This window comes from Kogia breviceps, chromosome 19, assembly GCF_026419965.1.
Source record: "Kogia breviceps isolate mKogBre1 chromosome 19, mKogBre1 haplotype 1, whole genome shotgun sequence".
NCBI classification, from domain to species: domain Eukaryota; kingdom Metazoa; phylum Chordata; class Mammalia; order Artiodactyla; family Physeteridae; genus Kogia; species Kogia breviceps.
This window is the reverse complement of record NC_081328.1, coordinates 39,839,741-39,910,057: the sequence shown is the minus strand read 5'-3', so window position 1 is coordinate 39,910,057 and position 70,317 is coordinate 39,839,741. Positions and strand designations below refer to the sequence as shown.

Genomic DNA, 70,317 nt, shown 5'->3' with positions numbered 1-70,317 from the left:
ATGCCCGCTCCAGCTCACTCACTGCTCGAATCCAGGGCTCAGTAAACTACTGCCTGTGAGCCAAATCCACCCCCGCTCCCCGCACCTGTTTGTGTCCCGCCTGCAAGCTAAGAATCATTCTCACATTTTTTAATGGTTTGGAAAAAAAAGCGAAAGAATGATATTTTGTGACACATGAAAATCATATGATACTTCAAGTGTCCATAAATAAAGTTTCATTTGAACACAGCCATGCACATTCATTTATATCTATGACTGCTTCTGGAGTAGCTGTGACCAAGACTTTATGGGCTACAAAGCTGAAAGTATTTACTATCTGCCTTTTTACATAAAAAGTCTTCCGAGGGAATTCCCTGGTGGTCTAGTGGTTAGGACTCGGTGCTTTCACTGCCGGGGACAAGGTTCAATCCCTGGTCGGGGAACTAAAATCCTGCAAGCCACATGGCCCGGACAAAAAGAAAAACAAATGAAAAATGTTTGCTGAGCCCTGCTCCGCACCCTCACCTTGGACCCTCTTTTTATCATCCATGTAACAGATAAGGAAGCTGAGATCCAAAGAGGTTAAGAAACCTGCCGGGGGTGGGGGGGCAGTCTCAGCTGGGAGTGGGAGGTCTGGGCTAAGTGCAGATGGGCTGGCCCCATTCTACCCACCCCGGGGATCTGCCCACCATGTGAGGTCCTCTCAGGCAGTGGGCATGATGGTGTCATTTGGCAAACAGCAGAGACGGATAGAAACATAAGACAGGTGCCTCCCTGACCCCCTGGCAGGCATCGGTGACTGATTCTACACTCACCCCTCAGATCAAAATGCCCCAACACCCCACACATCCCACATCCTGCCCAAAGACCTCCTGATTAATTAACTAGTGATTTTCTACAAACTTCTACCTCAGAGGCAGAGGGTTACGTTAACCATACTCTCCATTCATGACCTGTTTTCATAATTAGTCTTTTCAGGACCCTATTCTTGGTTTCATTCATACATACATTCATTCATTCATTCTCTTTTATCCCCATTGCCTATGTCCAAACGATAGTGGCTATCCTTCTGTTGCTGAGTTCTTGCAGGATGGGCAGTGTTGTTTCACATGCATGCAGGGTTTTATTTACATAAATGGTATTGTGTCATATCTCCATGTTTCCTACCTTTTTCCCTGGGCAACATTTTTTGCTCGGTACTCCCCTGTTGGGGACATGTATACAGCAAAGTATGTGTGCTTAAGCCTAAAACTCAGTTTTTTATCTATGAATACAACCTGTGTAATCACCACCTAGATCAAAAGATAACACATTTCCAGTACCTTAGAAAGCTTCCCCTGTGCCTCTTCCCAGTTCATAAACTCTTCCCCTCCCCTTCTGCTGCCAGGGGTAACCACTACTCCAGCTTCTGTCACCACCCAGTTAGTTAGCTTGTTCTTGAACTTCATCTAAATTGAATCATACGGTGGGGCCTCTTTCACGTCTTTCATGTCTTGCTTCTTTTGCTCAACTTGTCTGGGAGATCCCTCCACGTGATGTGGGTAGCAATCGTGTGTTCTTCTTTACTCCTAAGTTTTCAAGATCTAGCCACGTGGTTCTGGGCGCATGCAGTCTGTTGCCTCTTGCTGTGGCACATCCAGCCCTTTTTACCTTTCCACTGTCCCAACAGAGGACACACAGGGTGCCTCGGGGATCATCCTCACCCATGTCCCCTTACGGAGCTGCGTGAACATTTCGCTGGAATGAATACCTAGGAGCAAAATTGCTGGCACAGGGTCTGGGCAGGCTGAAACTGACAAGTTCTACCAAAGCTGAAGGAGCCAGGAGAAGCAAGAGCTGCTCTGGTGATCCTCCCCTGACCCCATTCACCCCTCCCCCATTCCTCTCCAGGAAAAGCTTTCAGCCCCTCCTCCGTGTCTTCTTGCAGGACCCAGTTTAGCATCTCGCTTCCTGAGCATCGCTGCCTCCGCGGCAGCCTGCACCATCCTGCTACATTATAACAAGACGCTAATCAATGAACTGCTAACTCTATTGCAATAAAGAAGCGAGCCCAACCTTATATAATTCTTTTTAATTGTTTTCTCACATTACAAGGGTTTTTTTTTTTTTTTGCTAAACTTATTCTGCCATAAGTTATGTCGTTTAATTTCTCAAAGTGCTAATAATTTAATTGCTTCCTTCCTGCGCACAAAGTGCTTATACGGTCCTCCCTCCCCGGCACGGAGATTATAAAACGGAGTTGGCAGGAATACTTAAGAGGGGAGTCTTTTTGCTGGTAGGATTTGATGAGAAGCAGCTTTCTCAGAAGTCAGTGTGTGGCTCTGGGAACCTGGCTGCAGACGGGGCCCAGCCAAGCCCGCTGGCTAGCTAGCTCCGGGGAGTTTATGACAATCCCAAGGGAGGGGAGAAGGGGAAGGAGCTGAGATTAGAGGGGCGGCGTGAGGTGGGGCAGCACTGAACGCAGAGTGTGTCCCTGTCCCGGAAGGCTGTCAAGGAAGCTGGGATCCATCTACAGCAGGAGGGATTTCGATCAGACTCAGGGATGGTCCTGACAATCAGGACCCTTGAGATGCTGGCTGGACCCAGGGCAGGGCGCCGAGGTGACATCTGATAACAAGAACTAGCACTTATTGAATCCTTAAGGACAGCCTGACACTGTGCTCCCCTATATCGACGCATTTTATCATCACACCAGCTCGCTGGAGAGGGTAGTCTTGTTGCCGCTGATTTACTGATGAGGAAACCAAGGGAAAGAGAGATTCACTTGCTCAAGTCCTATAACTTATTGGTAGCAGAGAAAATGAGTAAGGCTCCCTGGCCTGTGCTTTCATCTGCCCTGCAGTAACGCCTCTGCTATCTGCCTGGGTTGGATGGCATCGCATCTTATGTGGCAAGAAGTGGGGGGTATAGGCCTTGGGACAGGATCACAGATGAGCTACTCTTGAGGGTCCTTCCCTCCTTCCGTCCAAGGTCTGATCAGTCAGAACTGCTTTAACACCCCTCCCCCTCCACAAGCCCCCTCTAAGAAACTCTAAGGTTGTGCCCAAGACAGCTGGCACATTCCTTGGGAAATGTCTTTCTGGGGTCTGGGGAGCTGGATAAAATAGAGAAAACAATCCAATTTATTGGGTCCAATTTCCATCAGAAATCTTTTTCATCCTCTCCCCTAACCCCAACTTCAGTTCAATCTTAGCAAGCATTTACCAAAATAAACTTTGCACCAAAAAAAAAAAAAAAAAAAAAAAAAAAACATGTTCTTGGGGGTCCAGAGGCTCAGAAATGAGTCAGGCCCCTGCCCCTGTCCTGAGGAGCCCACCGTCTAGTAATGGCATTATGGGGCGGGGCATGGAGAGGACCTATGTGTCCTCAAATGTTTTTATGCAAAAGTCAGAAGACTCCCTTTCACCAGAGGGAGACTAGGGGTGAAGGTCAGTCCTGGAGTTCTGATTTCTTCAAGTCAGTCTCTAATGCCATTTCCTCCATGAAATCTTTCCTGCCACATTTGTTCCCCCAGGGAGCCCATTACTCTCCTTCAACTTTCTCAACTCAGGTTGCAGAGAACTCCTTTTTATTACTGGAGTAGAGTTGATTTACAATGTTGTGTTAGTTTCAGGTGTACAGCACAGTGATTCAGTTATACATATACATATATCTGTTCTTTTTCAGATTCTTTTCGCATATACAGACTATTGAGTAGAGTTCCCTGTGCTATACAGTAGGTCCTTATTGATTATTTTATATAAAGTAGTGTGTACAATGTTCATTGCAGCACTATTTACAATAGCCAGGACATGGAAGCAACCTAAATGTCCATCGACAGATGAATGGATAAAGACGATGTGGCACATATACACAATGGAATATTACTCAGCCATAAAAAGGAACAAAATTGAGTTATTTGTAGTGAGGTGGATGGACCTACAGTCTGTCATGCAGAGTGAAGTAAGTAAAAAAAAAGAAAAACAAATACCATATGCTAACGCATATATATGGAATCTAAAAAAATGGTACTGATGAACTTAGTGACAGGGCAGGAATAAAGACTCAGACGTAGAGAATGGACTTGAGGACACGGCGGGGAAGGGGAAGCTGGGACGAAGTGAGAGAGTGGCATTGACATATATACACTACCAAATGTAAAATAGATAGCTAGTGGGAAGCAGCCATATAGCACAGGGAGATCAGCTCAGTGCTTTGTGACCACCTAGAGGGGTGGGATAGGGAGGGTGGGAGGGAGAGGCAAGAGGGAGGGGATATGGGGATATATGTATATGTATAGCTGATTCACTTTGTTATAAAGTAGAAACTAACACAACATTGTAAAGCAATTAAACTCCAATAAAGATGTAAAAAAAATTAAAATAAAATAAAATAGTGTGTATATGTTAATCCCAACCTCCCAATTTATCCCTCCTCCTCACCTTTCCCCTTTGGTAATCATAAATTTGTTTTCTAAGTCTGTGAGCCTGTTTCTGTTTTGTAAATAAGTTCATTTGTATAATTTTTTTAGATTCCACATATAAATGATATACGATATGTGTTTGTCTGACTTACTTCACTTAGTATGATAATCTCTAGGTCCATCCATGTTGCTGCAAATGGCATTATTTCATTCTTTTTTATGGCTGAGTAATATTCCATTATATATATATATATATATATATATATATATATATATATATATATATATATACACACACACACACACACCACATCTTCTTTATCCATTCATCTGTCGATGGACATTAAGGTTGCTTTCATACCTTGGCTATTGTAGATAGTGCTGCAATGAACATTGGGGTACATGTATCTTTTCAAATTATGTTTTTCTCTGAATATATGCCCAGGAGTGGGATTGCTGGATTATATGGTAACTCTATTTTTAGTCTTTAAGGAACCTCCATACTGTTCTCCATAGTGGCTGAACCAATTTACATTCTGCAGAGAATTTATTTATTCACAGACAAGGTAAGGTCTCTTTCATGATGCCAATTGTCCTTGACCGTGTATCAGAATCTTCCTTGGATTTGTCTTGGACACCCCCCTGCTACTGGATGAGAAGTTCCTTGAGGGCAGTCTGGGTGCCTCACTCCTTTTCTGTGCCCCTTTGATTCTCAGCCCAGGCCCTGGAACAGTCTGCTGTTGCTGAATGAAAGACACCTGCTTTGCACAGCCCCTGGAACTGAGTTTACAGCCAGAGGATGCCCTCCTGAGAGACATGGAAAGACCAGAACCTCTAGAGCAAAGCTTTGAAAACTATGGCCCATGGGCCAAGTTGGACCCACTGCCTGTTTTTGTAAGGCCTGTAAGCTCCAAAGGGTTCTTACCTTTTTCAATGATTAGAAAAAAAATCAAAAGAAAAATAATATTTTATGACATATGGAAAATATAAGAAATTTAAATTTTAGTGTAAGTTCGATGAATAACCTTATTGGGACATAGTCACACTCATTTGTTTAGGTGTTGTCTTTGGTTGCTTTTGTGCTGCAATGGAAGAACTGAGTAGTTGCAAGTGAGATGGTATGACTGACAAAGCCTACAATGTTTACTCTCTGGTCCTTTACAGAAAATGTCCACCAAGCCTTGCTCTAAAATGTAGACAGAAGACCTAATTCACCGATAGTAGCAGTCCACGTGGAAGGTGGGGCAGCCAAGGGAGGGGACCAAGTATCTCTGGGAAAGTCAGGGACAGAGGCAGCCCACGACCCATCTTTCCAGCCGGAACCCCGCCCAGGGGGCTGAGAAGGACCTTTGGAGGTGTATCTTCCCCGAGTCAGGAGAGCCAGGAAGTGGAACTGAGAGGTGACAAAGAGGCAGGGGCTTTGGGGTTTGCTTCCATGTGGCATGGCCATCTGGCTCCAGTTCCCTGCTGCCTCCCAGACCCCTCCAGGGTGTGGGAAGGGGACACCCGCACAAGGAGAAGAGGGGCTCCCAATACATCATGCTCTCACCTTCCTGAAGGCTGACTGATTCAGAACGAGTTGGAGAAGCAGGTTTGAGAATCCTCAGGGGGGAACCCTGCCCATCACCGTGGACTCTGGACTTGAGCCCACGGGGTGAGAAGTGGCAGCTTCTCCCATGGCACGTCTCAGCCACGGCGCCACTGGGGTCGTGCCTGACCCGCCCTCCACCACCTATGAAGAAGGGGTTCAGCCAGCGTGTTTTGTGCTCCCACCTTCCTTCTGCATCCACATGGAGGAGGCCAGGCAGCCTGAGACACTTGGGAAACTTGCCTTGAAGAACAACCAAGAATCAGAGAGATGAGCAGAAGACCTTGTGCTTGGGTGGCATTTCCTGGGGACCAAGGGGGGAAGGGTCACTGTCGGGGTCAACCCCAGGAGACCACCTTGAACAGAACTGACAGCAACTCTTTTGAAAGCTCACACCTGCAGTGCTGGCCCCGCCCCTCCCCATTTGTTCATTCATTCATTCAACACATATTCATGGGGTCCTTCTGTGGGTTGAGCTCACCCTCTCTGGTAGAGGAGATTCTCTGCTACGGGGAGAATGTTATAAGTAAAATACAAATAGTTAACATTTATTGAGAACTTACTTGGTACGAGGGACTATTCTAAGCCTGTGTAAAATCACTTAACGCTCTCAAAAACACTGTGCGGAAAAGAGGTACTGTCATTATCCCCTTATTATAGATGGGAACACACAAGCTCAGTGAGGAGGGGGGACTTGCCTGAGGTTACCCAGCTGGGAAGGGGCAGAGCCAGCCTATGAATCCAGTCTTGTCTGATTTCAGAAGCCAAAGTCCTAACCACAGCTTGAACTTGGGTGTTCCAAGGAGAGAGAGACACGTGCTCACTGGGAGGATCAGGGGAGGCTTCTCGGAGGAGGCGGCATTGGAGCCAGCATCAAAGGGGGTAGGATTCAGGCATGGGTCTGGGGAGAGGGTACTCTAGGCTTCGGGGATATCAGGACCAGCAGCAGGAGGCTGGTAAGCATGAGGCTAAATTAGAAGATTCTAGGGGGGTGTGAAAGGGATTGTGGAAAGTGGGAAAACTAAAAACTCCTGAGGTATTTGCCTTGGAATTTTCTCTTTGGAATCTTGGCTCTGCGGTCCCAGGCCTGATGTCCACAGCAGGCCGTCCACAGAGCTGAGTGAGAAATTCTAAGCCAGTGTGAGAGAAAGAGAGGTTCCACTTCGCCCTGACCTTGTCCAGACCTGCACACAGCAGTGGCCTTGAACTTGTTTCCCAGGGCTCAGGTTTGGTCTGGCCGGCAGGGATTCCCCTGAAGGGAGCCTGGGCTTGTTCCCCCCGCTGAGATTCCAGATCCTGCCTGTGAATTTTCCATGGGACCGTCACCCCGGTACCGTGGGGAGGAAGAAAGGGGGAACTGGTTTCTTTTGCAAGCATGCAGCTTGTGGCTTCTCCTTACCAGGCTGGACCCACTGTCCCCTTCTGGGATAGAGTAGGGAAAATTTTACCTTGGGGAGCCTGGGAGACCAAACTGGGAGATTTAGCAGCTGACACCCCAAAAGAATGAGCCTCAGGCATCCAAGCTGTATCCCTGGCACCTACATCAGTGCTCAATAAATATCTGTGAAGGAAGGAAGAAGGTAAGTGGGTGATGAAGGAAGGCGTTTGTCCAGGGAGGTGTAGAACAGGCCTCCACCTGCCAGAAGCTTCCTGTCTAGTCAGGGAGGTGGGTGGGAGTGGCAGTGAAATGTTATAATGATAACATTTTTCATAACTCAAGTTTGAGGCACCAAAGGCAATATGGGGGAGGCATATGTCAACACGCGGGTGGGGAAGCCTTTCCCAGAGCGGGGCTTCCCCAGCCCCAGTTATAGTCTGAAGAGGCTCTGAGCTCCCGCTCAGCTCAGCAGTGGCTTTTCTTTGAGGTCCTTCTGAGCAGGGCCCCTCTCACCCAGTTTGCCATGTCAGGCCCTCAGGTGGTCTCTGCTGTTCTCTGCTGAGGATGGAGATTCCAGAACCACACTGATACGAGTGTGTCTTCCCTGGGGCGGAAGGAGGGGGCCTGGGTGACTTGGCACCCCGCCCCCCAGGAGCTGTGAAGCTTACTCTCTCTGCTCAAACAGTGGGGGAGGCGTTGTGCTTTTTGCCCAAACCCAATTGCAGCAACTGCACGTGAAGGGAGAAACATGGCAGCCCCAAGCCACAGTCGTGGTGCCTTGTTCCATGGGGCCCCCGGTAGGAGGGTATCTGCCCATGCCCTCCAAGTCACCCACTTTTCCGTGGCAAGGGTAATGGTGGTGGCTCTGGTCCATCCCTCTTCCCTGGTCCCCTCAGGATCTCAAAGTCTAGAGACCCTAGGCTCTGACCCTGCCTTGTCAGTCTCCGAGGGCAGGCAGCCGTGGCAGGGAAGGGGGACCACCAGAATAATCTCCGTGCAGCTTTACATGACTGAGTCTCACCCATCTCTACATTTTCATACCACAACCTGGGGATTCAGAGAGGTTAGGTGACTTGCCCAAGGTCACACAGCCAGGAATGGCAGTTGGAGCCTGAACCACTGTGATTCTCTGTCTAGTGCTACTTCATTGTGTCAGTGGCCTCAAGAGACTGAGAAAAGGAGATACGAGGCTTAGTCCAGACGCCCCCATTCTGAGGAACAGGGCAAGGAGGCAGAGAGTCCCAACTGAGGATTCCTGGTTCCAGATAATAAAGATTGTAGCTAGAGCCAAAGAAGGGAAAGTGAAAAAGTGAGAAATGCTCGTGGCAAAGCTCTGATTTCTCCACATCTGGAGGCAGGACATCCTGGATAAGTGTTCACACTTTCGTTTGGTGACAGCTGCTTCAGGATGCCCTCTGCTGCCCGCCCTCTGGGGTGGAGTGGGGGTGGGGACAGGTGTCAGTTTATGTGGAACACTGGGAGCCCTGCCTTCCAGAGGAAGCACCAGACTAATGCTACATATGGGGTCCCAAACTTGGAGAAACAGCAGCATCTCTGGAGCTGAGGTGGGGGGAGGTAGGAGAGTGTAACTGATTAATTAATGAATCCATTTTATTCATTTATTGAGCAACTGCTACATGCCAGGCACTGAGCTGGGAGATGGGAATACATACTAAGTGACAGCTAAAAAATAACAGCAAATCTTTCTTTTAGCCCTCACCATGTGCCAAGCCAACCATCTTACATGTGTTACTCACTTATTCCATATCACACACATGTGGGGCTCAGAGAAGTTAAGTAACTTTTCCAAAGTCACAGAGCTAAAAAGTAGCAAGGGCTGGGGGAGTGGGCGCACGGGTGCAGAATTCCCTGGTTGTCCACTGGTTAGGACTCCACGCTTCTACCACAAGGGGAGAGAGCTGAGTAAGCTCATGCCAACAGACAATGCAGGAGACCAGGTCTCCCTCCAAGAGAGATGTGCTCTGAGTGTCCTGCACGATTTGAGAGAAGGCCCTCTGCCTGGGAATGTGGAGAGGAAGCATTTCATCTGGGCCTTGTGAGGTTTCATCCGTAGGGGAGGAAAAAAGGGTTTCAGGTTGAAGAAGTAGCATTTGCAAAGGCACAGAAGCCCAAAAGAAAATATGTGTCCCAATTCACAGAGATGTGGATGGATCTAGAGACTGTCATACAGAGTGAAGTAAGTCAGAAAGAGAAAAACAAATATCCTATGTTAACGCAAATATGTGGAACCTGGAAAATGGTAGATGAACCGGTTTGCAAGGCAGAAGTAGAGACACAGACGTAGAGAACAAACGTATGGACATCAAGGGGGGAAAGTGGCGGGAGTGTGGGATGAACTGGGAGATTGGGATTGACATATATACACTGATATGTATAAAATGGATAACTAATAAGAACCTGCTGTATAAAAAAATAAATAAAATAAAATTCCCCCAAAAAACCTGTTTAAAAAAAAAAGAAAATACGTACCCCCGGGTTGATGAACTTGGGTATCAAGCGTGGGACTGGGGAGTGTGAACATTGTGGGGACCAGGTTTAGGAGCTGGGATTGCATCCTACAGACAATTGGGAGTCACAGGGCAGGGTGGGGTGGGGAGGACTCATTCTGAAGAAATTACTGCAACCTTCTGACTTCTTGGAAATAAGAAGTGAAGCAGTGACTATTACAACTTGTGTATGTAGACACACACACACACACACACACACACACACACACACACACACACACAAGGACCCACAATCCTCCTTCCTCTGATCTCCTGCCTCTTAACTGCATCCCCATTTCTCTGCCAAAGAAGGCAGAACTCCTTGTCCCTGGAAGCATAGCATCTCAACAGCCTAGACTAGACCCTGGCGGCCTCAAAGCCTCTTCCCCTAGAATCCAAATGAAAGTGGCCACCAATACCCAGTAGATGAGAAAGGTCACTGCCTGTAAACTGGCACACCCAGATCCATGGCCAAGCAGCTGTGGAGGCTTCCCCAGGACAGCAATGGAGGAGATGGAGGGGAAGTGGGGGAATATCAGCCTACACACTGGGAGCCAGAGAGGCCTAAATGGAGGAGGCCATGAAGTGAGGGTGCACCGGGGGAAGGGGGGCAGCCAGAGAGACCTTGCACATACATTTACAGGGAGAGATTGAAAAGGGGCTTGTTCTTGTTAACTCGACATTTTCTACCCATTATCCCTAGACCTGAGCCAAGGTAGATCTTATTGTCCCTATTGTACATATAAGGAAACTGAGGCTCAGAGAGATTAATTGACTCACCCAGATCACAGAGCCAGTCAGAGGCACAACCAGGATATTTGTCTCAAAACCCTTGCCAAGTAATCAGACTCAGATTGTGCTTAAGGCAAAACAGAGGCACCAATATTTTTTTTTTCCTTTGCAATACTTTGGTGTTGGTAATCATGATGAAAATCCAATCTTGTCTGGATTTCCTCTAATTTATTCTATGGTTTATATTGTTTTTAATTGTATGGGAGGTGGGGGAGATGGGCAAAACCATCTCAACAGTACCTATAACAATCTCTAGAAGTTCTAGTTCAGTTTATTGAACTGTTTGTTCTCTGGTTAGGCCAGGCTGTGTCAGGATGAAGTTTCTTTGGCTCTTGGTACTTTCATGCCGCCGTGTTCACAAGTCTACTGCCATTTGTATAAACAAAGGAGAGGAGATTCAGGTACGTGTGTGAGGTCTGCAATTGTTGTATATATGTGTATTGTTTGTCTCACCAAGAATGCACAAGAAATTTAACATCTCATCTCGGCTGCCTCTAGTAAGGCAAAATGGGTCGCCAGGGGAGAGACTATAAAATTTCACCAGAGAGCATTATACGACTTCTGAATTTTGTACCAAGTCATGTCTTACCTATTCAAATAATGGTTTGCAACATTTACAACCTTGTTTTAAACAAAAACAACATAAAATGTGAATTCAACAGCTTCTGTTTTCAACTCTGCAGACACAACGGGGACAAGAAAAAACAAAGGTCTGGCTACTACCTTGAGGAGGCAGAGAGAAAATTACGGAGAATCAAACACAATTTAAAATCACACCAAATGATCCTGAGAATAAGAATCCAGCCAGGAAAGCCATAGGGACAGAACTGGGTAGAGAAGTGGTCGGTACCAACTGGGGAGGTGGGAGGAGGGGCTCCAGAGGCCAAGCCCCTCCCAGCAGCAGTTTGCACGCGGACGGAGGGAGACATTTAAAGAGAGAGGAGCACAGCCAGAAGATTCCTGCCCTTGAGATACACCAGTAAGTTAAGAAAGAAGGTGGGGCCATGAAGAACCAGCCCCTCACACATCGCTGGAACTTCAGGGGTCCCTTCCCCAATCAAGATTCAGTTTCTTTGTCTATAAAATGAAAGGTTTGGCCCAGAAAGATCTCCAGGTGCCTCGCAGCACTAATATTCTCTGATTTGATGGCTGCAGCCTCCTGCAAACATGCATAAAATAGATTAGTTTTAGCGGTAGTAAAAACAAAACTGAAAATCAGATTTATCATTTTAATTAAATATACTTTACATTCTCAATTTCTAGGGAGCAAAATGCTTCTCCCTGCATTAGTTTTCCCTTTGTGGGAGACAGTCGTGTCTGATGTGCAATTTAAGAAAATGCCGAACTACCCCTAAGAAGATACACAATTAACAAGACCCTAACAGGTATTAACAGGAAAGTGGGTCTTGTAGGGAGAAAAAAAGAACATAAAAAGGAAATGTCAGGGAGGGAAGGGTCAGGTGGGTCAGGATATCAGAGGACTGGGGACCAGGCTAGTAAGAACAATATGCTTTTGTCTCTACCGATCTCTCAGAAGCGGCTGCCCCAGGAGCTGGGTGGAGCTTGAACAGGGAACCAAGAGGTGGGAGTTTGGTCCACTCTCCCATCCCCCCGACTCCCCACCCTTCAGTGACAGAAGGCCAATTGCTCTCTGAACTTTAGAGTACTCAACTACAAAACGGAGCTAAAAATACCTGCTTTGAAGAATGCTGGGAAAAGGTAATTAGATAACATATCTGAAAAGGCTTAGGAATACAATAAAACGTAAAGCACGCCAGCACACGTGAAAACACCATATTTTGGAAACTCAAATTGGGATCCAGAATGCCTGGGCCCCATCTGGTGAGGTTCTGTGTCGTCTCCGCATGCCTCCCTCTAACATCCTTCCTTTAGGTCATCCTCTTTCCACCCAGGTGCTCGGTCCCCACGGAGTGAAAAGAAAGCAGCGCCTTCACCCAGGACGGGCATCATTTCCTGGGCTCTGGGTTCCATGGCCCCAGATCGTAAATTAACAACTGTGGCTGTAAATTACCGGATAAATCTGGCCTGGGGTCGCCAGCAGGGATAGCTGAGAATCAACAGGAGAAGTAAATCTACAACAGCACTTCCCGAGTTGCAGGGAATCCCTTAAGATGCCTCAGGGGGAGTCAGAAGAGTTTCTGATTTGAGAACAAAAAAAAACCACTCAGAAATTAAACCAGGAGGGCTTCCCTGGTGGTGCAGTGGTTGAGAATCCGCCTGCCAATGCAAGGGACGCGGGTTCGTGCCCCGGTCCAGGAGGATCCCACATGCCGCGGAGCGGCTGGGCCCGTGAGCCATGGCCGCTGAGCCTGTGCGTCCGGAGCTTGTGCTCCACAACGGGAGAGGCCACAGCAGGGAGAGGCCCGCGTACTGCAAAAAAAAAAAAAAGAAAAGAAAAGAAATAAAACCAGGAATCACCACCACCACCACTATTTCCTGCAAAAAGAGTCCGGGAGAAGTCAAGCCCCGAGGCTTCTGCCAGCTCTGGGTTCCCTGCCTCTGCCTTAGCCAGCTGGGGCGTTCACTCGGCGGCGGCCGGCGCATTGCTCATGATGACAAGAGCAAATATAGACGCTCTCAGAGAACTGGGGAGAGACTAAGTGGAATGAACGGCATTTAATCTTTAAGGAGAGAAATTGCCTCCCCTTGGCAGTGCCCTGCCCACCAGGAGCTACGGCCCCTCATAATTCAAATCCGCACTTAATTAAAAAGGGGATCATCCTGGATTCTGCCCAACTGGCACCGATTCCACTCTCATCCTTCAGGCTGCTGACATTTGTCCATTTGTCTCTCTTTGACAGAAAGGGAAAAAATTCAAAAGGGAAAAAACGATCCTGTTCCATCCTACAGCTTTCAGGGAGGGCCTGTTCTTGAGCTGGGCTGCTTCGTCTAAAGGCCGAGGGTTGAAATCTAAACTAATAGGGGGAGAGACAGAGCAAGGCAAGGAGCACTTGGCATTTGGGAGAGTCCTGAGCGGCTGCAGCAGCAAAGAGGAAAAGCTGAAGTCACCAGCACCTTCTAAAAATAAATGTGACTTTCCTCAGGGGCACGCTTATGACCTCCCAGACTCTCGTCAGCGTTAGGCGCAAACTTTCCTCCCATGACAATATCCCAGATGAAAGGAGGACACATTTATTTAGCCTTGTTTAAAAATATTGAAATGTTCCTCAGTGGGTGTCTGACCAGTTCTTATACGGTTCCCCAAAAGGTGACTCCCGAAGGAGGAATCCTAAAATCAGCCCCTCCCAGGGATTGGCCTGGCCCAAGGAGGTCACTGTGTCTGCTCCTCTACTCCTGAGAATCTGACACCCAGATGAGGGTCTGTCGGGGAAAGCAGAACCTCCCATCTCAGATTCCTGACTGTGGCCTCTCTCTGCTGTACGAGATCCCACAAGAGTCAGGCTGTGGTGATCACCTCCTCTTGTTTCTCCCAGGTTTCCTGAGTACATCCCACCCCTACAACACCCAAGGGAGAGAGAGGCCCGGTTTCCACCCATGGCCTCATTTTTAGGCCTTTTCTCCTGAGACAGCTCTCCTCTACCAGGGTGCCCTCCGGAGTTGCGCAAGACATCTGCTTTACCCCTACATTTCCTCCAGTCCGACGATGTTCTCCCAGCCAAATGGCTGGAGGGAGGGCCCGCCCGCCCGCCCGCCCGCTTTTCTGTGGGGCTCTCAAGAGAGGTCTCCCACTAAGTAGAAGGTGGAGAGAACAAGGGGAACAATTGCTTCACCCCCTCCCAGGCAGAGTCTCCAAAAGTGCTCTTTCCAACCACTTTTATGATCATACATATTGACAAGATGTTTGTGAAGACATCTAGGATAAAAGACATTAGGGCAGTGGTTCTCAACCTGGGGAGATGGGGGGTCATAGACCCATCTGTGATGGTTCCGATAAAAGCTCTGGACCCTCTCCTCAGCCAAAGGCATACACGTCTGCACGCACCGATGCAGACAGTTGGTTTCAAGGTGCAGCATTATCCATGGACCCTGGGCTCAGAAGCCCTGCAGTTTAGAGGAAGCAGTGTGAAAGAGTGGGGCTGTGAGACAAGGACAAAAGGAAATCCAAGAGTGGCACTCTTGGATTTCTGGCCCGTGGCGAAGACCCCATGTTCTCCCACCCCCACCAGAAAACAGGCCCTGACCCTATTCTCTGGTTCATTCCCCCTGGTGACAGCTCCAGCTTGGGAGACACTAAAGCGTCACAGGTTACCTCTTGACCCTGTTTATCTCATCCATCTGGCCTTACTATTAAGCTGGGTTACCTTGTAAATACTGCCCTTTAAGCCTCTGAGACTCAGCTCTTGCAGACACTGAGGAAGCCAAGCCTCTGAAGGCATTTCTGTCTTCCCTGCATAGCCTCGCGCTGGGCAGGTCACCCAGCACCCACCACTACATTCTGAAAGACCACCTAGGAGAACCTGCTTCTCTGATGGCTCCTGGGCCCTTCAGGTCTAACCCAGGTGTCTCTCCCTCCTCATCCCAGTGCTTGGAACTTCCAGGTCTCAGACAAGTCCCGAGCTGCCTTTGTTGGACATTTGCATATCTAAAATCCATATTTACATTTTATAACTTAGACTCCTAGGAAACAAAGTCAGAGTCCAGCCCCAATATTCCAGAGAGAAGGAAGCATTAACCTGCTCAGCCCCCCACCAGAGGTGTGTTGGGGGGTGTCAGGGAGTATGTTGTATGTGTTCTCCGTGAAGCTGTGTGTCCAGGAGGGGACTGTGAACTTCCTTAATCTGGATGTGTGCATGTATACTCTCTGGCTCGGGCATGTTCTCCATCCCTCCTGCTGTGTGTTCACTCAAATGTAGTCTTTGAGCCCATGAGTCGGTCTGGGGAGCCCTCAGTCTGTGGAGCAGATCCTTGGGGTAGATGTGTGTTTCCAAGGCCTCAGTTTCCTCGTTTGTAAAATGAAGATGACTCCCCACAGGACTGCTGTGAAGGCTGCGTGAGTAAATACAGGTCAAGTCTTTGCAGCAGGGCATGTCACATGGAAGTTCTCGATAAATATCGGTTATTGTGATGTGATTGCCAACAGAAAAAAGCTCTGGACCCTCTCCTCAGCAAAACATGATTTCCAGTGCCTCTATTCCTTCCTCTCCCCAACTACCTCAAGCCCTGGAAGAAGCTCAAATGTTCCCCCTGGAGATGTCACTGCTCTTAAAACCGTGAAACCCAGATTGGAACTTGAACCCATGATCATTTTTTTTTCTTTTAATAAATTTATTTCTTCATTCATTCATTCATTCATTAATGGCTGCATTGGGTCTTCACTGCTGCACTGGCTTTCTCTAGTTGCGGCGAGTGGGGGCTTCTCTTGTTGCAGGACGCTCTAGGAGCACGGGCTTCAGTAGTTGTGGCACGCAGGCTCAGTAGTTGTGGCTCACAGGCTCTGCAGCCCAGGCTCAGTAATTGTGGCGCACGGGCTTAGTTGCTCTGCAGCATGTGGGATCTTCCCGGACCAGGGCTCAAACCCGTGTCCCCTGCATTAGCAGGTGGATTTTTAACCACTGTGCCACCAGTGAAGTCCCGAACCCATGGTCTTTTTTCTTTTTTTTTAACATCTTTATTGGAGTCTAATTGCTTTACAGTGGTGTGTTAGTTTCTGCTGTATAACCAAGTGAATCAGCTATATGTATACATATATCCCCATATCCCCTCCCCCTTGTGTCTCCCTCCCACCCTCCCTGTCCCACCCCTCTAGGTGGTCACAAAGCACTGAGCTGATCTCCCTGTGTGATGCAGCTGCTTCCCACTAGCTATATATTTTAGATTTGGTAGTGTATATATGTCAATGCTACTCTCTCACTTCGTCCCAGCTTACCATTCCCCCCTCCGTGTCCTCAAGTCTATTCTCTGCCTCTGCGTCCCAGACTCTAGGTTCATCAGAACCTTTTTTTTTTTTTAGATTCCATATATATGTGTTAGCACATGGTATTTGTTTTTCTTTCTGACTTACTTCACTCTGTATGACAGACTCTAGGTCTATCCACCTCACTACAAATATCTTAATTTCATTTCTTTTCATGGCTGAGTAATATTCCATTGTATATATGTGCCACATCTTCTTTATCCATTCATCTGTCAATGGACACTTAGGTTGCTTCCATGTCCTGGCTATTGTAAATAGTGCTGCAATGAACATTGTAGTACATGACTCTTTTTGAATTATGAACCCATGGTATTTTAATTGAGATCACACACCTGGTCTCAGGACCTAATGAAGCTCAAGTTCTTGAGGTCTCATCACAGAAAGAATTCAGTGAGAGACAAAGTGATAGGTAAGAAGTGGATTTATTTAGAGAGAAATGCACTCCACAGACAGAAGGCGAGAGCGGCCTTGGGAGAAACACACTCCACAGACAGAGTGTGGGTCATCTCAGAAGGCAAGAGCGGCCTCGAAATATGGCGTGGTTAGTTTTTATGGGCTGAGTAATTTCATAGGCTAATGAGTGGGAGGAGTATTCCAACTATTTGGGGGAAGGGGTGGAGATTTCCAGGAATTGGGCCATCGCCCACTTTTTGGTCTTTATGGTCAGCCTTGGAACTGTCAAGGCGCCTGTGGGTGTGTCATTTAGCTTGCTGATGTGTTACAATGAGCATATACTGAGGCTCAAGATCCACTGGAAGTCAAATATTCTGCCATCTTGGACCTAGTTGGTTCTAACCAGCTTTCATCATAGCCTATGGCTATGTTGTTTTTTTAAAGGCTGTGCCCTGCCCCCTCCCCTCCTGTTTCACTCTGAGCCTGGATGTTGAATCAGAGGCCAGGTGACAGCAATGGCGACTCAGCCAGCCTGCTGAGCCACAGCTGGAGGAGGAGGGCCCCTCAGCCACGACCCTGGATGAGGAATGAAAAGGAAGCACTTACTCTCCAGGGAGCCAGGGGGCCTCCAAAAAAATGGTAGAACTCAGAACCAGAGGGGCACCCCAAAGAGAGCCCCAGACTGGAGTGCCCTCTCCAGGACCCTCCAGAATCTTCTTCATTGTCATGGAAACTACATCAGAGCTGCCTTCCTGGAAGCTGCCATTCCTCCTCCCCCACTTCTCTGGGCTCAGAGACACAAGCTCCTCCCTAAACTGGTCCCATCCCGCGTAAAGCTGAGATTTGCTTGGGCTTGTCTCTCCTTGCTTGGAGAGGGTTCCTTGCTAAGCTCGATTAGTTTGGTCTTTATTGTACCTACTCAGTAAACAACTATTTCCTGGGACCCTCATAAGCATGAAGTAAGCTGGGGAAGACTTAAAGAGGCAAATGAGATCTTTTCCAGGCCCTGGAAAGCTCTCCATACAATTGGATGACCCTGAGGCAGAAAAAGACATGACAACAGAGATATAGGCAAGAATGTTGTAGGGTCTTTTATGGAACTGATTCAGGATCTCTGGAAGGCTTCCTGGAGAAGAGAAGCAATAAGCATGAGTCTTAAATATTTCGGCAGAGAAAAGAGGGAAGTTTATTTCCATTTGCCCAGGATGATCTCCGGAAAGGAGCCCTAAACAGGTGCTAGAGGTTTGGTGTTATAGCTCTAGTTATGATCCTGACAACTGAAAGAGCTTGCATGTATCATTTCCTTCTCTGAAGCTCGACAGCCTCATCTGTAAAGTGGGGGTGTTAATTAGATGGATTTTGAAAACAGGCCTGAGGTTTGGTCATTCTCTTGTGTTTATCACAAACAGGCAGGAAACAAAATCAGGCTCTCCTCAAAGGAGGGTATAGACTGTAGACCCAGATTATCTCAGGGGAAAAAAAAAAAAAAAAAAAAGACCTGGGGGATGTCATGTCCTGTGTGCCTCCATGCCTCCAGCCTAAGCAGCACAGCACACCAAGTGTCTATCTTGGTCACAGCTGCCTACCTGGCACCCAGCACTGTGTCTGGCACAATAAATATTTATTGAATGAATTGGTAAATGAATGAGGTGACAGACTATGCGTAGCTTTTGGCTAGAACTGAAAGCAGTCCTGCCCCCAGATCATCAGATCCCTTGGGGCTTTTGGTCCCTCATACCCTGTGTTTGCTCTCAGGATAAGAGGAAAGATGGCGTTTCTGCTGCAATCAATAGAAAGTGGGTCACAGAACAGCTCTGCAGAGAACAGACCCTTGAGAAAAAGTCTGGATTCCGTGCCAGCTTACATTTATTGAGCGCCTACTGTGTATCAGTTGTTGCCACATAGCTTTAATTCATTTAATTGTGGTCTCAAAGGGCTGTACAGGAGAACATAGGGGATTGCGGGCTGCAAACCCCAGCCGCGCTGACAGAGTGACTTCCGCAAAGCCACTGCCCCTCTCTGAGTTTTCATTTTCAGTCTCTTTAAAATGGAAAAAAAATAGAACCCCTTCGCCAGCTTATGGGAATGAAATGAGCACGTGGAAGCAGAGCGCTTCATAAATGCTCTTTATTATTGTTCCTCTGGGCATGCAAGTCCGCTCGCTTCCCCCCAGGGCGCACACACAGATACATTCACACTCACACGTACACGCAGATGCACAGAGATGTGTGCAGACGCCAGCCGGAGGTGCTAGCCGAGCCTCAGGGCCACAGCCGAGTCCCGCAGAGGAGCCGTAAGGTCCTCGACATTCCCCGTTTTCTCTCAGCTATTTATGAATGATCTCCGGCCGCGAGGAGTTTATTTTTTTATGAATGGGAGCCCAAGCGTTGAATGAAGCCGGGAGCCAGCCCCTACGTTCTGATTGGCCCATGCGACTGGGAAACTCCGCCCCTCCGGCTCGGCCGGGCGAGTCTCGGGATTGGCGGGCGAGCCGGGCCCTGGGGTTTCATTCACAAAAGTCAATGAAACAAAGGGAACGGGGTGGGGGGGGAGAGAGAGCCGAGGCCGAGGAGAAGGAAATGCACCAATCAGCGGCTCCCCCGGGCTCACAACTGTCGGCGGCGCCCGGAAAACAAGCCGGTGCGCGGGGGACCCGGGGCCGGGGCCGCCTCGCTCCAGCCTAGCCCCGCGGCCCTCAGTGGGGTCCCGGGGTATGCTCGGGACCCCCCGCTGCTCCAGCACAGACGCCCGGGCCTCAGGTGAGGCTGCGGAAGGGAGAGGGAGGGAGAATTTCTGCGATTCCCAGCCTCGCCTCCAACACGCACCACACTCTCACCGCCGCCTCAGATTCCAGGGCAGGAGGTGGGAGACGCTGGGATTCAGGGTTGGAGGGGGCGCCAGAGTTGTGCGCGTGCGAATGGTGCGCTCCTCGCCAGCTCCTCCGCGCGCGAGCGCACACGCGCGCGCGAGCGAACACACACGCGCGCGCACACACACACACACACACACACACACACACACACACGTCTTATGTAACTGAGCCTGGGCAAAGCAGGGCTGCAGAAAGCAGCCGAAACGGCGAGCCCGGCTCCCAGGAGCAGGTGGGACCTCCTTTGGCGGGAGGGGAGTGGTGACGGCACTAAGCTCGGCAGGCGGAAACCTCCCCATCGCCTAAGTGAGTCGGAGAAGTTTTGCCGTCGGACCCAGAGCCTCGCGACTGCCCCTCCCGGTCGCCCTTCCCCACCCCCACCTCGCTGCCTTCCCCCAGACGGTGTGCAAACGCAGCCCCCCCGCCCCCAGGTCTCTGCCCCCGCGCGGGGCCCGGGCCGTGTGGCCGGAGGGAGCGGCCGGATGGAGCGGAGGATGAAAGGCGGATACTTGGACCAGCAAGTGCCCTACACCTTCTGCAGCGTGAGCGCTGCGCCGGCCTCCACGCCCGCCCCCTCCCTCCACCCCGCCCCTACCCACCCAGCGGCCCCAACGGGGTCCAGGGCTGCCCTCCCCTGAGTCACCCCGGGACCCCAGCCCCGCCCCCCAGACCAGGCGGCCTCAGGGTGACTCGGGGGCATTCTTCGTCTTCTCCGCAGAAATCTCCCGGAAATGGGAGCTTGCGCGAAGCGCTGATGGTCCCGCAGGGGAAGCTCATGGACCCGGGCTCCCTGCCGCCCCCCGACTCCGAAGGTAAAGAGACAGAGAGACAAACCGCTACCCTCCCCACCTCACACACCCCGAGGGCTGACGCTGGAGCCCCCGCCCTTTTCCCCAAAAGATTCGCCCTCCAAGGGACTCTGGTCATTATCCGCCAGTACCCCCAAGGGGGAGGTCATCCGGCTCGCTAGGGCTCCCGCTCTCTCACGAGCACCTCCAGCTCACCTTCTCCAATTCCATTATTCACCCCTCAGATCTATTCCAGGATCTAAGTCACTTCCAGGAGACGTGGCTTGCTGAAGGTGAGTGGTTTTGTGACCTTTACTATTATTGGGGTGGGGGATGCTCTCTACCCCTACTATTCCAGCCTAGCCCGCCTCCTCTCTCCTCGGCCTCAAGGGCCTCTGCAAGGCCCCTTCCCCAAGTCCCCTGCCTCTCCACTCTTTCCAGCTCCCAGCGTGGATACTTATATTGATATTTATTTTCTCTGCCCTGAGCCAGGCTTGTGTAACTAGGCCTGCGGATGAATCAGACCATTGTGTGGGGTATTTGCCTATTTGAATGGAACTTGGCCCCAGGCCCGTTTTCCTGGTTGAAATTTTCATTTGCAAAGTTTGTTTGGCACCAGCCGCCAGGCCGAGGTGTAGGTTGGGGTGTTGCAGGAGTGGGGAGTTTAAGAAACTGGAGGAGGAGAAGGAGAGATTCATTTGTTACTTGCCTTCTGGAATTGCCAAAACATTCGTTGTTACACCCTTGGTTTCTCTTCTTCCCAGCCCGCAGCGCCAAACAATTTACTGTTTGAGCCAAAAGAACAGCGAAAGTTTAAATAATTCTTTTTTGCCGCACTTTGGCAGAGCAGCCCAGGGCTTCTCCCTCAAACAGCCTTGAATTGTAATTCTAATGGCAACAATCCTCCCGCCTCCTTCCCTCCTGACTACCTCCCTCCCCAGGCAAATTGCCCCTCCAGTTTGCTGGGGGTGGGGGTGGGGTGCGCTCGGAGCTGGAGGGGTGGGGTCAATAGGGAGGCCTCCTCTGGGTAGCGAGGTGTGTTCGGCGGGGGGGGGGGGGGGGGGTGTCTCCTGGTTGGATTCCTTGGTGTGTTTGGGTGGGGCCTGAGGGTGTCGCCGGTGGGGCTGCAGGTAGGAGGCTTATGGTGTTTAGACAGTCTCTGAGAGGGAAGGGTTAACACCCCCACCTGAGGGTCCCTTCAGTGTAACACTGAAAACCAAGAAACTACAGCACTAGGAACCCCTTCTTGAGGGCTTTTCTCTTCTTTGGGATCTCCCCTTCCCTCCACCTGGGTATCTTTGACGATTTCTTTAAACTCAAACCCAGCTCCTCTAGAGCCATCTTTAAAACCTTGGGGTAGAAGAGAAAGACCCCTGACTAGGTGAGACTAGATCTGTCTTGAAGACTGTGGTGTCCCCCAAATATGTACGCCCACAGACTGACTGTTTAGCATAGAGCAAGCACTCAAGACATTTTGTGGAATTCGATCCTGAACGGCCTTGTGGGTGCTGGAGGGATCTGGGGGTTCTGGGGGGACACTGTACACGTCTTGTCTTCCCCGATTCTGCAAGCCCTGTGTGCCCAGCTGCGAGTTACATGCAGAGCTATGCCCAGTCCTCCCATCCTCCGCTCGAGGTTCCGGAGCTGGGCTGGAGCTGAAGAACGCAGCGGTGTCGGTTTCCACCGTCTCTCAAAGACTTCCTTTCCCAAAGCCTGATTTCTGTCTGGCTTGCCAGGCTCCTCGTCTGTCAGCTGAGGGTCCCTAGGCTCCCCAGGTGGGCAGCTCCCGGGGCTGTGATCTAGGGGTAGGCGCAGAGGGTGGCATTTTGGAAGCAGCTGGGTTTGGAATGGGAAGGGGAGGAAAACGTTCTCATCTGCTCTCAACCTTGGAAGCCCCACCCCTTGGCGGTGGGGGTCTAGAGATTGTACTTGTGTCTATCTGCATGTGTCAGTGTGACGGCCAGTGTGTGAGCTTCCTGCTGCTGCCCTGGAAGTCCCTGTACATTTAAATCCAGTGGGTGGGGAGGTGGGGGTGGGGACCGCAAGACGGAGGTGGGGGGGCCGCTGGGGTCTCCTTGGTTCCCTCTCCTTCCTTCTGAGGGAGCAGCTCAGGTTCCCAGCTGGCGATGGATGGCCAGGCGTGAGGGGGGGATGCTGAGGCCGATCGCTCCTTCTTGCTCTCTCTGCGGAGACAGATGCAGCTGCCGGGGCCCTGTCCCCCTGCACCATCCCAGCAGCGCCCCAGCCTCCTCTCCTGCCTCTTCCCACCAGGTCAGTGACCCCTGCAGCCCAGAGGGAGTTTTGGGGTGGCAGGGAGGGACTAGCTCCTTTGGAAACTTGCCAGTGGTGGGGCGCGTGGGACTGGAGGCCAGAGCCCAACCTCCCTCAGATTGATTTCCCCCTAAAGCCCCAATGTGGAGAGACGCAGTGGGTTCTTGAAGTGTGGGTGAGGCTGTGAAGATTCCGGGGGAACACCAGGCTGGACTGTGGCGGAGGCGGTTCTGGGTGCGGCGTCTGATGTCCGTGCAACATTGAGGGGGAGGGGGAGGGGGGCTCTGTAGAGGCAGCTCAGACATCTTCGGGTTGGAGGTTTTCTAGATGGAGAGGGTGGGGGTGAAGTGAGGCTAAGAAGGTGTGTCTGTTTTCGGGGTGCCTGGGATCTGCTGAGTTGCTGGAGAAATAATCAAGCTACTGCAGGGAAACCCAGGGTCAGACAGGCTGAGCCCAAGCTGTGTCTGGCTATGGTTAAAGATGTGCCGCTTCTGGACGAGAGTTCCTTTCCGGGCTTGTCGGGAGCCCACAGGAACCCTCAGAGACAATGACGTTGGTCTCTTCGGTGGTAAGGAACATTGACTCTGGGTCACGTATGTCCTTTGTATGAGGCGGGGGGGGGTGGTCCATAACGGGGTCGGTGGATTCCCAAAAGCTTGGTGGATAGGTTGCAGGGGTCCTTGCGCCCTCTGATATGTGTATAAAATTGTTGGGGGTACACCATACACAAAGGAATGTGAATTTATCTAGGAAGAGAATGATCCATAGCTTTTATGAGATTCTCAAAGGGGTGGGTCTGTGCTCCCCTTGTCATAAGAATCATTGCTCCCAAATCTTCTTCCAAGGTCTTCAGCCCCCTTGCCCCTTGGTTTTCCCTCATCGTTATTTTTAAGTCCAAAAAGAGAACCTGTGTGGGAAGGGTGTGCATGGAGGATGTGTTTCATCCATGTGCAGGCGTGAAGTAAAAGGCATCAGGGTGTGTGTGAATCTGCGTGTGTGCACACTGGTGCTTCAGCCTGTCCTTGGGGCGATATGGGGTTAATCCCCTCTCCTAGGCTTTCCTAGCTACAATGCCTCCTTCTACATCTTTCTGTCTCCTCCCCTTCCAGAAGGCTCTTGGGGACAAATGTCCCCTCCATAGATAGAGAACTGGTTCCTTCCAGCACACTGCCAGGGTGGGGGCGGGTTAAGGGTGAGAGATGAGGCTGGTGGTGACACAATGGAGCAGTAGCTCCGGGGAGTGGCCCCCCTTCCCCCTGGGGCTCCTTAAGAGACCCCTTCACCCTGTGATTGCACCCTAGGAAGAGGAGAAGGTGATGGGGCATATATCATATAGGTGGGTGGTTTGCCTGGGGTGGGCTTAGCTACCTGGCGGTTTTCACCTCCCAGCTCTCCTGGAGCCCAGCTTGGGAGGCCCCTAAGCCCCTTCTCTTCTACTGACTCCCCCCGTTGGAGGGGTGTTCCCTAAAATTCTCTCTTTCTGGGCATCATGCTGGCTTGGCACATTTCCCATCCCCTCCTTAATCATCTGCCATGTCCCCAGACAGATAAACTCCACCTTAGTGCCAGGATGGAGTTGGGGGCAGCCCCTGGCACACTGGCTTGGCAGCCAAAGCTCAGCTGGGTCAACAAATATAGAGTGGCTCACAGTCAAGACCAAACACGGTAATTAGAGATTCTCCTGCTCTCCAGGAATGAGAGGCTCCGTGTTACTGTTCCTATTCCCATCCTGACAGTCTCTGTGACTGAAGCCCTGTCCTGCCCCTTTGGGAGAAGCCGGTGTTCTGGAGAGGGGCCAGGCAGGGACTGGGGTTCCCACCACAGCCCCTTCTTGCCTTGGCTGATTTCTCATGGCCCTGGGATGAAGAGGGCGCCCCCTCTTTTGAGGTGTGGTCAGTGTGCTGGGGGGGGGCCTCATCTGGGACTGCTGGGGGCACTGGGGGTTCTGGTCAAACCTTCAGGCCTGAGGCAAGAGGAAAGACAAGATGACCCCAGGGCTCTCTAGCGTCATGTGACCTGGTCTGTGACGTCAGCAGGCGATGCCCCCAGCCCATTACCTCAGTGGAAACTGGCAGTTAATGTAGCCCCAGAGGCAGACCTGTGTGCGTTGTCAGCCTCTCCCGTGTTCTGCACCTCCTCCACCCTTGGAACACTCCTTGCCCAGGTAGCAGTGAGGGAAATATTGTCCATCTTGCTCTTATCACCCCCATCCTGCCACTTTGGGGGTCTTGTCTATGGGTGGGCCAGAGGGCACAGCGGGGATGGGCTTGGGCCTTGCACCCCTGGGCAGCTGAGCAGGTTTTGCACCCTTCCCTTTACCCAGTTTTCCAAACCTGCCTATTCTTAAGAGCTACCAGGGGCATGCGTTAAAATACAGATGCCTGGCCCCCACCCCCGTGCCTATGGAATGTGACTCTCCAGAGGAGGAGACTGGGAATCCGTTGTTAACAATGCCCCGGGATTCTTGATTGGGCCCAGTTTGAGAATGGTTGCCTTTGTGCCCTAGTTGCGCTGCTGAAAAGATGTGCTGTGTGGTTTTTTGGTTTATTTGTTTTTGCCACGGGATTTCATGACCTAGTGATCTATTTGATCACTTTAGGATTGTTCTATGCTTACTTTTCTTTCATAAGTTCTTTAGCTGCTAGTGGTTCCTGATTCTTAAACCCCTCAGCCATTGGATTCCCTCTGTCAGGAAGTCACCTACCTACAAACGTATATTTTATTTTATTTATTTTTTTATTGAAGTATAGTTGATTTACAATATTATGTTAGTTTCAGGTGTGCAGCAAAGTGATTTGGTTATACATGTGTGTATGTGCATACCTATATTCTTTTTTTATTCCTTTCCATTATAGTTTATTACAAGATATTGAATATAGTTCCCTGTGCTATACCATAAATCCTTGTTTATTTTATATATGGTAGTGTACATCTGTTAATCCTATGCTCTCAATTTATCCCCCCCCCACATAAATGTGTATTTTAAAGCACTTGACACCTCTGATATTTAAAGTAAGTTGGTGAAGAATCCACTTGCCAAGCAATTGATCACAGCCTAAAGCATCCCTTGTGAGATGTGCTTTTCAGGTGACCTACCTCTAATGTTACCTGGTGGTGGAGAGGGGGAGCCCTAAAGGGGAGGGAAGGGCTGATTGGTTAGGATCTCTTTAGTTCTTGCTCCCAGGCCCATTTTGCTGGCTCTCCCTGGCCTGAGGACAAGGAGTCATTGTAGTTTATTCATACAGTTGACAAATAATGCATTGAGTGTCTCTTCTGAACGAGGCCTTGTTTGAGGGGTGCTGGGGAGTCAGACGAATAAGACAGACAAAGCCCCTGCCCTCAGCAAGGTTAACTTTCTGGTAGAGGAGATGGACAATAAATTACACATAATTTACATGTGCGTAAATTAATAAGTTCAGGTAGTCACATGTGCTAGGGAAAAAATAAAACAGGGATGCGATCGAGAGCCAGGAGAGACCACTTTGGTTTGGGTGGTCAGAGAAGGCCTCTGAGGTAGCAAAGTGAGCTAACACTTCAAAGGCCAGAAAAAAACAGGCCAAGATGTGGGGAAGAGGGTTCAAGCTGGTCGAGTTTGAGGACCCAAAAGGAGACCAGAGCTCTGGAGAGTGAGAGGCAGGTGAGAGAGGTAAACAAGGGCCAGAAACTTGGGCGCCACAGAAGCCAAGGGCAAGAGTTTGGGGTTCATGCTTTAAGCAAGGGAGAGAAGTGATCGGATTTCTGTTGTAAAAAGATCCCTCTGACAAGTTTTGGGGAGAGTAGATGTTGGGAGTTCTGATAACATGTCGTGGCTGAAATCCAAGGAAGAAATGACGGAGCCTTGGCCCACGAGGGCAGCCATAGAGACTGGGGTGTGTCCTGTATAGACTAGGACGAGTGGCGGTGATCTCCAGCCATCTCCTCATATCCCTCACCCTTACACCAGCCATTCTCAACTCTCTGATCATTTTATCCATGAGTTTTCCTATTGTCCAATCTGAGAGCAGTCTCCAGGGAACAAAAGACCCCTCTCCATGGGTTCCATTGCTTCATCTTCAAGCCAGTCTCTTCCCAGACTGATAGGAAGTCCCTCTCGGTGTCTACCCTTCCCCTTCCTTCTGTGATCTATTGATTCTTGAGAGAGGGGCAAACGTGGGCAAAGACTCTGGGGTCGGGAGAGGTGCTCGGCTGTATCCCACCTGAAGGAGTTAGTGAGGCCAGGATAAGAACTAGAAATCAAAGCCCGGATATCCAGTCTGGAGGCCATGGATGAGCTGTTGTTCTATTTTAGTTTTCCTGCCTAATCCCCAAACTCAACTCGACCCACACTGGCGCCCTGGGAGCGCTCCTCAGAGCTCCAAACTTGGGAAGCCCTTCTCTCTCTCTCTACTAGTTGCACATCAAAGGGATAAGGCACCTGTGACCTGCCAGTGTCCCCAGCCTCCTCTCCCATGTCATCCTCTTATCACCTCTCTTGAACCATTCTCTTTCTTCCAGTCCATCTCCTTTCCCAGGCTCTAGATTTCTACCTTTCACCCAGGAGGTTCTATAAAAGGCAGATTCCTGGGTCCAGCCCAGATTCAGAATCTTCCCATGTGATTCTACGTCCACAGAATCTCACTCCTTATACTACCTGCCCACCCCAGATGTGACTCTGCTGGGAGCTTTGAGGGAGCTTTGTAAACTCTGAGGGGCAGGGCTGTCTTGACCCATAAAAGTGGAGGGAAAAAAGACAAAGCGTCTAGGACAAAACTCTGGAATCTGCTCAGACGGGTTCTGAGAACTTGCAGCCCTCCCTCCAGGGTGTTAATGGAGCCCAGAGATGGAGGTCGCTAGGACCTGGGGTGGAGTTGCCTTCAGTCCTAGGAAAGCTGTTTCCCCCGCTTCGGGCTGGTGCTAATCTGCAGGGCTGCAATAATGGTGTCTGCCAGGGGCTGCCATCCAGGGCCCCCACCCCAGACTCACCTCTGGCCTCTTTCTACAGCTCAGGTACCGGACAGTGATGAGCAGTTTGTTCCTGATTTCCATGCAGAAAACTGTGAGTAGAGGGCCCTGGGTAGAGGGAATGGGGAGTAGGGGAGGGCAGGAAATGAGTCATAGGGATAGAGAATCACAAAAGATTAACTTGTTCTGTCCTCTAGAAGAGGGCGAAGGGCAGGGCTCCCCATTCTTGGGTTTGGACTCAAAGACCAAGCAATAACTGGGAGACAAAGACCTTGCTTCAACTCGGGGCTCGCCCATCCTAGCTGTGTGACCTTGGAGCAGACAGACACTTCATCTCTGTGATCTCCATTTCCTTATTTCTGAAACGAGGGGCTTGGACCAGTGCAGCAGGGTCCAGTTCTACCATTCTAAGTTACTTTCATGCAACTGGGGGCGATTTTGCCCCCCAGGAGACAGGTGGCAATGTCAGTTGACACTTGACGTTGTCACAACTGAGGGTGGGGTGCTATTGGCATCTAGTGGGTAGAGGGCCAGGGATGCAGCTAACATCCTGCAATGCTCAGGATCGCCCCCGTGACAAGGAATGATCTGGCCCAAATGTCACTAGTGCTGCTGTTGAGGAACCCTGCTTTAATGTCAGATACTTTGCTCTCAACTGTCTTCAATGAAATGAAACCGGGCACAGGTGATTGACAACAGAACGGTCGATGGCAGGTTCTCTCACATTCACTGCCCTGGAGCCAACTCTGCTGCTCAGCCTGGTGGCTGGAGTTGGCGAACCCAGCAGGGGCCACAGGAAAGGCCAATGTTCTCAGATAATTAGGAGCATGTGTATGATGCTAGTCAGCTGACAGGCAAGTGGGCTAATATCCAGCCTTAACCAGAAAAAGAAAGATTCTTCATAGCCCCAAATAAGAAAACATTTTTCTCCCTTGGAATTTTCCAGGGCAGTCAGGAAAACCACAGGCCTTCGGTTGGAGGTGCTCACTCCTAGAAAGGTGTTTGGGGGGTGGGAGGATTGCGTTGAATGTTGAACTTCAGACAGTTTCTTTGGTTCATATTGGACATTAGCCTGAGGTATAGAACTACACATAATGTAAATAGCCAAACTCTTCTTAGAAGTGTCTGACAACGGAGATCCAGTGAAGGGGGGTGAGGCTGTACTGGCACCCAGCCGATCCTCAAAGAGCAGAAGGTGTCCGAAGCTCTTCCTGCCTCTCCTGTGACACTCTCTGGCCTTGCTCTGCCTCTCCCGACCCCCACAGTAGCTTTCCACAGCCCCACGACCAGGATCAAGAAGGAACCCCAGAGTCCCCGCACAGAGCGGGCCCTGCCCTGCAGCAGGAAGCCGTCCCTCTCCTACCACCATGGCGAGCAGTGCCTTTATTCCAGGTGAGCCCCAGCCCCGCCCTGGGGAAGGGTTGGATGGAGGGTGGGGGTGGGCACCTGTGAGCAATGCCAGCAGTTGAGATGCAGGTTAGACGACAGAAAGGATTTCCGAGCTCCTGTAATGGAGTGATATAGCTCAGGATTTCCTGAGTAGTTAGGATGAAAAATGCAGCAGCGGGTTCAAGGGATGTGTGTTAAGACCGGGGCAGAGTGTTTCCACTGGAGAAGCTGCTATCTGACCCAGCCCAGCTGCTGTGGGCTGGGGAGAGTTGTTCTAAAGATTACACCCAGCTTCAGGATTAAGAAAGGAGAAAAAAAAGTTCATTTGGGGCTGAGTCTGGTTCATGCTGTTCCTTTCCCGGCACCCTCTACTCTTCTCCCATAATCCCTGTGACCTGACTTCCCAGGGAGTGAAGAGTTCAAAGATGCTCGCCCAGCTTCTCTGCCCCCTCACCCCTGTCTCCCCCTCACCTCCAGTGCCTATGATCCCCCTAGACAAATCGCCATCAAGTCCCCCGCCCCTGGTGCCCCCGGACAGTCGCCCCTGCAACCCTTTCCCCGGGCAGAACAACGGAGTTTCCTGAGATCCTCTGGCATCTCCCAGCCCCACCCTGGCCATGGGTACCTCGGGGAGCATAGGTAAGGTGACGAGGAGAACCAGGTCTCGTCAGTTTTTTCTCAATCCCTGAGTGTTCTTCGCTGCCCTTAAGAGACCTGGCATGGGGGGAGGTAGGGAGGAAGGGATATTGACATCCCCCCCTCCCCCCCCACCCCACCCCCACACTGGAGCCCACTCTGTAAGCTCTGGGAGAGGCAGGCACAAGGAGGGCTTCGTTTAATATTCTCTTCTCTTCCTTCTCCATCCAACCACATCCAGCTCTGTCTTCCAGCAGCCCCTGGATATCTGCCACTCCTTCACACCCTCTCAGGGAGGGGGCCGGGAACCTCTCCCAGCCCCCTACCAACACCAGCTGTCGGAACCCTGCCCACCCTACCCCCAGCAGAGCTTCAAGCAGGAATACCTTGACCCCCTGTATGAACAGGCCGGCCAGCCCGGCCAGCCGGCAGTGGGCCAGGGTGGAGTCAATGGGCACAGGTACCCAGGGGCGGGGGTAGTGATCAAACAGGAGCAGACAGACTTCTCCTACGACTCAGGTAAGAGATGCTCCCGGGAAGGGGATGGAGGGGTTTGGGTGGGATTGCTGGGTGGGGTGGCCTGTGATCAGTTCCCTTAAACCCAGAATGTCTCCCCACAAGTTTTTTTTACCTTCCCATCCCTTTACCAGTTCATACATTCAACGCCACCCACCTACCACTTCTTTTCATAGATTCAAAAGAACTGTCACTTTTCAATCAGCAAACATATTCAGATAAGAGATAAGTGCATGCAGGTCCTTGCCCTCAGGTAGCTTGTGACTTGATAGGAAAGTTAAGGCATTTCTTCCTATTTCTATTTAGCAGGTGCTTGGGGGTTTAATTACCTACTGAGATTTTAAGTACTGTGCCAGGAGCATGAGTGTGTGCCGTTGGAGGACACAAAGATGAATAGGACGTGTCATTGGTCCCTGTCCCCACAGAAGCTTAAAAACACAAAGGGATTTGAATGAGGAGAAACATGAACTTGAAACTAGCCAGGTTCACAGTCCCCAGTTGGAAGGCGGGGTTCACATGTGGCTTCCACATCCTGTTCCAAGCCTCCAGGTTGGAAGGAGCCGCCATCCTGGCCAGACCGGAAGTAGGGACTGCTTTAAATTCTAGTTCCACCTGGCTGTTGACGGGAGTGAGATGCACTCAGCTGCTGTGTTCATAAACAGCTACAGCTCAAAACCCCATGCGCCCAGGAAAGGCCCAGAAAACCTTGTCTCCTGTTAACATTGCTACCAGCTCCAAATTTGAGTTTATCTGCAAACTTGCGTTAGAAAAATATAAATTCAGAGATTAGGGTAGGCTCAGAGCTGGCCAGAGCTTTTGAATTTCCCTTTTCCCGGCGCCCAGTCTTTTAGGGGCAGGGGGATGAGCCCCAAATCCTCCAGGCTGCCCCGGCAAGAACCAGAAGGGAGCACCTCTCCTCAAGCCCGGGCCCTAAGCCTGAGCCGTGCCCGGCAGTGACATGGAGGAAGGAGGAGGGAGACGCTCTTGCCGCTGACCTTCAAAGGCTGTAGACCGGAGGAGATCGTGTTACATGCCCTTGAACTCCTGCCCCTCCCCCTTCAGCTTCCTCTGAATGGAGTCAGGAATTCCATTCACAAAATGGAGGCATGAATGAGCCCACCCTCCCGCCTCCTCCCGGAGGTGTCGGGTTTCACCATCTCATTCATAGGTGGGAGTGGTGGGGGTAGGGCAGGAAGGGGCTGGCACTTGAAGGGCTGGCTTTGCACCAGGGCCTCCTCCAGGTGGGGTGGGGAGGTGTCAATTCCGTGGAATAGAATGAAATAGAGTGGACTGTCTGCTGTCAGACCTGAAAACACACAGCCCCGTGTGCCCACTGCCTCTTCCACAAATAGATGCATGCGTGTTCGCTCTCTCCCCCCCGCCCCACCCCCACTCCTTTCCTCCCTCTCTCCCTCCCTCCCTCCCTCCCTCACACCCGCACTGGGCTGGAACCTGCCCTGCTGACCGGACGTCAGCCCATTCCAAGGGAATCTTAGGCTGGGACACTGAACCCTTTCCCCGGAGGTTCATCTCTACCCTCCTCCTCCCCCTAAACTCACAGGAAACAGCTGCTCCCTGGAATCCTGGGCCTTGTGGAGCAGCTTTGCCCAGCCCCAGCTGCTGCCATCCAGGCCCTCTGGCCCCGCCCTCAACTTGAGGGCTTCCGGCTTCTCACTCCCTCTAGGGGAACTTCCCCTAGGATTTGGTGGTAGGCAGGCCTCTGGGAAAAGAACCGGAAAGCAGGCTGGCAGAAGAAGTTCTTGAATGTGTGCAGGACTGCCGCCCCTACCCCAGCCACCTGTAACATCGCCCCTTTTTCTTTCTTCCCCCCCAGATGTCCCTGGGTATGCTTCAATGTACCTTCACGCAGAGGGTTTCTCCGGGCCCTCTCCAGGTGACGGGACCATGGGTAAGGCAGCCTCCCTCCCCTGCCAAGCCCTCCAAGTTTGGAGGAGGGAGTCGTGCCTTTGGGGAGGGGCTCCTGGCCAGGAGTCCCTCTGGACTCTCTGGGGTCTCATATCAGTGAACCCCCAGATCTGAGTGATCCCTGCAACTTCCTCCTCAAGGCTATGGCTATGAGAAACCTCTGCGACCATTCCCAGATGATGTCTGCGTCGTCCCTGAGAAATTTGAAGGTCAGAGAAGTGACCTTTCATGCCCTCTGTGTCCCCCAGCAATCACATTTCATGAGAAAGGGCCTGGAGAGAACCCTGGGGAGAGGGGACCGGGTTGCTTGGGAGACCAGAAGGCACAAGCCCTCCACCTCCTGTTTCCCGTGTTCCCCAGGAGACATCAAGCAGGAAGGGGTGGGAGCCTTCAGAGAGGGACCGCCCTACCAGCGCCGGGGTGCCCTGCAGCTGTGGCAGTTTCTGGTGGCCCTGCTGGATGACCCAACAAATGCCCACTTCATTGCCTGGACCGGCCGGGGGATGGAGTTCAAACTAATTGAGCCTGAGGAGGTGGGCCTCTCAGATGTCCCCACCCCTCCTCCCAACGACTTTGGGGCCTGGAGATGAGAGGACCTGGGAACTGGTGGCACGTGCCTTCACCAGCACCGTTGCTTTATTTAACCTGAATTCCTGCCAAACCAGGATCTGTGGGCTGGTGTTTAGCTGCAGGGCCAGCTGAGCATTTGCACCAAGAATCTCAAGTACTCTTTCTGACCAGCGCCCCATATTTCCTCCGCGGAGCTGCCGTCGCCATCCTCAAACTCTGTCTCCTGTCCCCAGGTCGCCAGGCTCTGGGGCATCCAGAAGAACCGGCCGGCCATGAATTACGACAAACTGAGCCGCTCACTCCGATACTACTACGAGAAAGGCATCATGCAGAAGGTCAGGGGTTAAGGGTCCAAGGACAAGTGAGTGGGGGGCAGTGGATGTGGGAAGGTGATGGGGGCAGGAGAGCATTCTCCGCAAGTTTGAAGGAGCAGACAGTGAACCAGTCAGAGAAGTCAAACCGTGGACAATCCCAAGATTTCCCTCTCCCAAAACAGTGATAGATATAAAGAGTAACAGAAAAGCCTAAAGCATGGAGGTTGAGATTAGAGAAGAGGAGCTTCTTAGAAGAACCAACTGGAGGAGAAATGTGCCCCGTGCATCTGCCTGGGCCTGTAGGAGGGCCGCTCTCCCCACCCCTACACTGACCCAGCCCTCTCTTCCCACAGGTGGCTGGAGAGCGTTACGTGTATAAGTTTGTGTGCGAGCCCGAGGCCCTCTTCTCTCTGGCCTTCCCGGACAATCAGCGTCCAACTCTCAAGGCTGAGTTTGACCGGCCCGTCAGTGAGGAGGACACAGTCCCTTTGTCCCACTTGGACGAGAGCCCCGCCTACCTCCCAGAGCTGGCTGGCCCCGCCCAGCCCTTTGGCCCCAAGGGTGGCTACTCTTACTAGCCCCTAGCAGCTGCTCCCCTGCTGCCCCCTGTGTACATAGAGATGAATTTGGTGTCAGGGAAACTCCCACTCTGAAACCCACAGGTGTCTTTGGAACAGATCCCCTCTGCCCATCAGTCACTGCAGCCCAGACTCTGAGCTGCTCCCCAGAGTTGATGGGAAGGGAAAGTGGAGACACTGCGAGTGTGAAGGTGGCGTCTCGGAAACTCCTCCGGGGACTCCACCTCTGGCCTCTGCCTAGGTCCTGCTTAGAGGCCCAGCCCCACTCCCTCTCCCTCATCACAGAGAACAAGAGTTTGTTCTGTTCTGGGGGACAGAGAAGGAGCTTCCCCACTCCATCCTGGTGGAGAGGGAGACATTGAGCTCCCCTGATCTCCCATGCTGGGCAGACAGCAGCCTGGATCCTGCACTCCGCTCCAAGCTGTGGCCCTGGAGGGTCCTACTTGGCAGTTCTTGGTGCTCTTTGTTCCTAGAGTCAGGGGGAGGCTGGAGCGAGGAACCTGGGATGGGGGAGGGCTTGCCAGGTGGAAGAGGGACAGCTGGGCTCTGCTCCCAGGGCCCTCTGCCTCTCCTGTCTTTTCCTAGGCCCAGGCCTGGGATTTCACCTCCATCTCCACTACATCTGCCAGACCCTAATAAAGGCCCTGCATCTCCTGTGAGTTCTCCTTTGTCCTCTTTGCTGCCATGGGAGAAGGACCTGGAGCTGGAAAGAGCTCTGGCCTTAGGGGCGCATGACCAGAGTTTGGGGCCTGGCCCTGACACTTAACTTCCCTTATGGGTTTAGGAAAAAACAACTGACCTCTGACTTTTTCCTCTGGAAAATGGGCTCAGTGATACCTGCTCTTTCCCCCTCCCAGGATTATCATGTGAGGATTGTCCGAAATAATGGACAAAGAGTACTTTGTAATCTGGCCTAGTGCCCATTGGCCACGGGCAGCCATCTTCCTGTCCAGGTTGAGGGAAGTGGGAGCCTAGTAGAGCTTTGCAGGCCTCCTGGGGCTTCTTCAGGCAGAGTTTGGCCCGTGGTTTCTGTGATCATAGTTGCTCCCATGACCACGCTACCCATGTGGACCCCAACTGTGTGTCCCCCTCCTGCCGTGGCTCCAGGTTGCTGTTTCTGCTGAAGGTGAGGACAGAGTTTGTGTGGAGAGGATCTGGAGAGCAGGGAGAGAAGAAAGGCACCCAGGCGGGAGGGTGCAGGGAGGCGGGAGCAGCCCCGAGCCCTGGGTCCTGGCTAGTGGAGGAAGAACAGGCCAGACCTTCGCAGGAAAAGGGAAGGGGAAACAGCATGGATTCTCCCCAAATTTTGGGGAAAACAGAACGGACCCTGGGCCGCGTTTTCGGGGTTCGGGGGAAGGCCAGGCTGAAAAAGCGACACCTAGAGAGGAAGTGTGACAGTAGATATGACGACGGGGTGGCTGTGCGTAAGGGAAGAGCAGAATGGGCAGTTGCAGACCCAGCCCCTGTGTAAGCAGCTTCCTAGGAGCCAGGCTCAGGTGAAAACGGGTGCTCTCCATCCAGGTACATCAGAACTGCAGGGAACCGCAGCTGCGCTGAGGCACGGCCAGCCCAACCCCGTTAATGCTTCACCCTCAGCCCCTGCCCAGTACTTACGCCAAGATGGCAGAAAGGGATACCACTCGAACCCTACCCACAAATGAAAAGCAATGTTATTTTTTTCCCCAGAAACAGAAAACATAATGTGCTGATTTTCATAATTTAGAGCAAGAGACAACATTTTAAGAAACAAGTTTTTAAAAATATATGATTTAATTGTACATGAAAGCCAGGCTATCATAGTGGGAAGAGGTGTAAAGTCAAGTGGAAACCCTGAGGTCCCCAGTAGGCACACATGAGGAGAGACAGGGATTTAGGTGAGAAGCAGTGTCCTGGAAAGGTCTCCACAGGCTGAGACGTGACCTCTGCCCTCTGAAATGCGCAGTAACGAGACACGCCTCACAACGCTTGTTCAAATCCTTACACTTGGAGGGCACTGCTCCGAGACGAGACAGCTACCAGCCCACAACCACGACCACTGGAGAGAATCCTCTGGCTGAAGGAGAGACAGCCAAAACCAAATCGTCCTCCAGAATGGATGAAGGTGAACCCTGGACCAAGGCACGTGACCCAGCAGGAGAGCTGACATGTGGCCCGTGGGGATGGTCCCCCGACACACAGACAAGTACAAGACTCAGCACATGTGCAGGGGCAGGAGACTCCTGAGCTAGGCTCTCACGGGGGTGGGGTAAACAGCATACTTTTAACAACCGAGAAGATTCCAGCTCCCTGCAAGAGACCCACATCCTCTCCTGGGCTGTCACTCAATCTCGGGAAATACTGGTTCAAGGAAGAGAAACGGGCCCCACTGTGTAGGAGCAGCAGGTGAGTCCTCCTTCCCAATCTGGCCGGGAGCCCCCTTCTCCCTCTAGGCAGGCTCAGCAATACTGCCTACATGCTGTTTCCTGATGGACAGTCAGAAGGTCAGACCCCAGCCATGTTGCCACAGCAGAGACATGGGAGGGGAGATGTTCAAAGAACACCCACAGAGCTGGGGTCCTTCTTTTTGCTCACCTAACCCAGAAAGATGACCAGCCTGCTGTCTCCCACCCCGGGCCTGTTAAACATCCCCTTTTCAACCTCAGCTTAAAACCAAAACCTCCTTCCTTGGGGGCGATGACTTCAGAGGTGCGAATGCCATCAGTGCTGGTCACCCAGCTGGGACAGGCAGGATGCCAAGCCCAGAGTTTTTGTTCCTAAACTGGAGAGACCTGGGCTGGAATTAAGACTGGGGAGCCGGGTACCCAACCCCAGCTTCCACTTCACTTTCCTCGGTCCGTCCCTGCACTATCTCTCCCCATAATACCTTAAAGGTTAGCACGTAAAGATCCCCTGCCCGTAACTGCTGGCCTGGGCTTCCTGAGCACACTCAGAATCGTAGGAGCTCACTCAGCTCAATAAAGGGACGGGGACCTACAGTCAGCAGATTCTGCTGGGTTGTTTCTGAATTGTGTCTTCAGGGTGGCTGGTTTGCTGCTCAATGACAGCCCACAGTCCTTTATATCCTTATATGTCATATGGTCTCTTTTAGTGTCCAGCGTACCACTGTATAGTAGTTCTAGTATTTACATCATTACTTACTGGTGTGAGGAGGTAGGAAGCAGTGCGGGCCATAACACAGGATGTCCCCAACCCCCTGGGGGCTTCTCTACAAGACCAACTTCCCAGAAGTTCCACAGCCTGGCCCAGCAGCATCTGCCTGATGTTCTTCCAAGGCCAAGCCCAGAGGCTTCTCAGGAAATGTGAGAGGGGCACTTGGAGGTGGCCATTCCCCGGCCAGATGCTAGGAGAAAACCACCAAGCACGAGGCCAGGAGCACAGATCCTGCGCAGCACAAACAGGCTCTGAGAGGTGTGCTGTTGGTTTTCAGTTTGGGGGTGGGGGAAGGGAGGCTTTGACCAAAAAACCCTTTGTCAAAGACCTCAGGAGGGTAAAAATAAAACCAAAATAAACTGAAAGTTGTGTCATTACTTACATGTTTCAAAAGGAAATAGGACACGCTGCATGTTGTGAGCATGGCGGGAGGGAAAGGGAGCCAGGGAGATCCTTCTGTATTCAATATGCGGCATCTGTAACCACTCAGGCGCCCAAAGTGGAGCGCCTGTGCAGTGGATGTGGTTAATCACAGGGCGGTCCACGCAGAGCCGGACCAGTGCCGGTGCTGAGAGATAAGACTGGAGGCCTGGCCTGGCTGTGCGTCACCTCCCAGCCCAAAGAGGCCCCGGGCTCTCGTTTCAGGGGACTCTCCACTGAAGCCACAGATACTAACCCTCCCCACCCTCAGCCCAGGCCAACACTAACCTTTCAGTTAAAAGAAACAGCCATAGAAAACCAATTTTGTTTCCTTAAGAAAATAAATATTTGCAGGAGGTTAAGCAAAAGTACAGGGGCTGGACAGGGACAGGAAGCGGGGCCAACACTTTCAGCGAGCTTTGTGGCTCCCCCCTCCAGGGTACCAGCTAGGGTATCAGGGCCCTCACTGAGTCCAGGTACCAGATGCTCATGACTCCCCTTTCCCATCCGAGGGCTGCAGAAGTTTCCCCTTTCTTGGAGATGATGCAGTGTATTCCCATGTTGGCTGTGAGCCCTGGCTGAGTGCCTTGGGGTGGTGGGGCTTGGAGGCTCTGATCAAACCAGGCGTAAATCCCTGTTTCTATTTTACCACCAGGGAAGAAATGAGAGACAAGTTTAGGAAATGCCCAGTTAAGATAGTCAGTCACTGGACAGCTGTATCCTCAGGATCAGCTTTTCATCAATAAGAGCGAGGCCAAGCCCTGGCCCACTGCTGCAGAAGAGACGAACAGACTCTTGCCTTTCAGCGTCGCCGGAAGGCTCGGGATATTCTCCAGGCGTTGGGTTCCTCATAGCGGTTGTACAAGGGTTCAAGTCGTTGCTGCTTCTTCTGCTTGCTTAGCTTCGTCGGGTCAGAGACCTTGAAGAAGGCTGGAGCAAACTCCACAAGCCACCGGGGGTCAATGGTGGTGACCTCACGCATGTACTCCTTCGTGGTCAGCACCAGCTCGTGGTACACCACCCTGAGCAGGGGGACAGAGAGAGGGCTCAAGCCCCCGATACAGGCCCGGCTCCACGGCACCCTGGTCCCTCCCTGGTGGGCCTCAGATGAGCTTGCACTTGACCCTCTTACCTCTCCTGCCTGACCTCTGAGGAGACTGCAGTCTCCGTTTATGATAGCCACACCCCAATACTGAGGAGCCCGCACACCTCTAACCACAAAAAACTGCCAGTTCGAACAATTTAAGTAACACGGAGCCAATCACATCCCTTCTCTGGACCTCGGTTTCCTGCTCTGTGAAATGGGTGGTTTTCTGGGCTGTATCCATAGAACTCTAGGGCCCTGAAGCGGACCTCAGAGGCTGCCACAAGGGGATGGGGAAAGCCAAGCAGGCAAGGCTCTACATCTCCAGCCCTCTTCTACCACCATGGTGGCACAGTGGTTTTTAATTGGTTTTATGTTAGGGTGGCTAAGATTCCAATTATTTTTTAAATACTACTTGAAAAAAAATTTTTTTAACCACCTCACTAGATAATCTCTAAGATCCTTCCTAGCTCTTACCCCCATGATTTTATTTCTCTAAAAAGGGCCTTGGGACTTCCCTGGTGGTCCAGCGGTTAAGACTCTGTGCTTCCACTGCAGGGGGTGAGGGTTCGATCCCTGGTCAGGGAACTAAGATCCCACATGCCGCACAATGCAGCCAAAACAATAAAATTTAAAATAAATAAATAAATAAAAAGGGCCTGATATTGTGTCTAATTCAGGCTCCTGCTTCTCTAGAACTATGAGGAATATTAGAATAGGAAGTGCTGGGGGTGGGTGAGGATACAAACACAAAGGGACAGTAGATCCACAAGTTCTCTCTGCCCACCTACCATTCGGGCTGTCTGTTGAAGAGAGCACTGGAAGGATGGATGTAGACCACCTGCTGGTCGATCAGTGTCCGGTAACCCTCCTGTGGGTCTTTCTTGGCAGCGTTCCGGAAGAATCCACTGCAGATGGCCTTCTGCACTCGGACTGTGGACTTACCACAGGAGACCACATCCAGCTTGTGTCTAGCAGGAAAATAAATCAAGAGAGGACAAAGGTGTGAGACTATTCTGCTTTCAGAGGTTCTATCTTCCGGAATGATGGTACCCAACACACCCTTCTCAGGGTCCCCAGAGCTGGCCCCAGGACCCTGCTTCCAGCCCTTCCAGGGGCAGCTCTACATAGCGGGCAAGATGGATGCCATAAGAGCCAGACACTTTGCTTAGGTTGTAATTCAACCCAACTAATAATGTTGCAGACGCTTGTAAACAAAGAGCATTTTCAACAACTAATATATCATCTCCCTCTTAGGAACTTTCTGAAGTGATTCTCAGCCACATCCTTACCTGGGGAGTACAACAACGACGGAAAAGCTGGAGGAAGAGTTATGTGAGGAGCAAGAGTACAGGTGCCCACAGCTTTACAGGTTCGTACAGAGACAAACAGACACGGCATTCAAGGAGGTTCAGCTTGAACACAAGAAGTCACCGGGTGTTACCTGTCCATTATGCCCAACATCTGCTTGCGAATGTCCTGGGCCCGGCGCAGAGAACGAGCCTGGATGAAGTTCTCATAGCACCACGGGTTGGAGAACTTATTGTTCTTCCAGGAGTTGTACACGGCCAGCAGGGTGAGGTGGTCCCCTTCGGTCTGGTGGAATTTGGCCTTCTTCTGATCTGCAAGGGCTTGTTTATCCTGCAAGCAGTGCGGAGAGAATCACTTTCCACCCCACAGCTACTAACTGAACATCCAGCAGTGCTGGGGAGCCCTCTGCGGCCCCATCAAGTGTCCACATTAAGCACTGTGGCGGCAACAGGCTGATTTCACCCAACTTCACCTGACCCCTATCTGAATGTGGGCCTGAACTCCCTACCTTGGGCCTGTAGAAGACATTCTGCACAGACAGCATGGACACGATGGTCAGCATTTCCTCACTGCAGCCTAGATGCACAGACATGATCAGCATTTTGCACAGCATTGGTTCCAGAGGGAACTCTGCCATCTAGAGGGAGAAGAAGAAACTACAATTGCATCCCCAGGGAAGACCCATCTGGGGTTGCCAGTGTAAAAACACTGGTCAGAGTGGGTAACAGACCACAGGAGGTTTACCTAAGCACGATGATGTGGGATGCCTGGCTCTATCAGAAGTTTTTTTTTTTTTTAATTTCCCAAATAAACCCAACAAAATGTATGTGACCAAGAATGGAACTACCGTTGGGGTAGGTGGGAATTTTGCAGACATCTTTTCAAATTAAGGCTAGACTCAATAATATATCATGAGGTAAGATTAACTGAATAGAATTTCTTTTTCTGTAAAGAAGAAAAAGTTTTAAGTGACAGTGGAAAATCCAGGTTAAAAACAGGCATGTAGAATTCTACAGGCAGGTAGAATTCTCCAGGGCCTCAGAGTTTAATCTTTTAAACAGAACAGAGTATGGAAAGTTAGCCAGGGAACCTTCCCCAAAGCACCAGAAGTTAGGTTCTGTCCCCTACCCTGCGGCCCAGGCGAGTAAGTAGACCCTCGTCGTCCAGGGCACCCAATGTGTATAGCTGTTCCATGGCTGTGATCAAGGTTTCCATTGGCGGGGCATCCATAAAGTCAAAGGACAGCAGGTCATTGATGCCCATGGCCTAGAACAGAAGAGAAGAATGTGTGTGATGGGAGGGTCAGCCTCACCAGTGTTAACATGGAGGGAGACTACTTGTCACCTTCTCTCTTATATCTTCGACTGCCATTAGGAAGCCACTAGCAGGATTAGCAGGAATCTCCAGGAATGCACCACACAAAACTCAAGACTGACAGAAAGCATATACTTTCTCGGGAAACTTTAAAAAACACTCTCTCAGAATGACAGTATGTACAGCTTAACGACAAAAAGATAAAAATTTTAAAATGGGCAAAGGTAGACATTTCTCCAAAGAAGACATAAAAATGGCCAACAAGCACATGAAAAGATGCTCAATATGACTAGTAATTAGGGAAATGCAAATCAAAACCACAATGAGATACCACTTCATACCCACTAGGATGGCTATAGCTATAATTTAAGAAAGAAAAAAAAAAGAAAGAAAATAACAAGCGTTGGCAAGATATGGAGAAATAGGAATCCTCGCATGTTGCTGGTGGGAATGTAAAATGGTGCAGCTGCTGAGGAAAACAATTTGGTGATTCACCAATAACTTAAACACAGAATTATGATATGATCCAGGAACTCCACTTCTAGATATATACCCAAAAGAACTGAAAGCAGGGACTCAGACAAATACTTGTACGTTAAGTTCACAGCAGCATTATTCACAATAGCTAAAAGGTAGAAACCAGCCAAATGTCCATCAATAGATGAAGGGATAAACAAAATACTGTATATACATACAATGGAATATTATTCACCCTTAAAAATGAAATTTTAACACATGCTACAACAGGATGAACCTTGAAAACGTCATACTAAGTAAAATAAGCCAGATCAAAAGGACAAATATTTTATGACTCCATTTATCTGAGGTACCTAGAATAGGCAGATTCACGGACACAGAAAGTAGAATAATGGTTACCAGGGGCAGAAGGAAGGGGAGAAGGGATAGTTTAGTTAAATGGGTACAGAGTTTCGATTTGGGATGATCAAGAAGTTCTGGAAATGGACAGTGGTGATGGCTGCACAACACTGTGAATGTACTTAATGCCCCTGAACTAGACATTTTAAAAAGATTTCAGTGATAACGTATTGTGTATTTTATCATAATTTTTAAAAAAAAAAGACGACAACCAGCTTGCCCTGTCTCTTGCATACATAATTTCTCCTGTGCATCTAGGAAGTGCTTTGTACCATGTTAGGTGGCAGGGATATAAACGTGACTAAAACATGGTCCCTGCTCTCAGAGTTCACAATGGTGAGACAAGTGGACACAAAACCACCTGCACCTGGCACAGAGTGGGTATTCGATACATTTGTTACCAAATTTGATGACTAAAAGAAACAAGTGAATGATGCACTATCCAAGTGTGTATAAAGGGAGATGTGGCAGGACCTAAGCTTTCTGTTTCTCTCCCATAAAGTGATGGTGACCATAAACACAGCGGGTGTTCGATAAATTCTTATTGTACAAGAACTACAAGGAATTATGTTCGCTATCAGTAAGCACTGTGCCAAGTGCCTTTACCTGCATTACCTCCTTTATGTTCACAGGAGAGACTATTAACAGCCCCCGCTTTTGAGAGGAGAATAGAGTGCAGAGGGCCAAGCAGATAAAGTTGCCAAGGACACACAGCTCGGAGCAGAAGTTTGAGCCACAGATGCCTCTCTGTTCTCACTCCAGAGACTGGAGCAGGTTTCTTTTTTTTCTGAAGCTCTGTTTTAGCCTCTCTTACAGGGAATGAATAATAAATTACAACAGAGCACTCTGCATCAGTGAAGTGCCAGGGCTCCAGCGCAGCATCAGGGTAGGGGGGCGGGGGCGGGGGTGCCATCATCTGGGAAATTACTCATGCGCCTCCCCCTGCCAAAAGACAAGAAAGGTCCTCACAGGGGACTGAGAGAGGAAGAGCAATGATTCAGAATGAAAACCAAGTCCCCAGGGGGCCAGGCTGAAATCCGTACTAACAGTTCCCCTTTTTGGATTGGGGGTTTTGCTTCTATTCTAAAAGAACAGAATTGGATCTGAAAGTTAAAGGGTTGAGGGAAGTGAGTTTGTCCACAGTTTGGCACAGATTCGATTTTTTCTAATATCCTGTTTGAAAATGCTCCCAACTAAAACCTTTTATAACCAAATACCCTGCTGGTTACGATGGCAAGAAAAAAGTGTCACAGCACACATGCCAATTTAGCCCCAGCCCCGCAGTAGAGAGGCTGTTATCACAGCCGTTTGCATTCCACTCAAAGGGACTGGTTCCATGAGGTTACTGAAGAATTTAACAAGGTTCAAAAAACTGAGATTCATTTACTAAGGCCATAGGATTGGACTGTTCTACCAAAGCATTCTAACAAGACAGTGATTTCTACCTTGAGTGAGAGCACTGTGCTTGCTAAGTTGGTTCTCTGGATTTCCGGCACGTTGGTGGTCAGCATTTCATCTCGGTAGGCACGTTCTGTGTACAGCCTGTAACACTTCCCTGGGCCTGTTCTCCCAGCTCTGCCAGCGCGTTGCTTTGCCTGAGCCTAGAGGAGTGGGCATATAAAAGTAACATATCTGTTAAACATTGCTTAACAGCTTCACCCAGGAAATCTGTTAAAAGAGGGGCACTCAGCAACAGGCAAAACCTAAAACGGGGTTTATTTCACTTCCTTTAGGGCCATTTCCAAGACTACCTACCAACGCTCTTATCATCCCCTCTCCAACACTCAGCATTTCGGGAAAGTTTGTTCAAGTGAGGCCAAATACAAGCAAGTGAATAGAAGAAGTATGGTAAAGATCACAGAAATATACCTTCAAAATAGTGTGGCAGGGGCTTCCTTGGTGGTGCAGTGGTTAAGAATCCACCTGCCAATGCGGGGGACACGGGTTCGATCCCTGGTCTGGGAAGATCCCACATGCCGCAGAGCAACCAAGCCCGAGAGCCACAACTACTGAGCCCACGCACCTAGAGCCTGTGCTCTGCAACAAGAGAAGCCACCGCAATGAGAAGCCCATACACCACAATGAAGAGTAGCCCCCGCTCGCTGCAACTAGAGAAAGCCCACGTGCAGCAATGAAGACCCAACACAGGCAAAAAATAAAATTAAAAACTAAACTAAAATAAAAATATTTTAAAAAAACAAGGGCTTCCCTGGTGGCGCAGTGGTTGAGAGTCCGCCTGCCAATGCAGGGGGCGTGGGTTCGTGCCCCAGTCCGGGGGGATCCTGCGTGCCGCGGAGCGGCTGGGCCGGTGAGCCGTGGCCGCTGGGCCTGTGCGTCCAGAGCCTGTGCTCCGCGACGGGAGAGGCCACAGCGGTGAGAGGCCCGCGTACCGCAAACAAACAAACAAACAAAAAACAGTGTGGTACATCATAAATGAGAAAGCATAAAACAAAATGACAAAACCCACCCTCCACAGTGATGACCAAATGTAAGTGAACTGAATAAATATGTTAATCATACCAGTGAATGAGTCTGCAGCTGTTTTAAAAATTAGGTTTGAGATGCTCAATGACAGAAGGAAATGTTCACTCACAGAGGTGAAAAAGCAAGTTGCCAAACAATGTAATACTAAGTTTATTTATTTTTTAATCTTAATGCAAATATACAAACTACCAGAAATAAAAAAACTAGGAAAAAAATACCTTAAAATGTTAACTGTGGCTAATTCTGATGGTAGGCTTTAGATGAGTTCTATTTTCTTTATCAAATATCCAACAATGAACATATATCACCTTAATAATCAGGAAAATTAAATACTTAATTAAAAACCGCATACTTACTACACTACTAGAATTGCAACCTGAAACAAACATGAAAAAAGATGGGCAAGAAAAATATCAAAATGATGACAGTGATTGGTGGTAGTAGGACTAAGGGCAACTTCCAAAATAATGTAATATTATTTCTGAACTTATGGGAGAAGGGAGCTAATTTTTGAAATTAAAAAAAAAAAATGTAGGTTAGCCCTAGGTTGCTAGGAAACGGTGAATAGCAATCTGAACAGGGCTGTTTTCTGACAAAACCATCTGTCTTATAAATAGTATCAGGAAGGGGCTTCCCTGGTGGCGCAGTGGTTGAGAGTCTGCCTGCCGATGCAGGGGACACGGGTTCGTGCCCCAGTCCGGGAAGATCCCACATGCCGCTGAGCGGCTGGGCCCGTGAGCCATGGCCGCTGAGCCTGTGCGTCCGGAGCCTGCGCTCCGCAACGGGAGAGGCCACAACAGTGAGAGGCCCGCGTACCACAAAAAAAAAAAAAAAAAAAAAGTCCGACTAAATAGTATCAGGATTTAGAATTCCTATGCCAGCTCCAAAACAAAGGATGGAATATGAAAGGTCACTACCCACTCAAAGGCAGGCAGCAATCACGCACCGTGGCAGATTCCACAGCATTCTACAGGTGTCTCTCCAAATCAGGGAGAGCAGATAATAATAAATAATTTCTCCATCACTGCGAGTTGCACGTATCACCCCCAGGAGAAGTGTACAGAGTACACATGCTGGGGCCAGACTGCCCAGGTTTAAATCCTGGCTACACCAGCTGCATAACAGGCAAGTCACTTAACCCCTCTGGTTGTCAGTCTCATTTGTGAAATGAGGATAATAATAACATCTACAACAAAGAATCAACTGAGAATATAACGAGTTCATGTATGTGAAAGTAGCTGGGACAGTGCCTGGCACTTACGAAGTACCCTGCAAGTCTTAGCTATTATTACTAAAGTTTCAGAATGAAAACAGCCTTATGGTATTATAAATTATGAAAGTAATACATACCTCTTATGGAATATTAAGACAATATATATAAATTAGATAACTAATAAGAACCTGCTGTATAGCACAGGGAACTCTTCTTCACTTTGCTATACAGCAGAAACTAACACAACATTGTAAAACAACTATACCCCTATTAAAAAAAAGAAAAAGACAATATATAAAAGTACAGGGAAGAAAATGTGCTTTACCCATCAGCACAGTAACCAGCAGCACCACCAAGAAATAACCCTGGCTAACATCTCGCCAACGTGCTTTCAGTCGCAGGCACGTTTACATACACTGTGCACAAGCACACACCATCTACTTTTAAACAAAAATTGGATTATACTACTCATGCTATTTTGTAGCTCACTTTTTTCAAACAATATATCAGAGTTATATGCTTATGCCATTAAATATAGATACACACCACCATGTTAATGTCACATAACATTCTATGGCATGAATTTACCATATTTTATTAAACCAGTTCCCTTTCGGAGCTCATTTAGAATTTTTCCAGGTTCCCTCCAGTATAAACAATGCTTCAGCGAACATCCTTTTCCATTACCTTTGGATATGTGTTCAATCATTTCTAACTTTCAGATATACTTCTAGAAGCAGAACTGTTAGGTTAAAGAAATGAACTTTTACATTTCGGATACACTGTGGCCAAACTGTCTTCAAAAGGGATGATCAGGCTATTCATTTTAAAATATAATTTAGGTAGGAAATTATTCCATAATTACCAAAGAAACACATTATCATCTAATGAATTATTACTATCTCAGATATCTGTGGCTAAGTGCAATACTTTAAAAAATATGTTCTTACCACTTATATTAGATCATCTAGGGTGCTAGGATTCAATGTCTTTTTTTTTTTTAAGTTCCAGTTTTATGGGGCTTTTTAATGTTGACACACAATTCTAGAAATTAAAAACAAACAACACAAAATCTCCCTTATCTCAAGAAAGCAGCCAGCATCTTAAAACAATAAAATTCAAAATACAAAACCATAAAAAATTTCAGAAAAGCCCTAACCAGGATTTTCAGAAAAGCTGCCAGTAGAAGCTACCCTACCTGAGAAATAGGAGTTACCACGAGCTGGTCGATCCCTGTCTTAGAATTGTAAACTTTCTGCTTCACGAATCCAGGGTCCACCACGTAGTAAATGCCGTCAATAGTCAGTGATGTCTCCGCAATGTTGGTGGCAATCACAACCTGCAGGCAAGAAGGACACAGCTGGATTGAGCTGCCCAGGCTCAGCCCAGAGGTGTGAAAGGAGACTTCTGAACTCAGACACCTTCCCAAAGGGATTGTGTGGCTCTCCCTCTCTCTAGATGATTAGAGAGCACTTAATCTCAGTTTGGCCTCAAATGGGCAGAAGGGGAGGTGCCTTCATCTTAAGGGTTAGGTTGGGGAGGGAGTGGTACCTGAGAGAAGTGGAGTAGGAAAAAGCAGTGGCCAATCAAAGCCAATTTCATTTGGTGCAAATGGCTACATATCTCATTTTCTAGATCCAATGTTGATTACTACAATTTTAATTTTCTAGCACCCTGGGAAGGCAGAGATTTCCTGGCATCACATGTGCCAGTGCAAAATGAGATTTTTCTTCCCCCACGGGGACATCTGGACTACCAAATGGGCTGTTTGTGTATGTGGAACAAGAGGGAGATTTTTTTTTTCTGATCATGAAATGAACTATAAGGCGGCAGAGGAATTTCACAGTTTGTGTGTAGGCAGCAGTATATGTGATCTAGAAGATTATTGGTCTCAGCTTGGCACTGCCACTGTTCTTCCACCCAGAGGTTCAGATAATAAAACACAAATGCTCAGAAAAATCATTGTTAGGAGGCACCAGAACATCTCACCCCATGCCAGCATCTTACCGGCCCTGCAACACTTCTACCTGTCAGAGAGCTGCAGAAGCCCTCCCGGAGAGGAGTGCCATCACCAGAACAGAACAGAGGAGGGATCACCGTCTTCCCGCCAAACCTGCTCCTCCCCGCTTCCCTCCTCAGCACCATCTTCCATCCAGCTGCCCAAGCCAGAAACTGGTAGTCATTCCTGACTTCTCCCCTCTGCCCTTCCCTAAACCTCCAGGCATCTACTATGTCTTGACTGTTCTAACTCTTTAATGTTATTCAAATCCTTCTGTCTTCCAGATGGTTACTAGATTCATTGTGGTGGTCATTTCATAATATATGCAAATGTCAAATCACTTTGTAGTGCCCCTGAAACTAACATACTGTTGTACATCAACTATATTTCAATTAAAAAAGAAAATCCATCTGTCTTCCATTCCTAGGTATATACTCAAGAGAAATGAAAACACATGTCCTCACAAAAACTTGTAAACAAATGTTCATACCAGCATTATTCATAATAGCTAAAATGTGGAAACAATCCAAATGTCCATCAACTGATGAATGAATAAACAAAATGTGGTACACTCTGTTCTACAACAGAATACTATTCAGCAATAAAAAGAAATGAAGTGTTTATACATGCTACAACATGGATGAGCCTTGAAGACATGCTAAGTAAAAGAAGCTAGTCCGCAAGGACCACATATTATATGATTCCATTTATATGAAATGTCCAGAATAGGTGAATCTAGAGACAGAAAGTGGATTACTGGTTCCCAGGGGCTGAGCAGAGGGGTGAATGGGGGATGATTGCTAAAGGGTGCAGGGTTTCTTTGAGGGATGATGAAATTGTTCTAAAAATTAACAGTAGTGATAAATGGTGATTAATGATTAATAATGGTAATTAATGGCTGCACAATTCTGTGAATATACTAAAAAAATTCTGTGGCTATACTAGAGTGGACTGAATTGTATGTTTTAAAGGGACAATTGTATGGTATGTAAATTATATCTCAATAAAACTATTATTTTAAAATCCATCTGTCCCCTTTCCCACTGTCTCAATACACACACTCACAGTCAATTCCAGCTGCTGGAACTACACAGCTCCCTGTAATGGCCACACTCTCTCACCCCTTGGCTATCACAGCCTGTTCTGTCTACTCAGGATGCATGTTCTCCTACCCTTCTCGTCTAGATGAACACCCACGTGTTCTTCAGGACTAGCTTAGATCCTCACTTCCTGTAAGGACACTGGGCAGGGTGCTCCCCCTCTGGGCATCCAGCACACCAGCAGCACATTCACACTATATGTTAAAGGCCTGTCTACCGGTGGATGTCCCACAGCAGATAGAAGCTTGTCCTCAGACTGCAGCCCTGGTGTCTACCCCAAAGCCTGGTAGATGCTCAAAAAAATATCTGTCGAATGAAGGAAAAGAGAGGAAGAAGAGCAGGAGCACATATAAGACCCTCATTCCTTAACAAACTGGTTGGACCACTTTCTAAAACATAATAAACAAGACTCACATACACCTTAAGCAATCCCCGTTAGGGCCAGCTGCATACAGCACATGGTTTCAGAGCACAAGAGCCTGTGTTACCTTTCTGCTGCCAGGTGGAGCTGGGTCAAAGATTCGGGTCTGCATCTCACTGGGAAGAGCAGAGTACACTGGAAGGATAATCAACTCTGGAACATCGGGTCCCAGGGATTTCATTCTTTCATACAGGATCTCACAAGCAGTATCAATCTCTTCCTGACCAGTCAGGAAGACCAGGATATCACCTAAGAGGAGAACAGAAGCATTGATTTTCTCTGTGTGTGTCCTATACAAAGGCCACAGTGACATTCACCGAACTCCAAACAATGGAAAACACACTCATATTCTGACCTCTAACAAATCAAGAGGTTTTCATCTATCCATGTTTATTCATTTGTTTGTTGTTTTCGGTTTTTTTAATTTTTAGAAATTTGTGTCTATATTTAAATAGATGCATTTAAACCCTGCACACCATTATTTATATTTTCATCACCACCATTTCAAACAGGCAAGCCTGTTTGAGACTTACAGACAGACCAATATTTAAAAGGCATTTTTTTAAAGGTCTAAACTACAGATTTTTGTTTGTTTGTTTGTTTTGGCCATATCTTGAGGCTTCCAGGATCTGAGTTCCCCGACCAAGGACTGAACCTGGGCCCCTGGCAGTGGAAGCATGGAGTCCTAACCATTGGACTGCCAGGGAAGTCCCTAAAAAGCATGTTTTAAAAGATAAGCAAAAATACCCACATTAGGACTTGGTCTAAGAGGAAAAAATGCTCTTTCCCCCTACCTGGTGGTTCTGTTAAATGGATCTGCATGACAGTGATCAAGCTGGCATCCAGATAATCAGTTTCAGGTTCCTTTGTATACAATATTTCTACTGGGTATGTTCGACCTGGGATGGTGAAGATGGGAGCTTCATAGAAGTACTGAGAAAACTTCACTGCATCCAAGGTGGCTGAGGTGACAATCAGCTTCATGTCCTGCCGTTTCTGAACCGTCTAGAGGGAAATGCAACGTAGCTTACTAAAAAGGACTGCCCAATACTAAAAAGGACTGCCCAAAGAGGCACAGGTACTCAAATCCAATTCCCAGAATTCAGTTCCCAACAGGTAGAATAAGGGTCACCAAAGAGCACCTAGTTACCTTTTTCAACAATCCAAAGAGCACATCAGTGTGAATTGTTCTCTCATGCGCCTCGTCCAACATGATGATTGCATACTGAGTGAGGTCGGGGTCAATCAGGCACTCTCGGAGCAACATCCCATCCGTCATGTACTTGATAACTGTTTCAGGGCTGGTGCAGTCCTCAAATCGAATGGTGTAGCCCACCTAAAGCAGAACAGAGGCTGAAAACCTTAAGACACAAACCTCTCCTTTTTGCAATCTCCAGGCAAGACTTTAGCCCAGGCTATTACCCATAATCTTAACAGACAGACTTTGGCCAAGATGTACAATGATTTCCTCAAAGTTAAATCTGCCTTGGATTTGATCCTGAACAGATCAGTGATGACCATGAGAACCCTCTCTCTCAGGAGAAACCTGAAAAAAGGTAGTATTACTCCCATTATATAGATAGAGATCTGGGTCTTTACACTTTCTTCAGGCATTTTCAGAATAGCTTCGCCAACCACTTACCTCTTGGCCTAAGCAACAACCAAACTCCTCTGACACTCTTTTGGCCACTGACATGGCCGCAACTCTTCTGGGCTGGGTACATCCAATCTTGCCCCTGGAAGTGTAGCCCGCCTCTGCCAGGTACTGGGTGATCTGCGTTGTCTTCCCAGATCCTGTCTCTCCGATGACAATCAGGATCTGATTGTCATGGACAGCCTGAAAATAATCAAATATAAACACGGTCATTAATATCTGCCACACATTACTCTGGAGTAAAACAATTGATTATGCTCTAACGCTAAAGGAGAAGAAGGGGAAACAGTAGTATACATACGTAAGACGACAATCAGAGTTTAAATTATTTTTAATTATGCATAGAAACAAATGCTAACAGTGATTTTCTATGAGCAATGCTCTTATTTTAATCACATGTATGACAAATTAAAAACTTTAAACTTTATGAGAATTCTCTTTTTAACTGACTCAAATTTTTTTTAATTTATTGGTTTCCTTAAGTTCATAAAAACACAAAGATGATGCTAAAAGCATAACTATCTAGATAGACCTAATATTTTACATATGTACATGTATTTTTTAAAGTATTACACAAACATGGTTAAAGAATTCAGTAGTAAATAAAAAGTTAAATACAATGTTCCTTTCTACTGCCATTCCCAAATCTATAGTCACTTTACCCCTTAAAGTCACCTGATTTCTACACTGTTTATAACAGCAAAGGACATCCATCAACCTATATGTCTATTAACACAGGACTAGTTAAATAAGCCAGAGCACATCTACATATAACAAAGCACCTAACAAAAGGGGGAAAATGCTGAGCTATATCACTAACGGGAAAAAGCTAAATACAGAGCAGTACATATAATATGCTGTTATTTAGAAATACATACAGCTCATATAAAACATATAATATCTGTGTTTTTATATATATTTGTACTTCATTGTATATGTATAAGATGTCATTGAAAGGATTCCCTGGAAACTAGTAAACTCAGTTGCCTCAGGAAGGTTTAGTGGTCTTAAATCAGATCTCCAAAAAATGGAAATAAGTATCTGAAGCAAAGATTTGCCTCAATGTCAAGTCAAGCATCCCCATTATTCTTATTGTCCAGAGCTATTTGTCTATGCAACACAATACTCTGTCCACTTGCTCTAGGGATCCCTAGTTCAAACAGATTTATTTCCTCATAGGAAAAAAAAACATGGAGACTAATATATACATATTTTTTAAGTACTTGGAAATGTTGGGTTTTTTTCCTATCCCCTTCAGAAAAGCCACTTCAAATGTGTTAATTTCTATTAAAACATGTCATCCTCTTTTTAGAAAACACCCTGACTTCCCCACCAACACATCATAAAGGGCTTCTCACCTGGACCAGCTGCTCCTTCAGTTTGTAGATGGGCAGGCTCTCTCTCTGTTCAATGATTGACATCTGCGTCTTTTTTCCATAAGAAGCTTTGTTGCCCCCAAAGGCATGCTTCTTCCACTCAGGAATGTCATTGGGCATCATCCCAATACCCCTCATGTTGGCAGCAATCTGCCTGCCTTCCGCTGCAAAGGAAAACAGGTGACTTAGTATCATCCTCATGCTACCTCACTGCCCGCTCCCCCCACACTCAACGAGTCACATTTCTCCAGTACATCCCTCCTCTCTGCTATCTCTGTCTTGAGGCCACCATCTCTCGCCTCTGAACTATTATAAAAGCCTCCTAATTCACCGCATGTGTCTACTCTTGCCCCATCCAATCCATTTTGTAGGGCACCCTCAATAACCCTTTGGAAATGCAACTCTGATCTTGCCACTTCCCTGTGTAGAACTTTGCAGCATTTCCCCGTGAACTTTAGGATTGAGCCCTAACTCCTGATGCCATCTCCAAATTCCTGGCAGCCACAACCCAACCCCCACCTCTCTGCCCATCATTCTCCCTATTCCAGCTACACAGGTCTTCTTTCCCACATCACAGCCTCAGCACAGGCTATTCCTCAGCCTGGAACATATTCCCCAATCCCCATGCCAGCCCCTTTGACAGACTAAGTCCTATTTATCCTTCAGGTCTCCACCTTCCCAGGGAAGTGACCCACCGTAGCCAACTATACTACCTATACTTCTTATCTATGTAGCACTCGTCGTGATTTGGTCAGTAATTTGGTAGTATTTGGTTAATATACATTTTCCCCACTAAATGTGAGCCTCATAGAGCAGGGATCATGTCTGCTTTCTTCACAGTTGTATACCCAGGTACTTAACACAAACAGTAAGTATTTGTTATGACTGTATCCAGCAGTCAGTTAATATTTACTACACAAAGATTTATATGAAAAGAGAAGTTTCAAAGCTGTATTATCTTTGGAATAAAAATTTTTAAGTTATTCAGAAGAAAACAGCCAGTCTAATGATTTGACCACGGTTACGAAAACATTTAAAAAACAAAACAAACCAAAAACATGCTCTAACTGAAGGGAAAAACGAAATCACCAAAGCCAAGACTAAATCTCTAGTTATATACTGGCAGTGTCTTCTCCCTGTGTATATGAAAGTTAAGATTTTTTTTTTTTTTTGAAAAGTCCACAGTCCCCTCCCAGAGTCCTACCATCAGGCAGAGGATCAACCCAATGTTTGTTGAGTCCCATGGGAATAGAATCCATCTCTGCTTCCCGCTGGGCCTGCTTGAGTTCCCGCCTTTCTTTGGCGAGGGCACTCTGCATCATTGCTGCTTGGGAGAGGGAACCATCTGGGTTCTAGTGCAACAGAGGACAAAGCAACATCAGAATGGGATCTCAGCATGCATTAAATATCCAGGAAATAAAATACAGATGTTAAGCCACTCAAATCTAAAAAGAGGCCCACCCAGAAGAAAGTTAATATTAACATACCAGACTGCATGAAAGAAATGGATAAACTGTACTATATTCAGAGAAAATGAACAAGGACAATGATAAATCATTGAAGAAATTAGGGATTTGGGGCTTGAAGATGGGAACCCCAAGAGAATGGATATGTGAGAAACAGATAAGAATTCTTCTGTATGGTCCTGAGAACTAAAACTGGGACCAATGAGATGCCTCAGTAAAACATATTCAGGTCTACCTAAAGAAGAACTATTGATCAGATCCATCTGGGGATGGAATGGGTCTCCTCAAGGGCTGGTGAATTCCCTGTCACCAACATTGTCAAGCAGACATGAGAAGACCACGTGGGAGGAACACTGCAGAAGGATACATGGGTGGATTACAAGCATCAGCTGGGCTGGAAGATCTTTAAGATACCCTTTTCCAAACCTAAAATTTTATCATAATTATTCAGTGAATTCTTCTCCCCACACTGCCCTCCACAACACCCAGTGCTATAGCTTTCTACTGGAGGGCCCAATTGCTCAAGTGAACCCTTCAAAATTGCCCTTGAATCTGCAAGGTAATGACTCAAGCCCTAAAGCCTGGGCAAAGGCAGTGATGGTAGATCCGGCACTCACATTTATCTCTGCTTCCTCCCAAAACACACTAAAATGAGAGTATAAGAATTTAAAAGGCAAAAACAACAAAGCCAAGTCAATCTTCCTCTAAAATAAAAGTATTCTGGACCCCGACCAACAGTCACTACTACCTCCCGTAGCCTGAGTTCTGCTTACTCAGATCTAGTAACCTGCTCTGAAAAACTGAATTGCTGCTTTAGGAACAGAAGTTCACTTGATACGTCCAGGTTAGAGTCTCAGTGTTTCTCACCTTAACAATTTTGATAGGGCTCATGTCCATGCTTTGCTTGGTGTGCCCTCGCAGGAATGGAGGCTCTTCCTCAACCAGTTCAATCTCAAGGTCCTCATCTAAAAGTCCCCAAAAAGAAGAATTAGCCAAAAAAAAAAAAGAGAGAAATGACTGATCGTTTTCACCAAAACAATACATTTCCACAAGCATCAGCAATCTTTATCAAAGATAGCTCCCAAGGTCAAAACTCTAATGGAGGTGTCTGTTTCCCCCTCCACCAGCCATTTCTAGGGCATTTGTGCCCCAGCCCAAGAACTGATCAGAGGTTTTTTCAAAAGAAGTTAAGCCTGTGGAAAAACGCTGTCTGACACTCTAAATGGCACTAAGGCATTTGCCATCCAACTTCATATGGAATAACTCCTAACCCACAATAGATTAGGGAAAAAAAATTTAGTTAGACAAATGGACAATACTAAATGTTGACAAGGATGTGGAACAACAGAAACTCACTTACACTTATGGTAGAGTGTAAATTGGTACAAAAACTTCAGAAAACAATGTGGACTGCCTGGTAAAGTTGAATACACACATTTCCTAACACCCAGAAATTCTCCTCCTACATGTTTAGGAAAAGAGACGGTCTTGCAAATGTGAATTAAGAGACAAATACAGGAATTTCATAAGAGAACTATTCATAAAGGTAAACAAAAAAACCGAGAAGACAGCCTATATGCCCATCAAAAGTAAAATGAGTAAATAATGGTAAATTTATATACAGAAAAACTCTACAGCAATGAAAACGAGCGAAAAATAACTATAAAAATCAACATAGAGGAACTTCCCTAGTGGCACAGTGGTTAAGAACCCACCAACCAATGCAGGGGACACAGGTTCAAGCCCTGGTCCGCGAAGATCCCACATGCCACGGAGCAACTAAGCCCGTGCACCACAACTACTGAGCCTGCACTCTAGAACCCGCGAGCCACAACTACTGAGCCCATGCACCACAACTACTGAAGCCCACACGCCTAGAGCCCACGCTCTGCAACAAGAGAAGCCACCACAATGAAAAGCCCGCGCACCGCAACGAACAGTAGCCCCCACTTGTCACAACTAGAGAAAGCCCATGCACAGCAACAAAGACCCAACACAGCCAAAATTAAATAAATTAATTTTTAAAAATCAACATAGATAAATATGGAAAGAATGATGGTGACTCAAAAAAAAAATTTTTTAAAACAGACAAACTGAACAATACAATGTTTAGGGATAGATATATAGTAGATCGTAAAACGCTAAAGCAAAATAGGAAATAATTAATGCAAAATTTAGAATGGTGGTTACCCACAGGAGGAAGGAGGAAGATCTAATCAGAGAGTGGCAAGTATGGGTTTCAAAGGTGCTGGTAGGTAAAGTTCTACTTAAGTGGGTGGTAGGTACACAGATGTTCATTTGTTATTGTTATATAAACTATATAACTATATACACAGATATCCATTTGTTATTGTTATATAAACTATATATACTTTATTTAGGAATTTATTTCACAATTTTAAAAAATTACCAATGGGCTAAGTCAAAAATTATTCCAGAGCAACTCAGAGGTAATCTAGGCGGATCCAGGGTTTACAGAACAATTACTAAAAATGTGAGATCAAATTCACTCCCCAAAATACAATTATGACCTTTTATATCCTAAAAACTGATTATAAGCAACAAGTGTAACAATATATACACATTTATCAGAAAAATGAAGTTTTTTGCTTCCATCATAAGGAGACCCTTTTCCTTTGAGAGATGAGTGGTGAGACCCAAGGAACAAATGAGTTTAACCACTGGGTTAAACTACAAATAAACCCTATCCACGGCTCAACTTGCCAACTGTCCTCCCGATCCATCTAAGGGGCTGGTTACCTTCTTCATCATCCACTTTAGGGAGAATGCCAGTCTCTTCATCAAAGTCTGGAAACTCTTCTTTGGAAAGGACATTGGCAGCAATCATCTAGCCAAAGGATAAAAGGAAACATTTGTCACCTGCTAGATCAAAACTCTTCTTTTGTAAGAGAGTTAATACAGAGATTTCATGTAGGAAAGCAAGGTTTTTTCCTCTGCTGATCCAGGATTGCAGGGCCTTGAACACCGTATATTCCATCCCTGGGGGGGCACGACAACGTGGTGCCCAAAAAGCACAGCTCAAGGGTCTCATCCCCAGGATGTTATCCGTTCCTTCCCTTGACTCCATAGCATTCTGCACATTCCTTATTATATAATATGTAAGCCTTCCCAGTTATTTGTTTCAATCTATCTCCTCCCCTGAAGGAGAGATTCTCAAGGGTAGGAACCATGATAGGTCCTCATAGCCCTAGCACCTGCACAGTGGCCTGGCCAACAGCATTTTTATGTTTACTGACTAATGACAAAAACAAGAATGAACATTTATATAACATATAACACAGGCAGGCACTAACCTAAGAGCTTCACTTCTACTAACTCGTTTAATCCCCACAATGTCACCACTGGCCCTGTTTTACAGATGGGGGTGTGGAGGCACAAAGAGGTAGTGTAACCTGGCTCAGGATCACAAGCTAGCAAGTGGCCTAAAGTCACCCAAGCCATCACGCTCCAGGGCCCGCACTCCTAAACACCATGCTACCTGCTGAATGACTATGTGGCCATAAGAGCAAATGGCCCCAACCTGCTTGATCTCCCACTTCTCCGGGTCAGAAATGCGGGTAAGACGCTTGCGCTCCAGCGAGTCGTCCTCTACTTCAGGAGCACTGACAAGGGAGAGGTGCGTGGGTCTATCCGGATTCCTCATAGAGGTCTCCTCGTTGGTCTCCCCAACAAGATTCCGTCGTCGATTTGGATTTAGATCTTCTCCAGTCTCTTGATCCACATCCTAAGGCACAGAAACAAGGGACATAGCCTACCTGCTGTCCTCTTATGTTTCCCTGGCCATCAGTTGTGGAAACCGGCTGGATGTCTCACCTACCTTCATGCTCAAGCTGGTCTTGGTCCCAGTGAAGGACAGCACTTTGACCTTGACCCTCTGGCCTTTGCTCACCACATCAGCCACATTGGCCACACGGCCCTCCCGGCGGAGCTCAGAGATGTGCACCAGGCCTTCCCACCGCTTCCTGAGGGAGAGTCACACACGTCTGAAACATGCCTAAAATACTTTTTCCCCAACCGATATCCACCCTTGTTGGAAATGAACAAAGGGAAATGGTCTTAAACTCAAGAGGAAAGTTCCAAGAAGGTGGCCAAACAATAAAATAGGATTACCACCCTCCCAGAGAAAAAGTTGGGGGCCAGGGTGCAACAAATTCTCCTCTGTCTCAACCAGCAAAAGGGCAGATCTCCCGAAGGCAGAGGAAGGAATAAATGGCTCTATGACATTTCAAATAAAAAGTCAACTTCTTACAACCTGATACAGTAATTTTTTAGAATGTGAAAATCCCCAGTGATAAAAGAAATTCTGTCCTTCAGTGGTGTGAAAGAAGAGTACCAGCCATTACCTTAGTCCCTCCAGCTGCACAAAGCATCCAAACTGCATGATGCTGGTAACTTTGCCGTTGTAAACGTCCCCGATGGCGGGCTCTTCTGGGGGAGGGCGGTCCACATGCTTATCCCGCCATCTGTCCAGATTCCTCTCCCCATACTTGTCTCGGTCTTTCCGGTCTCTGGGGGGACTCTGACTTCTGCTCCTGGACCGATATCTAGACTTCCCCTTATTCCTCTCCCGGGTCCGGGAACGTGATCGAGAGCGGGACCGGTGTCTCCGCTTGTGGTCTCTATTGCGGTCTCGGTCTCGCTCGCGGTCTCGCTCTCGGCTCCGCTTCTTCTTCTTTGTCTTGTCCCTAACAAATCAACAAATACTTGTTTGAAAAAGAAACCAGCCCAATTCCATCTTTGCCTTCCCAAGCACCCAGCACAGTGCCATGTACATGGCAGGTACCCACTAAATGCTGAACCGAACCAGAGTTTCAATAACTATGACATCCCTGCAGGCCAATAAAGGAGGCCACAAACATATTCACCCTCTTTCAACCTGGATTTCTACCTTCTGAACATCTCAGCATTTGCTGCATAAACATTCTCGACAGGGAGCAATGAAAACAGATGCAACAGTATAGTATGGTACGTGGCCAGTCTAGATTCTGTAAACTTGCCCATAGTTTTGCTTGGCTGGTCCACAATTCAACTATCCCCATATCCTAAACTTCCAAAGGACAGGACGCTAGAGACAAACCGGTGCTCAGCATCTCTGTGCTTCTCCTGGCCTGCTGCGCTGGGCATCAAGGCTTCCAGTTCTTTCAGGACATCCACAGCAACTTTCACATCATCCTCATCAAGCATGGTCTACAGGGGCAGAGGCAGCCAAGTTAGGAGAAGAGGGGACAAGAAAAGTCACTCAAGAATCTGTACTTCAGGTACATCTACAAATCTAACATCCCCTACATTTCTGACCACTTATGTGAAGAAGCAGAGAGGACAGAGATTTCCAACACAATTTGAGATAGAGGAAGAAGGAGTGAGCAAAGGCTCCTGGAAATCATTTCTACACTTGGCAAATCCCCCTTGTCCTTAATACAAGCCTATGGAAGGCAATTAGATATCACCCCTCCCGTGAAAGCATGAAAGTGATGATTATAAACAGAAAATAGATGTCAAAATTTTTAAAAAGGAACTCTCCTTCTACACTCCCTTCTCTCTTTCACCTGTTTTATTTTTTTTCCATAGTTCTAGTAGCTATCAGCTATACCCTATACTTACTTACTTGTGCATTGCCTGTCTCCTCCCCATTAGAGGAGTTTATGTGTTTATTTCCTGTCCCCATCCTAGTACTAGGATGTAATCTCCAAGAGGGCAGACACCTTAGTCTATTTTGTTCACTGCTGTACCCTGGTAGTTATAACAGTGCCTGGCACACAGTAGGTACTCAATAAATACTTGCTAAAATGAAATTTAAAAATCAAAACACTTTAAAAATAGGATCTTCTAATATGTAATAGAGAAAAAAAAAACTAATTTCACACATCAGGCATCTATTCCAGAACCTTACGTTGTTTCATACTTATTCCATATTCCTAATCACTGCTTTCCATAATTCCCAATCTCATTTCCCTAAAATATGGTTCTCTGAATCCTTTAACACTATTCTACACAACAGTATGTGCTCAGGTAGTGACCACTTTCACTTTGAAAACTATGTTACAGTGTAGACAAAATTAATAACTAATGAGACAAAGACAAGGGGTGAGGAGGGGGGAAAATGCAGTGATAGTAGACATCCTCATCCTCTCATGGTAACAATACCCGAACAGAAGGGTTGTCTGGTTGGCAAAGGACTGGAAAGAGTTCCTTCAGCTTTTCTTTTTCAGTTTTGGGTTTAACAACTGGATCTTGTTTCATTAAAGCGCATGAAGGGGTTAAAAAAACAAAAAGATATATTTAATACTCTTAGAGGTTAACTAAATAACTTCAACATTAGATTTGCATCAAACTAAAAACAGAACATTTTCCTACATATTACTCACATACATTACTATAAATGTAATTCAATTTAAAAAAAAAAAAAAAAAAACACTGATTACAAAACCCTTAACAAACTATCCCGGCGTGGCAGTGGGTAGTATGATTCAGTATTCATTTGATTGGTTATGTCTTATCATTTTAATTTTGCCTTAAGTCATTTGAAAATTTTACTAGAACATTTACTTGCTCAGCAGCTGCTGCAAGGGAAATAAATGCAATTTATAGGATGCTTACAATCTAAACTACTCTGGAGATGAAGCTTGTCTAGGAGCTCTGCTCACCTTTGCTTGTGGAAGGCTTCGCTGGAGGCCGCATGGTTTGTATGAGACGCAGCAAGTTACTAATAAGAGAATCCTTTGAAAAGGAACAACAAAAATTGTCAGCTCCTGGATCAGTGCTTAAAAACACTAAGAAAAGGGGTGTCCTTTAGAAAAGGGTGGTTATACACCTGAATTTAGCTAACTGGGACAAATGAAGCATAGAGTGTCAACCTAATATGGCACGAACCTAGTAACATAGCCTCAGAGAAAGCTAATATTTAGGACTCTTTGGGGGGAAGTAATTTAGTTCCCATCAACCATTTTATTGCCCATGGTTTAGAACTACCTCTCAAACCTAGACTCTTGCTTCTCACTTCCTAATTCACAGAACAAGAATGTAAACACCCATAAAGACTTAATAATGGAAATCCTGCCCTATTTTCCTAGAAAGGTGTCACAGGTAATTCGGTTACATTACCACTGCTTAGTGGCATGAAAACATCACACTTAATGGCTTATTTGATTGGCATATACTATCAAAATTTAAATCCAACAGTGACTTTGAAACAAAACAGGGGTCTCTACATACACATACCGTGAATTCTGCACCATTTTTGACCAGTGAAGCCTTAAAAGTATCAAAGGTGGTATTTTTCTCAGCAAGACTGATCACAAATTCAGCTGCAAATGAGAAAAGGGATTACAACAAGAAGAATGGAGACTTGAGCAAGAAATCAGCTTCAAGTATGTTAAAAATAAAACCAGTTGGGTTATCCAACAGTCATAAAAACCGACGACCACCATTCTGTAAGGGTAAAGAAAGAATTTAGACTACCAAGATTAGCCATGTATATTCTAGTTAATTTTCACAAGTAAAAACAAGAAATGGCTCATCAGGCGCTTGAGTGTATTTAAGGGAGGAAGACCTCCTTATCCCAGATCACTGTACCCTCTTCATGAAACTGCTAGGTATGTACTCCACCACACAGATTCTAGAGGCAACCATGTCCAAGAGCATGAGCCCATGTGCATGTGTACATGCATGCACACATGGACGCACGCACAAATAGGATGCTTTTACAGTTTCTGAAAGGACACACCCGATCTATATATGAGGGCCAGGCAGCTGCTGGATGGTACAACATCAGAGTCGGTGAAAGACTCACTTGCCCCTCTCTCCCAAATTTTTCTCTACAAACCGGCCTAGTTTTGAAATTTCTAATATTAGAACTATTTATTAATTACAAGACTTTCAGGAGAAAAGTGCATTATGATAAGCTGAGATAATAAGCCACACACTGTAAGTTCCACAAGAAAATTTTAATGATTTCATTTGCTTTTTTTTTTGCCACGCCACTCCGCTTATGGGATCTTAGTTCCCCCACCAGGAAATGAACCCGTATCCTCCACAGTGAAAGCATGGAGTCCTAACCACTGGACCGCCAGCAAATTCCCTTCATTTGGATTTTAATCCTTAAAAAATAATAATAACATGAAAGATCTGGATAGCTAACTTATAAACTAGTAACACCATACCATTTCCATGCTGAAATTTGCCTTTACCTTTTTTATGACATTAAGTGAAAGCCAGATGCCATCAGCTTTTTTAAAATAACAAGTTAATAACAACGTCAGTGGTTAAGACTTTTCAAACATCTACTACATGCCAGGCACTACGTTAAGTGTTTCACATGGGTTATCCCCATGGTTCTCACAACAACCCTCATAGGTAGGTACCATTATTGTCCCTGTTTCACAGATGAGGAGGCTGAGGGTTCGAGACAGTGACTTACCCAATAATAATTGGTGGAGCCAGGATTGGAATCCAGAAATCTGATTTCAGAGCCCAAATTCTTTAGAGAAATGTGGAGGGAGAAGTAAGTCACATGGTGCTAGACATACAATGCTCAAAAGAGCCAATCCTAAAGCAGTCAGCAGCATATTCATACTGCAGCCGTCATTAATGAGGACTTTTTTCTAATTTTCAGAATTATATGAGGACATCATTAAATTAACTGAAGTATCAAAAACTGGATCAGTAATTAAAAACAAGCTCATTGTTGAAAACAGGAAAAACAATGAGACTGATTTAAATGATAATACATCAAGGTCAAAATCAAAAGAATCAAGTCAACAAATAAAACACAAAAGAAGTAAATATATACCTTTTTGTTATTAAAACCAACTCCGGCGATTTAGTTTCATCAAAACAATATTGTTGGGCTTCCCTGGTGGCACAGTGGTTGGGAGTCCGCCTGCCGATGCAGGGGACACAGGTTCGAGACCTGGTCTGGGAAGATCCCACGTGCCGCGGAGCGGCTGGGCCCGTGAGCCATGGCCGCTGCGCCTGCGTGTCCGGAGCCTGTGCTCCGCAACGGGAGAGGCCACAGCAGTGAGAGGCCCGCGTACCGCAAAAAAAAAAAAAAAAACAAACAATATTGTCTATCACACTTTTCCAATATTAGTATTTTTAATGTTACTCGTTTTATAATTCTGTGTTTAACAGTGTGATACTGTGATTTATAAGAAGAAATACATATTTGGTCTCCATCCCTGGCATGGAGCTCCTAAAACCCTTGGAATTTCCTAAGTGCAGAGAGTACGTTATCTTTTTTTTCTTATGTTCCTGAGATAACTTTAAGGAAAGCCCCTGGATAACTAGGATGAGGGCTAGTTGCCAGGGAAACCAATCAGGAGATTAGCGGGCGGGAACTTTCAGCCCCAACCTGATCTCTGGGGAGGGGAGAGGGGCTGGAGATTGAGTTCAGTCATCAATGGCCAATGATTTAATCAACTGTGCCTATACAGTGAGGCCTCTATAAACACCCAAAAGGACAGGGTTTGGACAGCTTCCAGGGTGGTGAACACATGGCGTTTGTCCCAAGACGTCTAATGTTTGACGGACACTAGACATTGGTGCTTGAGAGATAGTATAGGCATGAATGGTTACGAGCACAGTTAAAGCCACAGACTACAAAAGACCTGGATTCCAGACCAGGCTCACTCACATTTGATATGTGATCTTGAGGGGTGTTACTTAATTACTCGGAGCCTTGTTTTCTTAATATATAAACAGATGATACTATCTCACAGAGTGGTATGGAAACCAAATAAGATAATGTAAGTAAAACACTGAGCATAATATCTGGCATGTAGTGAGAACCCAGTAAGTGTCTGCCATGAACATCACCATCATAATCATCATCATGTGGCTCTACGTTGTTGTTGTTAACGCTGTTTGTCTGTGGCTGAAAAATAAAACGCAAAGCGATGCCCACTCCAGGTTTCACTGACAGCTTTGGGAAATGGTTGCTAACAGCTCGGCCCGGAGGGCTCTCAAGAGGAGGCCACTGACGCAGGTTGCCTGGGCCAAGTCTCTGACAAAGAGATAGACTCACACGGACCCACATACTCGGTCCGTCAATCCCCTTTCTCCTTCCGCTTCTCTCAAGCCCAAACCCAGATGCCGCAGGGACCTCCGCGGACTCACCCAGATCCTTGTCGTTGATCCCCAAGTGATTGTCCAGCTCAGTGCAAACCTTCGACACTAAAGACAGATACTCGAGTTTGGCTAGTTCTTCCGCGGGGCCCAGCTCTGTTCCGGGTACGGCTCCCGCCGTGGCCACGGCCACCGCCATGGCTACGATTTGCCCCGGGCCCCTCACTGCCAGCCTTCGGAGTTACCGTACCCGCCGGGCCCCTCACGGCCGGCCTTCCGAGTTACTCCCGCCCCGCTCCAGCTTCCTCTTCCGGGTCGGCGCACTTCTCCTTCGTTGACGGTAAATTGGTATCTCCAGGAGCTTCTCTTGGCGTTATCGGATGGATCATAGAGATCAGACAGGAAGTGCTTAAGGAAGGGACGGATGAGTGGGTTACTCTGCACACAGGGAGGCGCCCTCTACAGGCCAACGAGTTTCTTGGCCAGCTCTCAGGCTCGGAAACGTTCATTCTCCACGCTCTTCCTCCCTATGTCGGCAGAGGGCGACCGGGGCCTGAGCAAAGGGATCTGGGGAAAGGGGGTCGCGACCTCCCCGGATCGAACTCCCCTCCACCCCGCCGAACCGCGCTTTAGAAGCCTTGAAAAAAGTACCTGAATTCAAGTATGGAAAAGGCAAGATTCTCTTTACAGCAGATCCCTATATTCCTGGAGCTTTGCTTCCGCTTGGGTCATGACTATCTCAAGCGATTCCGTAACAAACCAGCAGGCGATGGAGTCTAGTTCTGTCATTAACTCATTTTACAGACGAAGAAACTGATACTTCCACTATCTAGCTGAGTGACCTTGGGCAAATTAATCTCTTGGGGCTTAGTTTTCTCATCTGTAAACTAGGATAATGTTGCTCTAACTAGGTTTAGGTGATGATCAAATGAGATAACTGTACAAGGAGCCTGACTCGTAGTAAACACACTACAAATGGCAGTTGCTATAATCCCAAAGCTGAGACAATGGTCACCGTAAAGTCTGTCAAACGTAGATCTCCTCAGTCTGAGACCCCAGAGAGCCACCTGGCTCCTCTCTTGTGAAAACCACTTCTCAACCCCCAATTTTCCGGAAGCTAATACCCTCGGTACTCTCAGAACTTGTTTCCCCAAATATCAGCTGTGCTGTGAACCCAAAGTCGATAAGCTCAGGTCTCCCAGCTTCTGCTTCAGGCCCCCTTTTCCTATGTGACAGAGGTGAGGATTTTCCCACACCACACTGCTCTGCGTGATGAATGAGGAAACAGAGGCACCCCCAAGTGAGTGTCTGTCTCATCAAAAGGGACGAAATCAGACCCTTTTGCTTCTGGCTTCAGGCTACATTACACTACTGCACCTTTGAACTCTGTTCCCCCAACATCTCACCGTGGACTAAAGTATAGCAGAGGGAGAAAACCCCAGAGCAGTAGCTCTCACTGCTTTCAAGAGCTCCATGTTTCCACGTTCCTAAGGAATTAGTACTGTACCCTCTGCATTCTTCCCACTCCTCCTTTCTCTTCCTCCTTTCCCCCATGAATGGGATGGAAAATCCTGCCCTTGATTCAGTGAGCTCAACTTGACAGCTTGCAGTTAGGATACCTGGGGCTTATTCCATTGAATTCTTTTCTTTGTGCTTCTTTGCCTTTCAAAAAATATATAAATTAATGTTCTGCTTTCCTCCAATATTTAACTGGATAGGGGAAAAAACGTGGAGTTTGTTTTGTTTTAAAAGCTCTGTGGGAAAAAGGGCTATAGAACCATAACATGTAGTAGTGGTAGCAGTACTATAAGAACTTTTTGAATTATTTGGGAATTATTGAACACACATCTCAATAGTAAATATTAACAGCAAAACTAACTAAATTTTATTTGCATATGCCATTAAGTACACTTTTTCAGAAGTCAAAGTTTTTTATGCAATACGCATATATTCTGTAATACCAAGGGATTTTTTTTTTTTTGAAGCCAGAGGAAAACAACAAATGCATAGATACTGATAAATTGACAGCCCAAACACAGATGCACGTGGAATGCTCCTCTGTCTCCCCATGAAAGACACTGGACCAAATGCAGTTCAAAAGTGAGTTCATGGCGGGGAGGGATAAATTGGGAGATTGGGATTGACATATACACACTACTATAAAATTGATAACTAATAAGGGAACTCTACTCAATACTTTTTAATGGCCTATAAGGGAAAAGAATCTAAAAAAGAGCAGATATATGTATATGTATAATTGATTCACTTTGCTGTACACCTGAAACTAACACAACATTGTAAATCAACTATACTCCAATAAAAATAATTTTTTTAAAGTGAGTTCATTCTTACAAGGATATATATTTAGAGCACAGGAAATATAGCCAATATTTTATAATAACTATAAATGGAGTATAACCACTAAAAACTGTGAATTACTGTGTTGTACACCTGAAACATATAATAATATACATCAACTATGCCTCAATAAAAAATAAAATTATAATAAGTTTTTAAAGTGAATTCATCCTGGGAATTCCCTGGCGGTTCAGTGGTTAGGACTTAGCACTTTCACTGCTGAGAGCCTGGGTTCAATCCCTGGTCAGAGAACAAGGATCCCACAAAAGGAGCGGCACAGCCAAAAAAAAGTGAATTCATTCTCATTGTCCTTTGGATATGTTTTTAAATATTATACCATATGTAATTAATTGCCTGTTATTATTATATTGCTTTCCTTGGACAGCCTCCATGTGGCCCCTTTAATACAGCTGTTGATAGTTCCCATTAAATAATCTACCTTCACAAAACAATATTGAAAATATCGAGGGACTTCCCTGGTGGTCCAGTGGTTAAGACTCCAAGCTTCCACTGCAGGGGGTACAGGTTCTATCCCTGGTCGGGGAACTAAGATCCCACATGCCATGTGGTGTGGCCAAAATAAATAAATTATTTAATTAAATAAAAGACTGAAACAAATAGCTTATGCTTAATCACTACCACCACCCATGATGGATAAGAAATAATTTCCCACTGCCCTCCTGTAATAACAAGGGCTTTGCTTTTATGCCTGTTCCTAGACTGATGTATGTGTTCAACCCTACCCACAATTCCCACATTATTTCTGTTTTGTCTCAGAGACTGGTCCCAGCTTCTGGCATTGGGGTAAGAACTTGGGGGTTGGGGGAAAGTAAGAAGCAGAGAAGAAAGTCTTGAACCTCTTGGCAACCCTAGATTGGATGGGTGGAAAGCAGAAATAATCTACGTGTGTGTAGCTCAAAGATGGCATCCTCAGGGAAGCTGGTGAGAAAAACCACAGGACTTCTTGTCACCAAAACAAAATGGTAGGCATTCCCTGGTGGCACAGTGGTTAAGAATCTGCCTGCCAATGCAAGAGACATGGGTTTGATACCTGGTCCAGGAAAATCCCACATGCCTCAGAGCAACTAAGCCTGTGCGTCGCAACGGCTGAGCCTGCGCTCTAGAGCCCACGAGCCACAACTACTGAGCCCGCGTGCCACAACTACTGAAGTCCGTGTGCCTAGAGCCCATGCTCTGCAACAAGAGAAGCCACTGCAATAAGCCCGTGCACCACAATGAAGAGTAGCCCCCGCTCACCGCAACTAGAGAAAGCCCGCGCGCAGCAACGAAGACCCAATGCAGCCAATAATTAATTAATTAATTAATTAATTTTTAGAAATGGTGTTGCTGCAACCAAAAGAGCCCTGACTTTTTCTGCTGAGACCTCAGGGGAAACAGCTCTGCTCTGGAAGGCAAAATCAGAATGATTTGCTTCTAAGCATGTAACTGCCACTCAGCTGTTATTGTTATTAATGCAGGGTGAGTTCAGAAAAAAATGGCACCTATTTCACTGCTCCACTGGGGCCCTGACCCAACCGGAGACTCTGGGAACCAACCGAAAGTCATTGGTGGGAACGGCCTGAGCCCTTTTATTCGAGGCTCTCGCTGAGAGGGACAGGACCCCAGAGAGAGTGAAGTAGTGAAACACCCTTCATTTTATATTCTTTCCCTGCAAATTCTTCTCCAAATTTGAATCAATTCATCAAACATGTATTGAACATCTACTTCATGCACAGGCACTGTGGTAGTTTCTAGAAAGGATCATTAGGGGTCAGAAAGGCAGTAGAAAACCATCAAGGAAGAACTAGAATATTCTTAATACCATATGCGTGACTGGGGGCAGAGCTGTGTTTATTAGTCTGGTCTGTCTGCTGCCTAAACATAAGGGCAGGTGATTGGAAGACAAAAAACAAAGCACGCTTGCTTCTGGTCCTTTGAAGTCAGCTCAGGGGAGGGAAGGGGGCAGATGAGGCCAGGGCCATCTCAGAGGGCCATTCCTCCTGTTGCAATCCTTTATTTGTCTGCCTTATCTTACGATACTCAAGCACAGCCTCAGTTTCGCCCCAAATGTCCCTGACCTAAAATTTCCCCTCCTCTTAGACCATCAACGTGCCATCATTAATAATGGATGCTTTAGGGGCTCCCCTGGTGGCGCAGTGGTTGAGAGTCCGCCTGCCGATGCAGGGGGCACGGGTTCGTGCCCCGGTCTGGGAGGATCCCACATGCCGCAGAGCGGCTGGGCCCGTGAGCCATGGCCGCTGAGCCTGCGCGTCCGGAGCCTGTGCTCCGCAATGGGAGAGGCCACAACAATGAGAGGCCCGCGTACCACAAAAAAAAAATAAATAAATAAATAAAATAATGGATGCTTTGAGCTCTAAATTCTCCAAAGTTTTATATTATTAGGCAAAAAAATTCCTTCTTAACAGACTTTTTCTTTTTTGTCACAGTTAAGTTTCCTCTTTTCTCTCTCACTTTAAGGGCTCTCTTTAAAATGTCAGGGAAGGGCTTCCCTGGTGGCGCACTGGTTGAGAGTCCGCCTGCCGATTCAGGGGACACGGGTTCGTGCCCCAATCCAGGGCTATGCTGCAGAGTGGCTGAGCCCGTAAGCCATGGCCTCAGAGCTTGCGCGTCTGGAGCCTGGGGAGAGGCCACAACAGTGAGAGGCCCGCGTACCGCTAAAAAAAAAAAAAAAAAATCAGACACCCTTAGGATGTGAACTTGTTACGAGAATTTATTCCCCCACCTCTACCTCCTCATTGTCTGTGGAAAAGGTAATTTCACATATTTATTTATTAGTTAATCATCTTTAAGTGACCCTGCTTTGGGATGTAGTGGATATTTCGTAGACTTCATTTAGGTTGGTTTTCACGCTACCAATGCAGGGGGCCCGGGTTCGATCCCTGATCAGGGAACTAGATCCCACGTGCATACCACAACTAAGGAACCTGCCTGCTACAACTAAGACCTAGCACAACCAAATAAATAAATAATATTTTTTTTTAAGAGAGAAGAGAGGAAAAAAAAAAAAAAGGCAAGGAAGCCACTTAGGAGATCAGCATATGGCAGGATTTAAAACTTTAAAAAAAAGAAAAGAAAAGAAAAAATTTTAAGTCAATATTACAAGTCTAGGTGACAAAGTGACAAGTTACACTGAGCTTTTTGTTTTCTCTAGTGATACTTAGCCCCGACCTCTGGGAGCAGGGTATTTTTGTAGCCTCTGGTTTCTGTTTGAGGTCATTCTTTAGTAACTTGAGGCTTTCCTCAGGAGAGATGCAAAAAACAAGGCAAACCAAGAAGTATGTTGATAGGAAAAGAGCAGAGAAAATAGGAGCTGGCGTTCTGTTTGCAAGTCAGGCATGTAAACAGCTGCCCAGTTAGCTCCGAGCCAAAGGTCTGTGGTAATCTGCATGCTTACCACTAACTCCAAAGACACTGCTCCTTCGGAAACTCCATTTCTTCCCCCAAGAAGATAAGGATGACTTCCCAGCATGCCCTCCATCCCAAATCTAAGAGTGCCCAGCAGAGCAAGCCATGAGGGACTTCTCCCCGGGCTCTCCAGGCCCTGAGCCTCAAAGGTGCTTTGGTGGTAGCAATAGCTGCTGCCCTGGTGCCGAAATAGCTGCCTCTCTGTCCTGGGATTATAGTCATTATGGTGATTGATGCCTCCAGAGTGAAAATTAGCAATCTGGTGAGGTAACTAAAAATGAATGCATCTCTTCCTAGGGTTCACTCCACCCAGCTGAGCCACCAAATAAAACCAGCATATGGGGCAATTAGGAAACCAGCTCCTGCTTTCAAGGCCCAGAAGAAAGAGACAGAGTTCAGGGCCCCAGCTTCCCTGCCTGCTTCAGTAATGATCACAAATCCTAATAAACATCCCCTTTGCCTCTCAATAGTGCCCCTGGTCTGTCCTCCATAAACACCAACCTGTGGTTTCACCTTTCAAAAAAAGTCATTTGTTCCACACAACAACATCTTACCCTCTTTTGCTGCAAATTGGCTGAGGGAGAGGAAGGAGGGAAGTGAGGATAAACCTTTATCACATAGGTTTGTGTGGGGCAGAGATATTCTTTCTTCTTAGTCATATATTTGCTTTTTTTTTTTTTTTTTTTTTTTTTTTTGGCCGCACTGCTCAGGTTGCAGGATCGTGTTTCCCAGACCAGGGATTGAACCCGTGCCCCCTTGCAGGGGAAGCGCAGAGTCCTAACCACTGGACAGTCAGGGAATTGCTGCATATATTTGCTTTTACATGACCCAGAAAGACTCTGATCTTCC

The 70,317-nt window shown here is 47.6% G+C and overlaps 2 protein-coding genes and 1 long non-coding RNA gene across 18 annotated transcripts in view; 2 read left to right on the top strand and 1 right to left on the bottom strand.

Moving 5' to 3' along the window:
• Window positions 1-5,386, top strand: part of LOC136793167 (uncharacterized) — a 13,511-nt gene extending 8,125 nt beyond the window's left edge. Inside the window, exon 2 of the long non-coding RNA XR_010838061.1 lies at window positions 5,098-5,386. This is a non-coding gene — a long non-coding RNA (uncharacterized lncRNA). The remainder of the gene's footprint in view (window positions 1-5,097) is intronic.
• Window positions 5,387-19,476: 14,090 nt separating this feature from the next.
• On the top strand, window positions 19,477-34,392 carry ETV4 (ETS variant transcription factor 4). 16 transcript variants are annotated; one of them, XM_067020722.1, is made up of 14 exons: window positions 19,542-19,694; window positions 20,236-20,346; window positions 20,523-20,616; window positions 20,838-20,885; window positions 22,788-22,863; window positions 27,845-27,898; window positions 29,070-29,196; window positions 29,689-29,832; window positions 30,071-30,348; window positions 32,180-32,254; window positions 32,412-32,480; window positions 32,632-32,804; window positions 33,075-33,176; window positions 33,509-34,392. In XM_067020722.1, exons 5-14 carry the CDS (start codon window positions 22,788-22,790, stop codon window positions 33,731-33,733), a joined length of 1,323 nt encoding a protein of 440 aa, XP_066876823.1. In that variant the 5' UTR covers window positions 19,542-19,694; window positions 20,236-20,346; window positions 20,523-20,616; window positions 20,838-20,885; the 3' UTR covers window positions 33,734-34,392. The 16 variants fall into 16 exon arrangements, with proteins under 16 accessions (XP_058904250.1, XP_066876823.1, XP_066876820.1 ...); XM_067020719.1 differs by having other exon boundaries at window positions 29,671-29,832; XM_059048267.2 differs by lacking the exon at window positions 22,788-22,863 and having other exon boundaries at window positions 19,477-19,694.
• A 3,233-nt stretch (window positions 34,393-37,625) lies between these two features.
• Window positions 37,626-64,091, bottom strand: DHX8 (DEAH-box helicase 8). The gene is made up of 23 exons (XM_059048199.2): window positions 63,736-64,091; window positions 60,841-60,926; window positions 60,267-60,339; window positions 59,767-59,852; window positions 58,700-58,809; window positions 57,966-58,307; window positions 57,440-57,584; window positions 57,143-57,346; window positions 56,362-56,449; window positions 54,469-54,566; window positions 53,340-53,487; window positions 52,118-52,299; window positions 50,748-50,942; window positions 50,256-50,441; window positions 49,900-50,110; window positions 49,173-49,354; window positions 46,784-46,924; window positions 43,334-43,489; window positions 40,827-40,964; window positions 40,207-40,335; window positions 39,832-40,028; window positions 39,179-39,358; window positions 37,626-38,325 (listed from the first exon to the last, which is right to left on the bottom strand). The coding sequence occupies exons 1-23, from the start codon at window positions 63,881-63,883 to the stop codon at window positions 38,106-38,108; spliced, it is 3,645 nt and encodes a 1,214-aa protein (XP_058904182.1). The 5' UTR covers window positions 63,884-64,091; the 3' UTR covers window positions 37,626-38,105.
• Window positions 64,092-70,317: the final 6,226 nt, after the last annotated feature.

Coding starts and splice junctions, on each gene's coding strand:
- ETV4 (XM_059048266.2), top strand. CDS start 20,287: ATGGAGCGGAGGATGAAAGGCGGATACTTGGACCAGCAAGTGCCCTAC. Junction 29,197..29,670: donor GAGCAGTGCCTTTATTCCAG/GTGAGCCCCAGC, acceptor CCTCACCTCCAG/TGCCTATGATCCCCCTAGAC. Junction 29,833..30,070: donor GGGTACCTCGGGGAGCATAG/GTAAGGTGACGA, acceptor AACCACATCCAG/CTCTGTCTTCCAGCAGCCCC.
- DHX8 (XM_059048199.2), bottom strand. CDS start 63,883: ATGGCGGTGGCCGTGGCCACGGCGGGAGCCGTACCCGGAACAGAGCTG. Junction 53,488..54,468: donor GCCCTATCAAAATTGTTAAG/GTGAGAAACACT, acceptor CTGTTGCACTAG/AACCCAGATGGTTCCCTCTC. Junction 50,943..52,117: donor TGAAGGAGCAGCTGGTCCAG/GTGAGAAGCCCT, acceptor GATTATTTTCAG/GCTGTCCATGACAATCAGAT.